This window comes from Leucoraja erinacea, chromosome 1 (genome assembly GCF_028641065.1).
Source record: "Leucoraja erinacea ecotype New England chromosome 1, Leri_hhj_1, whole genome shotgun sequence".
Classification (NCBI taxonomy): Eukaryota; Metazoa; Chordata; class Chondrichthyes; order Rajiformes; family Rajidae; genus Leucoraja; species Leucoraja erinaceus.
In genome coordinates, this window is record NC_073377.1 from 117,776,538 (window position 1) to 117,848,626 (window position 72,089).

General features: G+C 44.0%; 1 protein-coding gene across 1 annotated transcript; it reads right to left on the reverse strand.

Moving 5' to 3' along the window:
- Positions 1–12,087: 12,087 nt before the first annotated feature.
- Positions 12,088–28,393, reverse strand: LOC129701057 (uncharacterized). Its single transcript, XM_055642008.1, has 2 exons — positions 21,903–28,393; positions 12,088–14,491 (listed from the first exon to the last, which is right to left on the reverse strand). The coding sequence occupies exon 1, from the start codon at positions 28,358–28,360 to the stop codon at positions 21,941–21,943; it is 6,420 nt and encodes a 2,139-aa protein (XP_055497983.1). The 5' UTR covers positions 28,361–28,393; the 3' UTR covers positions 12,088–14,491; positions 21,903–21,940.
- Between the last annotated feature and the right edge of the window lie 43,696 nt (positions 28,394–72,089).

The following is a 72,089-nucleotide window of genomic DNA, read 5'->3' on the forward strand; positions in this document are numbered from 1 at the left end:
TGACATCCCAGGAATCAGTCTGGTGAACCTTCTCTGTACTCCCTCTATGGCAAGAATGTATTTTCTCAGATTTGGAGACCAAAACTGCACACAATACTCCAGGTGTGGTCTCACCAAGACCCTGTACAACTGCAGTAGAACCTCCCTGCTCCTATACTCAAATCCTTTTGCTATGAATGCTAACATACCATTCGCTTTCTTCACTGCCTGCTGCACCTGCATGCCTACTTTCACGCGGCAGAGGGTTTCGGCCCGAAACGTCGCCTATTTCCTTCGCTCCATAGATGCTGCTGCACCCGCTGAGTTTCTCCAGCATTTTTGAGTACCTTCCGCCTACTTTCAATGACTGGTGTACCATGACACCCAGGTCTCGTTGCGTCTCCCATTTTCCTAATCGGCCACCATTCAGATAATTCTACTTTCCTGTTTTTGCCACCAAAGTGGATAACCTGACATTTATCCACATTATACTGCATCTGCCATGCATTTGTCCATTGACCCAGCCTATCCAAGTCACCTTGCAGCCTCCTAGCATCCTCCTCACAGCTAACGCTGCCCCCCAGCTTCGTGTCATCCGCAAACTTGGAGATGTTGCATTCAATTCTCTCGTCCTAATCATTAATATATATTGTAAATAGCTGGGGTCCCAGCACTGAGCCTTGCGGCACCCCACTAGTCACTGCCTGCCATTGTGAAAAGGACCCGTTTTCTCTTACTCTTTGCTTCCTGTCTGCCAGCCAGTTCTCTATCCACATCAATACTGAACCCCCAATACCGTGTGCTTTAAGTTAGTATACTAATTTCTTATGTGGGACTTTGTCAAAAACCTTCTGAAAGTTCCCTGTTGCTTTTCCATTGACTTAACTCAAAAGCTGTGATCAAGGACAGTCAAAAGCCCATAACTTTCTTAAAAATTAAGAGAACTGAATGAAATTTTCAGTTATTATAGATTTAAGCATTCTAAAACAAATATGAAACAATCTTAGGTACACAAAGATGCTGGAGAAACTCGGCGGGTGCAGCAGCATCTATGGAGCGAAGGAAATGGGCAACGTTTCGGGCCAAAACCAGTCTGAAGAAGGGTTTCGGCCCAAAACGTTGCCTATTTCCTTCGCTCCATAGATGCTGCTGCACCCGCTGAGTTTCTCCAGCATTTTTGTATACCTTCGAATTTCCAACATCTGGGGTTCCTTCTTAAACATGAAACAATCTTACTTGGATGACCTGAAATTAAAGCATATAGTTAATTAGTTACCCAATTGTAGCTAATTACAAAATTCAATTACTAGATCTAAACATCTATCCATTTCTTAAGAAATAGTTAACATTTTTTAATAGCCTAAGTATTCAAATGACATTCACACAATAATTCACAATATAACATGACTTTTAAATCTCATTGTCATTAATTTATAGGCCAAATGGAAGGAATTTGGTGTTTAATTCCCGTAAATTAATGGCCATTTTAATCATCTTGCGAGTGGGTTTTTGTGGAACGCACTGGTTTGGAACGTTGCATTTGCGGTGAATTTAAACCTCATATCGGCAGGAAAAATACTGCCGGTTCGTATATTTACACAATTACATTTTCGCAAGGTGAAATTTTGATTAAAGGCATCCTTAGAAGCAAGTTTATATATAAAATAAACGGCTTTCATTTACCTGTCCCGTACATGAAATCCGTCCCCGTTGTCGGCGTTGACGGCTTTAGAAGATTATTTTAAATTTACTCCTGTTTGTAAAATATCCAGTGTAGTTTAAATGAAAATTAATAAAACAGGAGTCACAAGCGATTTTTCTTTGGCAGCTAAACAGCCTGTCAGACATCGATTTGAATAGGTTGGAGAAACAAGGCATTTAAAACCAGCCCCCCTCTCAAAGGCGCCCAAGTCGCACACATGGGCAACGACAGATCTGCAGCGGCACTGAAGGTAAGTTTTGTAACATACCTACATAAGGAATTAAAAGTACTGTATTTGAATGCGCGATGTATAAGAAGTAAAGTAGATGAGCTTGAGGCTCAGATAGAGTTTGGTAGATATGACATTGTGGGGATTACCAAGACGTGGCTGCAGGAGGATCGCGTCTGGGAACCTAATATTCAGGGTTATACATCCTATAGAATGGACAGGCAGGTGGGCAAAGGAGGGGGGGTAGCTCTTCTGGTGAGGAATGGAATTCAGTCCCTTGCGATGGAAGACATAGGGACTGACGAGATAGAGTCACTATGGATTGAGTTGAGGAATTGCAAAGGCAAGAAGACACTAATTGGTAGCAATGTTACAAAATTTTGAGATTTTAAAAATCAAGTCTGCAATTTATCCCATCAGATAAAGCATAAAAAGAAGTTTAATTTGACACCTAATTCACTTTCATATCTTCAGTATTAAAAAAGTTATGGCCATTTTCATACTCGGAAATTAGCATCTTGTTCCCTATTGCTTTTCCATTGACTTAACACAAAAGCTGTGATCGAGGACAGTCAAAAGCCCATAACTTTCTTAAAAATTAAGAGAACTGAAATAAATTTTCAGTTATTATAGATTGAAGCATTCTGAAACAAATATGAAACAATCTTACTTGGATGACCTGAAATTAAAGCATATAATTAGTTAGTTACCCAATTGTAGCTAATTACAAAATTCAATTACTAGATCTAAACATCTATCCATTTCTTAAGAAAAGGTTAACATTTTTAAATAGCCTAAGTGTCCAAATAACATTCACACAATAATTCACAATATAACATGATTTTTAAATCTCATTGTCATGAATTTATAGGCCAAATGGAAGTAATTTAGTGTTTAATTCCCATAAATTAATGGCCATTTAAATCATCTTGCGAGTGGGTTTCTGTGGAACGCGATCAATTGGAACGTTGCGGTTGCGGTGAATTTAATCCCCATATCGGCAGGAAAAATACTGCCGGTTCGTATGGGGCCTAAATCACCTTTTCGCAAAGTAAAATGTGGATTAAGGTCATCCTAAGAAGCACGTTTATATGTAAAATAAACGGCTTTCCTTTAGCTGTCCTGTACTTGAAATTCGTCCCCGTTGTCGGCGTTCATGGCATTAGAAGCGACTTTTTAGTTTACTCCAGCGCTGAAATTGTCGGGCGATTTAAAAAAAAAATTCACAGACCGGCAGTCAGAACAAATCTTCAGCGTAAGCTGCAGCCCGAGAAAATAAAACTCCGGCAGGCAGGAGAAAAAACACATTTTAACCCCCCCCCCCTTCAAAGGCGCCAAAGTCGCGCACACGGCCAGTGACAGAACTGCAGTGCCGCTGAAGGCAAGTATTGTAACATACCTATAATTGGTGTTATCTACACACCCCCAAATAGTAGCCCGGATGTAGGGTGTAAGTTGCAGCAGGAGTTAAAACTGGCATGTAACAAAGGTAATGCCACTGCGGTGATGGGGGATTTCAATATGCAGGTAGACTAGGAAAATCAGGTTGGTTCAGGACCCCAAGAAAGAGAGTTTGTAGAATGCCTCCGAGATGGATTCTTAGAGCAGCTTGTAATGGAGCCGACCAGAGAAAAGACAATTCTGGATTTAGTGTTGTCCAATGAACCAAATTTGATAAGAGAACTCGAGGTAAAGGAACCGCTTGGAGGTGGTGATCATAATATGATTAGTTTTAATCTGCAATTTGAGAAGGAGAAGGTTAAATCGGAAGTGGCAGTGATTCAGCTGAATAAAGGGGATTGAGAGAGGAGCTGGGCATGGTAGACTGGAAAGGGATACTAGCAGAAATGACGGTGGAACAGCAACGGCAGGAATTTCTGGGCATAATCCGGAAGACACAGGATCATTTGATTTCAAAAAGGAAGAAAGATTCTAAGGGGAGTAGGAGGCAACAGTGGCTGACAAGAGAAGCTAGGGATAGAATAAAACTAAAAGAAAAGTGTAGCCGGGAGCTAGAGGATTGGGAAACTTTCATAGGACACCAGAAGGAAACAAAACGGGCAATACAGGCTGAAAAGATGAAATGAGAAGGGAAGTTGGCCAGTAATATAAAGAAGGACAGTAAAAGCTTATTTAGATATGTTATGGGAAAAAGAGTAGCAAAGTCAAATGTGGGTCCCTTGAAGACAGACACGCGTAAAATTATTATGAGGAACAAGGAAATGGCAGAAGAGTTGAGTCAAAGTCAAAAGTCAAAGTATCCTTCATTGTCATTCAGACCTTTCGGTCTGAACAAAATTGTGTTGCCTTGCAGTCATACATATAATAAAAATAACAAAAACATACAAAAAAACGCAAATTTATCATCCACCACAGTGAGTTCACCAGGAACCTCCTCACTGTGATTGAAGGCAAAAGTCTTAAATTCTTTGTCTCTTCCCTCCTTGTTCTCTCTCTGCGCTGAGGCGATCCAGGCCTCAGATGTTGTGACCCTGCCAGGTGATGGTAAGCAAGCCCATACGAAGCTTTCCAAAAAGGGGGGTGGCATGACAGGATTACAAAAAATTTAATGTGAAATAGTGTGCGCACTGCGCACATCATGAGTGCAAAGCATGAAGTCCCTCGATGCCAGGGTCCAGGGTCCTCTGAAGGGCCCTGGAAGCTCTGGGGTTTTAGATGCTCTCTGATGCATTCTGAGCCTTATTTTGGAGCATTTTTGCACCAAATTTATGACCAATATTTCAGAAATTAACAGGAATCTGAGAGGTAGCTTTTTCACACAAAGGGTGCTGGGTGTATGGAACGAGCTGCCAGAGGAGGTAGTTAAGGCTGGGACTATCTTAATGTTTAAGAGACATTTGGACACGTACATGGATAGGACAGATTTAGATGGATATATGGGCCAAACGCCTGTGAGTGGGACTAGTTTAGATGGGACATGTTGGTCGGTGTGGGCAAGTTGGGCTGAAGGGCCTGTTTCCACACTGCATCATTCTATGACTAAAAAGTTAAGAAGAAAAATGCATGTAGATAAGTAGAGCAGATTTGAAAGAGGAGTGAAATGTAAAGGCAGAGAGAGGTTTAAGGGTGGAAAGGAACATAGGAAAGAAGTGGGGAGAGTGGGCTTGGGCAGATGGGTGAAGGGAAAATAGACACAAAGTGCTGGAGTAACTCAGTGGGTCAGGCAGCATCTGCGGAGAATATGAATAAGCGACGTTTCGCAGAGTGCTGGAGTAACTCAGCCAGTCAGGCAACATCTCTGGAGAACATGGATAGATGACATGTCACAGAGTGCTGGAGTAACTCAGTCAGGCAGCATCTCTGGAGATTATATTTCGGGTCAATACCGTTTGGCATGCATAGACATTCCTGAATGTTACCCAAACCATCGTGAGCTACTTTGTTACGATGCTTGCCCTCTCCTATAATGTCTCTGCTTCCTTGGGTGGTGCAGGACAGGACACGAGCTTTGGGACATGGTGTGAAGCTGTTGCAGTCTGTCCCAGCTGGTAAAAACCTGGATAGAGTGGATGTGGAGAGGATGTTTCCACTAGTGGGAGAGTCTAGGACCAGTGGCCACAGCCTCGGAATTAAAAAACATTCCTTTAGGAAGGAGATGAGCAGGAATTTCTTGTCAGAGGATGGTGAACTGTGGAATTCATTGCCACAGACAGCTGTGGAGGTCAATGGACATTTTTCAGGAGGAGATTGATAGATTCTTGATTGATACGGGTGTCAGAAGTAATGGGGAGAAGGGAGGAGAATGTGTTTGAGAGGGAAAGATAGATAGAGCCATAGTGATACAGTGTGGAAACAGGCCCTTTGGCCCAGCATTTCCCATCTGCACTAGTCCCACCTGCCCACGTTTGATCCATATCCCTCCAAACCTGTCCTATCCATGTACCTGTCTAACTGTTTCTTAAATGTTGCGATAGTCCCTGCGTCAACTACCTCCTCTGGCAGCTTGTTCCATACACCTACCACCCTTTGTGTGAAAAACATACCCCTCAGATTCCTATTAAATCTTTTGTCGTTCACCTTAAACTTATGTCCTCTGCTCCTCGATTCGCCTACTCTGGGCAAATGACTCAACCATATCTATTCAAATCATGATTTTTATACACCTCTATTAGATCGTCCCTGATCCTCCTGTGCTCCATGAAATAGAGTCCCAGCCTACTCAACCTCTCCTTATAGCTCTGGCCCTCTAGTGCTGGCAACATCCTCGTAAATCTTGACTGTACCCTTTCCAGTTTGATGACATCTTTCCTATAACATGGTGCCCAGAACTGAATACAATACTCTGAATGCGGCCTCACCACCTTCTTATGCAACTGCAACATGACCTCCCAACCTCCATACTCAGCCTGACCCACTGAGTTATTCCAGCACTCTGTGAAACGTCACAGAACAGGGCAAGATTAGCAAGTTTGCTGATGATACAGATGTGAGTGGTTTTGCTTATAGTGAAGATGGTTGTGAAAGATTGCAGCAGGATCTGGATCAATTAGCCAGGTGGGCAGAGGAATGGTTGATGGTTGCATGGTTCCTTGAAGGTCGTGTCGCAGGTATATCAGGTGGTCAAAACGTATTTTGGCACTTTGGCCTTCATCGGTCAGAGTATTGAGTATAGAAGTTGTGAGGTCATGTTGCAGTTGTATAAGACGTTGGTGAGACCGCAGTTAGAATATTGTGTTCAGATCTGGGCACCATGTTATAGGAAAGACGTCAAATTGAAAAGGGTACAGAGATCCCCATCCTGGATCAGTCCAATCAGGGTTATGTCGTCCACAAACTTGAGAAGCTTGACCGAGGTGTCTGTGGTGGTGCAGTCATTGGTGTGGCGAGAGTAGAGGAGAGGGGAGAGTACGCATCTAGCGGTGCTCCTATGCTGAGCGTTTGTGGGTCCGAGATATGCTTTCCCGTCTCACATGCTGCTTCCTGTCAGTCAGAAAGCTGGTGATCCACCGACAGAGGGGTTCAGGCACAGTCAACTCAGAAAGTTTGGAGTGTAGTAGCTCTGGCACAATGGTGTTGAATGCAGAGCTAAGATCACAAACAAAATCCTCACATAGGTCCCCTGGTGGTCTAGGTGCTGGAGGATGAAGTGTAGGCCCAGATTGACTGCATCATCCACAGATCTATTGACCCAACATGCAAAATGCAGAGGGTCCAGCAGAGGGATTGTGATATTTTTCAGCTTGGCCAGCACAAGCCTTTCAACGGTCTCCATGACTACAGAGGTCAGTGCAACAAGCCTGTAGTCATTAAGACCAATAACCTTACCTTTTTGGGTACAGGGACAATAGTGGAGATATTGAAGCAGGCAGGGACAGTGCATCTTTGCAGGTACTGGTTTAAAATGAGTAATTGGGTGTGAAGTGTTGGTGGGGGTGGGAAAGGGTCTACTCTTTTCATTACTGGAGCCTTGCCTTATGTAGGTGTGAGGTGGTGAATGGGAAGGAGAGGGTGCAGGGTCCATTCTTTGCAGACTGGGGTCTGGCTGTGTTTGTTTGGGGAGGGGGTACCAGGGTTACGTTTCTGATTTAAAAACCTGCAGTAAAACTCCTTCAGGTAGTTCGTCAGCTGACGATTGTCCAAAGAGCGGGGGGCTTTCCTCTTATAGCTGGTGATTTCTTGCATGCCCTTCCAAACTGAAGAAGGGTCACTAGCTGAGAACTTGCTCCTCAACTTCTCAGAGTACCTTTCATTGGCAGCTCTGATTCCTCTTCTTAGCTCTTTATCGATTAGGCTATCTTTAGGCTTGACGCATATTTGACCCCCCTCCCCCGATCTCGAAATGGAAATGTTACATCTATATAGAATGATCCCATTAAAATGTATATTTATGTCACAAACTATGGAATTCATATTTTTCAGTATTATTATCAAGGAAAAGAAAGCAATTCCAATTGTTTGATATTATTTGATATTGTTTCATATTATTCATATGGAGGAGAAAATATAATAGCTCTAAAACCTACCTTAATTTTGCAATCTCACTAAAGATAATCCCCCTTTCCCTCTTCCCTCCCCCATCTCTCACACCCCTCCCTTCCCCTCTCTCTCTCCCTCTCCCACATCACAGTGTCATCCACTGGGCCCCGCGGCCGAGCCCCCGAAGTCGGGTCCGCCACCAGAATGCCACCACAGCTCCAAGTGGGGTCCGCCGCCGGAACAGGCACTTCGGATCTGTCTTCACTAAGGAACACACAAACAATCTCCCAGAAGTACTGGAGGACAGAGGATTTAAGGGGGTCGAGGAACTGAAAGAAATTTTAATTAGGCGAGAGATAGTATTGGGTAGGCTAATGGGACTGAAGGATGATAAATCCCCAGGGCCTGATGGACTGCATCCCAGGGTCCTCAGGGAGGTGGCACTAGGAATAGTGGACGCGTTGGTGATCATTTTCCAATGTTCAATAGATTCAGGATCAGTTCCTGTGGATTGGAGGGTAGCTAATGCTATCCCACTTTTCAAGAAAGGAGAGAGAAAACGGGGAATTACAGACCGGTTAGCCTGATTTCGGTGGTGGGGAAGATGCTGGAGTCAATTATTAAAGAGGTAATAATGAGGCATTTGGATAGCAGTAAAATGATTAGTCCAAGTCAGCATGGATTTATGAAAGGAAAATCATGCTTGACTAATCTTCTGGAATTTTTTGAGGATGTGACAAGTAAAATGGATGAAGGGGAGCCAGTGGATGTAGTGTATCTGGACTTTCAGAAAGCCTTTGATAAGGTCCCGCACGGGAGACTGGTGACTAAAATTAGAGCACATGGTATTGGGGGTAGGGTGTTTATCTGGATAGAAAATTGGTTGACAGACAGGAAGCAAAGAGTAGGAGTGAACCAGTCCTTTTCAGAATGGCAGGCAGTGGCGAGTGGAGTGCCGCAAGGCTCGGTGTTGGGGCCACAACTACCATATATATTAATGATTTGGAAGAGGGAATTAGGAGCAACACTAGCAGGTTTGCGGATGACACAAAGCTGGCTGGCAGTGTAAACTGTGAAGAGGATGTTAGGAGGTTGCAGGGTGACCTGGACAGGTTGAGTTAGTGGGCAGATGCAGTATAATATCGATAAATGTGAGGTTATTCACTTTGTTGGCAAAACCACGAGGGCAGATTATTATCTCATAACTATTCCCTGGCTTGTATTCACTGGAGTTTAGAAGGATGAGGGGGAATCTTATAGAAACATATAAAATTATAAAAGGACTGGACAAGCCAGGTGCAGGAAAAATGGTCCCAATGTTGGGCGAGTCCAGAATCAGGGGCCACAGTCTTAGAATAAAGGGGAGGCCATTTAAGACTGAGGTGAGAAGAAACTTTTTCACCCAGAGAGTTGTGAATTTGTGGAATTGCCACAGAGGGCAGTGGAGGCCAAATCACTGGATGGATTTAAGAGAGAGTTAGATAGACTCTAGGGTCTAGTGGAATCAAGGGATATGGGGAGAAGGCAGGCACGGGTTATTGATTGGGGACGATCAGCCATGATCGCAATGAATGGTTCGAAGTGCCGAATGGCCTCCTCCTGCACCTATTTTCTATGTTTCAGCATCTCGTTCCTGCCTTCTCCTCACACCCCTTGATTCCGCTAGCCCTTAGAGCTCTATCTAACTCTCTCATGAAAACATCCAGTGAATCGGCTTCCACTGTCTTCTGAGGCAGAGAATGCCACAAATTCACAACTCTCTGGGTGAAAAAGATTTTCCTCATCACCGTTCTAAATGGCTTACCCCTTATTCTTAAACTGTGGTCCCTGGTTCTGGACTCCCTCAACATTGGGAACATATTTTGTGCGTCTAGCCTGTCCAATCCTTTAATACTTTTACATGTTTCTATAAAATTCCGTCTCATCCTTCTAAATTCCAGTGAATACAAGCCCAGTCGCTCCAATCTTGCATCATATGTCAGTCCCGTTATCCCAGGAATTAACCTCATGAACCAACACTGCACTCCCTCAATTGCAACAATGTCTTTCCTCAAGGCAGCATCTCTGGAGAACATGGATAGATGGTGTTTAAGGTCGTGATCCTTCAGATTGATTGCAGAGGCGGGGGAGGTAGGAGGAAAAACAAAGCTAGAAGATCGGAGTTCTCGCAGGCCTTGGCAGACCGAGCACAAGTGCCTGGCGAAACGGTCACAGTCTACTTTTAGTCTTGCAGATATACAGGTCACATCGGATGCAGATGAGGTTGGAGGAGGTGTATGTGAACTACTGTCTAACCTGGAAGGACTGTGCAGAATGTAGTTTCTCAGCATTGTAGCGTAACAGTTATAGAATTATGGAGTCAGACAGCTTGGAAAAAGACACTTTGGCCCAATTTGCCCATACCGACCAACATGCCCACCTGTGTGCGTTTGGCCCATATCCCTAGAAACCTTTCCTATCCATTACTTTTTTCAGATTAATGTCCGCAATAAGGTTAGTTGGAGAATTGGGCCCACTATCCTTGTTTAGTTTATTTTAGCTTAGAGATACAGCACGGAAACAGACCCTTCAGTCCACCAAGTCTGTGCCAACCAGCGCTCCCCCGCACACTAGCACTATCCTACATACCAGGTACAATTTACAATTTTTACTGAAGCCAATTAACCAACAAACCTGTACGTCTTTGGAGTGTGGGTTTGGAGGAATCCGGAGCACCTGAAGAAAACACATGAGATCACGGGGAGACCATAAAAATTCCGTACTGACAGCACCCATAGTCAGCATCGAACCCGAGTCTCTAGCACTGTAAGGCAACAACTTTACTGCTGCGCCACCGTGCCTCCTTAATGCTTATGGATGGACTGTTCAGAAGTCTGATAACAGAAGGGAAGAAGTTATTCCTGTGGCTGATGTGCATGTTTTCAAGCTTCTTTATCTTCTGCCTGACAGGAGTAGAGAAGGAGTGACCCAATGCCCTTCCATCAACTTGTTTTCCAATGCACTGAAGATTGTATTGGTGCTGTTTCTTGTGCTCATACAGAACTCAAAAATGTAATTTACTTTTGTTGCTCATTTCCACCTTGCCTAGACCATCTCAGACTCTTCCCTTTCCGATTTTCTCCATCACTGTCTCAGGGGATACGTCAGTGACAGTCATACATTGCAAGCCCACAGATGCCCAGACATCTCGGTTATTCTCCCTCCCACCCTGCCTTTTGGAAGGTCTCTTATCCATTCTCCCAATTCCTCAGGCAATTGCTGGAGATGTAGCACTACTTTTCACTTCTTCCCATCCTACCATCTAACATTAAATGAGTGTTTGTTGTTGTAGGTATTGATTTTTAGTTGATACACTTTCTGGCTTTCTTGTCTTGATGAGCAGAGGGGATCTCATACGTCCAGGACCATATTAACCTCACATTTAAAGACACAAAATGCTGGAGTAACTCAGTGGATCAGGCATGTAGAGCATGGATAAGTGATGTTTTGGGTTGGATCCCTTCTTCAGACTGATTGTAGGGGAGGGGGAGAAGAAAGCTGGAAAGGAGGAGAGGCAGTACAAATCATGGCAGGCAATCGGTTGATATAGGCGAGGGTTTTTTTTAATAGCAGATGGTTGGAACAAAGAACAAAGATGGTTGAGTCTGAAGAAGGGTCTCGACCTGAAACGTTACCCATTCCTTCTCTCCAGATCTGCCTGTCTTGCTGAGTTACTCCAGCATTTTGTATCTACCTTTGGTTGGAACAAATGCCAGGGATAAAAACGAAAGGGGTGCGATAGGTTTGAAGTTGTGGATTGTGAAGCCAGAGGAATGAAAGTTGTTGGGGAAGGTGTAGAGAGCAGCTGGGAGAAATAGCTGGGGCATTGGGGGGAGTTTGGAGGGGTAGAGGTTACCTACAATTTGTGAAGTCAACATATCATTTGGTTCTAAGTTACCTAAGCGGAATATGATGTGCTGTTCCTGCAATTTGCATGTGACCTCACACTAGCAATGGAGGAGACATATAACCTCACTTTGAAAGTGATTGAAAATCTGTCCTTGATTGAAAAGTTAACACTTCATGTTGGGCAAAAGGTATAGAAGCATTGTATTCCTACTCTTAGATTTGGTTCCATTAGCTCCAAATTGTCCCTTTAGAATCATGAACTGAGGATCAATTTCCATTAGTGGAAATTCCCTTTGCTCATCGAGGAACAGCTGCATTTCTTATATTCAGCATGGGCAACATTTGAAAATCATTCCGAAGAAGGGTCCCTACCCGAAACATCACCTATCCATTAAAGGACACAAAGTGCTGGAGTAACTCCGCAGGTCAGGCAGCATCTTTGGAGAACATGGATAGGTGACGTTTCGGGTTGGGACTCTTTTCCGAATATGAGTCCTGATCTGAACCATGACCTATCCATGTTCCCCCAGCGATCCTGCCTGATCCGCTGAGTTACTCCAGCAACCTCCCTTCCATTGACACTTCACGCTGCCTTGGCAAGGCCATGAGCATAATCAAGGACAAGTCACACATTGGCCACTCCCTCTTCTACCCTCTCCCATCGGGCAAAAGGTATAGAAGCATGAAAATGCACATCTCCTGATTCCGGGACAGTTTTTTCCCCAGCTATTATCAGGCAACTGAACCATCCTACCAACAACTAGACAGCAGTCAAGAGCTACTATTTACCTCATTGGAGACTTTAGACTATCTTTGATCGGACCTCACTGAACTTTATCTTGCACTAAACGTCATTACGTTATTGCATTTATCATGTATCTGCACACTGTGGACGGCTCGATTGTAATCATTTATTGTCTTTCCACTGACTGATTAGCATGCAACAATGCTTTTCACTTGCGTGTACACGTGACAATAAACTAAACTCAAATTCCTTTTGTGTTACTCGCAACTGCAGTTCCTTGTTTCTACAACACCTATACGGGTTCTCCACAATTGCTGCCTGACCCATTGAGTTGCTCCAGTATGTTGTGTCCTTTTGTGTTAACTGACATCTGCAGTTCCTTGTTTCTACATCACTTATCCATGTACTCCAGCACTTTGCGTCTTTTTTTGCAAACCAGCATCTCCAGCTCCATGTATCAACATTTGAAAATTACTTCTTTACTTGTGCAGCTCTTTGGAATATCTGGATATTTTGAAGGGCAGGGTGCATATACAAATCTTTAATTGTTTCCATAGTTACGAGCCAGAGTATTGAAAAGAGGCGTAAAATAAATATTTTAAGTACACTGAAGTGGACTGATAGCAATTTCTGTAACAAGTTTGTGTAAATTAATTTCTGCAGAATCAGTCTAGAATGAATGATTTGAAAGTTTCGGATACTTTTGCAGTCAGTCATGTTATTTTTTAATTTGCTTTTCGAAAGGGAATTCTTTAATAAAACAACTAACACAGAGACTTATCAAATGTGTATTTCCATTAAGTGACCTTAGAGAAGCATAAAAGTAACATCGACCTTACAAAGGTGTCATTCATCATACAGTATGCAGGGCTGGAATCACACAGTGACAACAGATTGAAAAATAGCAGTAGATCAATGTAAAATCTTCACACATCTTGCAAACAGAAATGAAAAAGTAAACTCTTGAAAAAGCAATCAGCCAAGAAAATTATATCAGGAATTTAAATATCCACATAACGAGTATACATACACACAGTATTTTATTTGACACAGTGTTTATTTTTTGGCTGTAACAATTTAAAGCATATTCAAACAAGAACTACAGATTTTTAAATATCTAGATGCTCCAAGGCACTTCTGCAAATCTTTTTCTAAATTATCAGGTTAGAATTTGTTTTGTCTCTCTTTATAAATTGTGGAAAGAGCTGTCTGGTACAACCCATCTCCTAAAACATTTAGAAAGTAGTTCAACCATGTTTTTTTGAAATTCTCACAAAAATAATCACAACAAATTTTGTTGTGATTAAATTCTGCATTTTTTCCCAATCTTAAATCCTGACACAAGTAAACCGCAACACATGTATTAAAAGTGGTGCATTAAAGTAACATCAAACCGTGTTTGAGCAAAATAAGTTAAATTTTCAGACTAAATACTCTCAAAGTTGAAATTATTTCCAGATGCCTTCATCATTACCACTTCCAAAATCTATCACTATTCTTTAACAAGCAACCAAATAGTTTGATAAGATAAACTTAATGTATATTCATACATTGCAAATAACTCCTAGTAAGACCGATGGAAAATTCCAAACTTACATTTGCTGGACCTTTTCTAACATTTTTTTATGATGTTGGTCATGATTCATTTGATCATTTATTTGGACCTTATGCCATTTATTTTCTGATCATTCTAATGTATCAGAAAGCTTTCCATCTATTATCAGCTTACACTGCCTTTATTCTGTTGATGTTAACTCTTGTACAACAATTTTAAATACCAAACTACTTACAATAAAGAATATGTTGAACACAAATCCTGGTTCAAATATAAATCCACTAGTCCATTATATGTCCATTATGTTGTTTGTTGTTTCTTTCTTTAGTTTAGGAAAGGCAACCTTCTATATAGTTTCACAGCAATACTTGTCATTCCACTTTAATCAGAGGTCAGGAAGTGCATTCGGAATATAAGGGATTTCCCATATTCTGCGCTCTTTATATCGGTTATAATCTGCAAATTCAAAATAAACAAACATTAGTTCTCCAATTTGCATAAATGGGAAATAAATCACCATTTCAGAATGATGAGTACAGATCATAGAATCCACTGCACTCTAATGAGTGGAACTAATGCCTCACTGCTATTATAAAAGTGTAATATATATTGTCCTTGGACAGTGTTTATATGACAGTCAGGGTTGACAAAGTGTTGGATGAAATTATTGTCTGTCACTGAGCCTTCTCTATTTGCAGTTTATTCATATAGTCTATGTTGCACTGAATGTAGCTTTAAACTCATTATCATTTCTGTCATTGGTGGAAGGAACTGCAGATGCTGGGTTACACCAAAGATAGACACAAAAAGCTGAGTAACTCAGTGGTCAGGCAGCATCTCTGCTGAAAAGGAATAGGTGACGTTCCAGTTCCAGATCCTTGAAGAAACGTCACCGATTCCTTTTATCCAGGGATGCTGCCTGACCCACTGAGTTACTTTAGCTTTTTGTGTATATCTACCTAAATCTGTGATCTCTATTATCAACCCCCACCCTCATTTCTGTGAGAAATAACTTGCCCAAAATTATATATAAACTAAGGACTTAACTTTTCCTGATTCTTTATTGATCAATATTGGCGTGATCCCTGCTTTGACCGCATCCATTACATAGCCCCCCCACTCCCTAACTTAAATATTTTACTTTATTCTTTATCCTCATGATCTAGGCAGAGCAAGCATTGCTTACATTTCCTGCCTACCCTTTGCTATGTCTTTCCCACCTTTTCCTACCTACCTACCTTTATCCATATCAAACCATCCCTGTTCTAACTTTTAAAATGCCCCAACCTTTTCTTCTAGCTCCCCATTTGGCCTTCACCGTGATTCAGGTTAAAAGCAAAGAATAACTCAATAAGATGCATGTCAAGTTCAACATACAGTGGCACGGCTGGTAGAGCTGCTACCTCACAACGCCAGAAACCCGGGTTCGAACCCGACCTCGGGTGCTGTCTGTGTGGAGTGTGCACATTCTCCCTCTGGGTGTGTTTCTTCCGGGTGCTCCAATTTCCATCCACATCCCAAAGATGTGCAGGTTTGTAAGTTACTTGGCTTCTGCAAAATTGCCCCTAGTATGTAGGGAGTGGATGAGAAAGTGGGATAACAGAATTGTAGTGGACGGGAGATAAATGGTTGGTATGGTCTTGGTGGGCCGAAGGGCCTATTTCCATGCTGTATCTCTAAACTAAGTATCCTGGTGAATCTGTACTGTACATTCTCCACTGCACTTCCATCTTTCCTGTGGTATGGCCCTTGCATCACACGAAGAACTCCAGATGTGAAAGCAAATTATCCACCAGCTATTTAGGGAATAAATGGATGTGCTATTTCTCAGACAATGCTCTGGTTCACAGCCCCTGTGAATGTATCTCCTGAAATCTAGGCTTCATTCCTTAGAAATAATACAGAGTGGTTTCACTATCCTTCCCTTAAAGTGGTGATTGGGGATAAAGTGATTGGGAAAGATCAGCCATGATCACATTATATGGCGGTGCTGGCTCGAAGGGCCGAATGGCCTACTCCTGCACCTATTGTCTATTGTCTAAATGCCATACAACCAAAATAAATGTTACACAAAAAAGCTGGAGAAACTCAGCGGGTGCAGCAGCATCTATGGAGCGAAGGAAATAGGCAACGTTTTGGGCCGAAACCCTTCTTCAGACGTAAACCCTTCTTCAAAATAAATGGAGCATTACTTTATTCTTCAAAGACTTCTACAAACAGCCATGTCAGAACTTCTGAGCAATGGAGCAGAAACAGGAACACAGGACTGAAATAATTTACATCTTATGGTACCAAAGGAGGAGTACAATGTTTCTAAATGACAGACTATATGTCTAGCTTTCTGTCATTGTGCAGAATGATTGCAGGGTAAGTCAAGTCAGGACAATACCGCAGGCGACCTGTAGAGGAGGCCATTGAGTCATTTGTTGCCGCTCGCTCTTGTAGGTCTCAGTTTCATCCTTTATAGATATAGCTCTACAGAATGTATGTCTTTGCAAACTAGGAACTTCCTTCACGAACCTATTCCCATAATAGCAAGCACAAAAAATTTGAGTGGAAGCCCTTTACATGTTGTTCCTGATTTTTGGAACTTCCTTTAATTTAAACTAGACCAAGTGCAGACCCGTTGGGTCTGCTCCCCCAATGGTGTGATCCCCCAAGCCAATATTCCACCATGCACCCGTCTCCTCCAACGGAACTGAAGCCGTTCCCAAATGTAAGATTCCAGCACTCCCGTGCCTCCCTCAGCAGTGGATTGAAAAAAAAAATTCAAATTGCACCTACCCTGCCTGCTGCAGCAGTTCCAATTGCAATACCAATTGGCCCTCCCCCTCCTGTTGAAGCACTTGCTGTGATATTCCATTGAGGTGAAAAGTTCAGAGTGTTCCTGTCTTGCAACTTTGTATTGAAGTGTGTTGGAAGCTAATAGGAAAGAGCAGCCATCAACAAATCAAAAGGCAGAAAGGCAGCCGGATGGACGGACGGCAGGCGACAGCCACAGAGTTTTATATAATAACTAGACCAAGTGCAGACCCGTTGGGTCTGCTCCCCCAATGGTGTGATTCCCCCAACCCAATATTCCACCATGCACCCGTCTCCTCCAATGGAACTGGAGCTGTTGCCAAATGTAAGTATCCAGCACTCCCCTGCCTCCCTCAATTGCACCTCCCCTGCCTGCTGCAGCAGTGAAAAGTTCAGTGTTCCTGTCTTGCAACTTTGTTTCGAAGTGTGTTGGAAGCTGATAGGAAGGAGCAGCCGTCAACGAATCAAAAGGCAGGAAGGGATCCTTACTGCAGGCGGACGGATTTGAGTTTTATATATTAAATAGATAGATAGATAGATGGATAGGAATTACTCCTTAATATGTGCACCATATACCTCAAGGGAATCCTTAATATTCAGTTACTGAAGTTGAAGATCCCTCCAAATGAATTTTAGAGTTCCTTCTATGAATGTTACCTGGTCTGCTGAATATCTTAACAATTTACTGTTTTTATTTGAAGATCACTCCCAATGAATTTTAGAGTTCTTGCAACAAACACAGATGGAAGACATTTGACATAGTCTGAAGAAGGGTTTCGAACCAAAACGTGACCTATGGTATTTCTCCAGAGATGCTGCCTGACTCGCTGAGTTACTCTAGCACGTTGTGTCTTCGGTATAAACCAGCATCTACAGTTACTTTCTACACATTCCTTAACATAATTCATGTTTATCTAGCCAGCTCTAACGCAAGTAGTCACGGATAGGTATATCTTTATCTTAGAAGCAAGGAGCTGCAGATGCTGGTTTACAAAAAAGACACAAAATGCTGGAGTAACTCAGCAGATCATGCAGCATCTCGGTATTGAGAACATGGATAGGTGGCGTTTTGGTCAGGGTCAGGGGTCCCATCTTTGGACTGATTGTGTGTTGTTAAGTGGGGGAGGGGGGGGGTAGAGGTTAGAGAAGAATGCTGAAAGAAAGGCGGGGCCAGAACAAAGGCAGGGAGGTGATATGTGGATACAGGTGGGGGGGGGGGGGGGGGGGGGGGGGGGGGTTTGATCGGCAGATGGTTGGACAAAGTTTAGAGAAGTAATGAGCATAGATGAAAAGGTAAGTATTGAAGAGTTGTGCATTGTGAAGCCGAAGTAGTTAATGTGGGTGGAAGGGGACAGGGAGGGGAGAAATAGGTGTGGGTCCAGTTGGGTCAAAGGGAAGAAAGGGGGGGGGGGGGGGGGGGGGGGGGGTTGGTTAGTTACCTAAAATTGGGAAATTTAAAGTCCATACTGTTGGGTTGTAAGCTGTGTAGGCCCCCCTCGGTCATGACTGACCATTGGTTGTAAGCTACTCGAGTGGAATATGAGGTCCTGTTTCTCCAGTTTGCGTGTGGCCTCATGTTGGCAATGGAGGAGACGCAGGATAAAAAGGCCAGAATAGGAATGGTAAGCGGAATTAAAATGGTTAGCAGCTTTTCTGCATCACCTGCTGAGTTATGTACATTATCCAGTCGGCCTTAACAGACCAAGCACTCGTTTGGCCAAACAGTCGGCAAGTCTATGCTTGGTCTTGCCGACGTACGGGAAGCCATTTCTGGAACACAGGATGCAGTAGATGAGGTTAGATGAGGTGTGTGTGAACCTGTCTCACTGCTGTGATCCCTGGATGGAAACGAGGGAGGAGGTATAGGGGCGGGTGTTATATAACCTGCAGTTGCAAGGGAAAGTACCTGGGGAGTGGGTGGTTTGAGTGGAAAGGGATGAGTGAAGCAAGGAGTTGAGGAAGAAGTGGTCTTTGGGAAAGGTGGAAAGAGGTGGCAATAGGAAGATGTGACTGGTGGTGGGATTACAATGGAGGTGCCGGAAATGTCGGAGAATGATGTGTTGGATGTGGAGGCTGGTGGGGTGAAATGTGAAGACCAGGGGAACTCTATCCTTGTTCAATCTGGGGGGAGGGGGAACAAAAGCAGAACTCCGGGACACAGAGAAGATGCTGGTGAGGGATCCATCTATGGCAGCAGGTGGGGAAACCATATTTACTAAAGAAAAAGGACATCTTGGATGTTCTAGAATGAAAAGCCTCATCCTGGGAGCTGATGAGGCTGAGGGAGAAAATGCGAGTAGGGGATAGTGTCTGTGCAAGAGAAAGGGTGGGAGGAGGTACAGTACAAAGGTACAAAGGACATTTATTATCACATACACCAATTGGTGTAGTGAAATTTGACTTGCCATTGCAGCACACAAATAAAGATAAGACACAACATTAAAGAATTTAACAATAAACATAAAAACATCCCCCCCACAATGGTTCCCACTGTGAGGGAAGGCATCAAAAGTCCAGATAACTGTGGAAGTCGGTGGGTTTGTTGTAGTTGCCAGGCGATAGCCTGTAGCCTGTGATGGAGAGAGATCAAGAAAGGGGAGAGAGATGTCAGAGATTGTCCAAGTTAATTTGAGGACAGGGTGAAAGTTAGTGGTGCAGTTCATGAACTCTACGAGTGCAGGGGGTTGGCCCGCTGCAGTCGATGTAGTGGAGAAAGAGTTGGGAATGGAGCCAGTATGTGTTTGGAACAAGGAATGCTTGATGTAACCAACAAAACGACAGGCATGATCGGGTCCCTAGCGAGTGCCCATGGCTTTACCTTTAACTGAAGAAAGTGAAAGTAGTCAAAACAGAAGTTGTTGAGGGTGAGATAGACACAAAGTGCTGGAGTAACTCAGTGGGTCTGGAGAAAAAGGATGGGTGACATTTTGGATCAGGAACCTTCTTACTTTCTGTCCAGCTTTAGTATAAACCAGCTTCTGCAGCTCTTCGTTTCTACATTGTTGAGGGAAATGCCCCTGTCCTACTTAGAAAAACCTGAACGGAAACCTCTGGAGACTTTGCGCCCCACCCAAGGTTTCCGTGCGGTTCCCAGAGGTTTTTGTCAGTCTCCCTACCTGCTTCCACTACCTGCAACCTCCGGCAACCACCTGCAACCTCTGGGAACCGCACGGAAACCTTGGGTGGGGCGCAAAGTCTCCGGAGGTTTCCGTTCAGGTTTCCTAAGTGGGACAGGGGCATAAGGACAAGTTCTGTCAGGCCAAGAATGGTTTTAGTAGAGGGAAATTGATTAGGACTCTGGTCAAGAAAGAATTGGAGGGCCTCGAGACCTTCCTGGTGGTGGGTGGAGGTGCAAAGGTCCTGGACATCCATTGTAAAGATGTGGCAATGGGGGCCTAGAATTTAAAGGTAGTTGAAGGGTGTGCAAGGGGTCTCGGATGTAGGCTGGCAGGTTCTGAACAAGGGTGGATAGGATGGGATCAAGGTATTTGGAGATGAGTTCTGTGGGGCATGAGCAGGCGGAAACAATGGGCCTGCCAGGACAGTCCTGTTTGTGGATTGTGGGAAGGATATAGAAGCGGAAAATGTGGGGCTGGGGAACGATTAAGTTGGAGGCTGTGGAGGGGAGATCGCACAGGAGGTAAGATCAGTTTAAAGATGATAACTTTATCTCTATGAGTATTTTCCCTGATAAAAACTATCAATAAAAGATTCCAAGATAATTTATCAAATATTATAGGTGACCATTTTAATTCAATCAAAGCACATTTACAGATAAACAAAATTTGGGCAGCACAGTGGGGCAACAATGGAGTTGCGGCCTTGCAGCGCCAGACACTCAGTTCGATCCTGACCCCAATCCTGCTGCTATAATCTTTTGGTACCTCCCGCCTAGCCTTCATTTTCAAGGTACCTGACTACACATCATCACTAGAAGCAACTCTGTGTCCTGACCCGACCCCCAACATCTATCCATGCTACCTAACCTGCTGAGGTACTCCTGCCCTGTGTCCTTCTTTGTAAACCAGCACCTACAGTTCCTTGTTTCTGCATCTCTGTGTTGCTCCCTAGTTAGTAATCTAGTTAGGCATCACATAATTCCGCATCATTTCTGCTTGCATGCATTGGGATTGCAAGGCCAGAGGTAAAATGATCAGGAGACATCACCACTGAAACATGCCGTCGTTACCTATTCCATGGCGTTGCGTGTCTCCTGCTACTGCCATGTCCTTCCCTCACATTGTCTCCTTTTCATTGCCAGCCTTTGTCACCTACCCCACCCACCTGCCAGTCAATACCCCCCTTCACCTGTATCCACCTATCACTTGCCAGACTTCCCACACTTCCCCCACTGCTTTCTCCCCCGTTACTGCAATCAGTCTGAGGAAGGGTCCTGACCCAAAACGTCGCCTGTCCATTCCCTCCACAGATGAAGCCTGACCCATTGAGTTCCTCCAGCACTAATGAAAGAGTTAAAGGAAGTAGGTTACAAAATGGATTCTGCTGTAGATTTAGAAGTATAAAAATGGATGCTTTGCCCTTTCCTCTCCAGAGATGCCAAGTGCACAAACACTGGATGCTTTGCCCTATGATCTAAACACTCAGCAAGGACCAACACTGGGTCCTTACCCTTTACCCTGAATATTCAACCAGATTGTAATGAGTAAACAAGGCCAAAAAACAAGACCGTTTGAATCTGCAAAGATAAGGAATAGCTCCTTCGAGCAAAACCATATACGGACATAACCTTTCCTCTATCGGAAGAAACTACCGATCTTTAATATTACCAAACATGGACAAGGCAACAGGCTGTACAATGCTCAGTAAGATAAAGGATTGCTGAATTGCTGCCTATTGGGGTATAAGTATATCTGATTGATCATGACATCTTTGTGTGGAACACGAGGAGCTATGTAGATTGTATTGTCATACTCAGAGTCTATCCTCCCACACCCGCCTAGCAAAATAAAGACGTTATTGCTTAATTACTAACTTTATTGTGTTGTTATCTGTTTGAAGCAAATCAGACTTTAATACTATGTATTATCATTTCTATGACACTTACCACGGTTGTCTTATTGGACCGACAGCCCCAGGTTCTTCTCAATTTGGAACCAGCACAGAGTCATTAAGTTGCCTTTTCCGTTTGCCGGTCAGGGGCCCACGATGACACTGGTCCCCTGTAGCGACCAGTCTGTCCCACAGGACTTCCCTTGCGTGGTCCAGACTGCTCCTCAGTTTATGCGAATCGGAGTCCTGCAGGAGCTTCCTCTTCTGGCTGTTGAGCCGCATCTGGTAGGTGAGAATGTGTAGGGCGGACGACGGGCTTTCCGTGATCGCCTGCCTCATGTCGTCGATGCTCTTCATGGCTTCCATGATGTGCATCATCTTCCCCAGGTCTTTCACGGGCGCCTTGGCCAGCTTCTCCAAAAGCAAGGCCAACTGCTCGGAGTTGTGGCTCAGGTCCGACTCGGTGTTGCCGTAGTTTATGGTCGCTGCATAAGGCACAGTATTCAGAAACACACCAACACCAAGAGTACGTTGGCGCACGTAGTCCCTGACGGCCTTTACTTCGGACAGCTCCCTTGTCAAAACGTGGAACGCATAGGTGTAGTTGCAGCTTTCCCTGTACTTGGAAATCAAAATCAATTCTTGCTCCAGGGCGGAGATTGCCCGTTCCAGATAATCGGTAGAGTGCCGCGGGCATTCCCTACGGCACAGTGAGAAGATCGACTTGTACTGCTGATTGTCAAGAAACTCAGAAAGCAAGGACAAGTCAAACCAGAGCATCGCACGGTACGTCGGCTGGTTCACATGCTGGGCTATCAGGTTTCTCAGGTAGTGAGCTGTCTCCAACATCATGATCAGCTCGATGTAGACTTCAGTGGCTTCGGACTTCAGGAGAATAGGGCGGGTGTCGTGGGCAGCAGATGGGACAGAAAAGCTGGCCTCGCTCAGTAGGATCTTCTCGACTTGGACGTTTTGGAGCACGTGGAAATGTTTTTTCAAAGACTCCACTTGGCTCTCGCACTTGACAAGAAACTGGCACAGTTCTGCCCGTGGAGCCCCCCGGGAACGTTCTAGGATTCTTCCCACGGAATCAAACTGCTCCGAAAGATGTTGGAAGTCATTCGTCAGGCAACTACCCAGCCCGAGTTCCTGGTGCTCTGGGAAGGTATCTTCTACTGACTGGTCTGGCCCTGCCCTAGGGAACCTGCCATGGGTGGTGCCCACTTGCTTTTTGCTGTTCGTAGCGGTCCTCCTGGAGTTGCTGCACCCATTGTACAACAAGCAGAGTGCCTCCTTGTTTAACTGTGAGATTTGCTCCCGTGCCCGGCTTGTGTGGCTCCAGCCCTCACTCACTCTGGCCCGATCACCATCTGGTGCCTTGCCGTTTCCCCTCTTCTGCCAAACCAGCACGTTGGCTGCATCGAACCGAAGATGCTCGAGGCCAAACCAGCCGAGCTCTTTGCCTGGCAACGAGCTGCCATGGATGACTCGGGTTTTCCCGTTGACAAAGTCAACGACGAGCCACAGATGCAGCAGCTTGGCAACGTCGCGCTGGCCTTCGGGCAGATCGGCCAGTCTGCTTATTAATGCCCAGGTGTTTTTGTGCAGCGCTTCCAAATCCTCCAGGCGGTCCCCGTAGTTAACACTGGCCGTCACCGGGATGGAGAGGCAGAAGCGGGAACAGTCGGAGAGGTTCTGCATTATCGACGAACATTCATCCAGTTCCCGTTTGTGCTTCAGGGAGACATAGTAGGCATTTTGCCCCCTTGTTTCTGCCTGGCAGCACGTCAGTATCTGTTTCTGGTAGTCGCTCAGTGCTTCCGAACAGTTGCCCCGCACCCTCTCTTGGAAAGAAGGGTACAGGCTAGACTGCTGCTGGCAGCCCATCTTCTTGGTCAGCAAGTCACCATATAATGTCTCGTCGTACCACAGCAGGCTGCGCAACGTCGGGCCACCTGTCAGGAAGCTGATCTTGTTCTGCAGGAACTGCGCCGTTTCCATCATCATCTGCAGCTCCACGTAGGCTTCCAGCGCGCCGGGCCTGAGGAGCACTGCGCCGACAGTGGCCATCAGGCCATTACGCAACGACCAGTCTCTGCAAATAATGGACTCCGTGAAGGACGCGCCCTGTGACTGCTCAAACACTGAGACGAATGCCGGCTGCATCCTCTCACACTTCTCTTTCAACCTTTCCAAGCTTTCCAGTAACGAAGTGCTGTCGGCTTGTTGAAGAATCTCCGATATCTTGGATAGAAGAACTTCAGATCTTCGGGCTCCCTTTGTGCTTTCCAGCGGCCTGTTTCCATCTGATAGGCTCTGATCTTCTACCCTGCCTGCCCTGTCACTGCCAGTGGACACTCTGATTTCTACCAATTCTTTTACATTTTCTGAAACAATTTCCTTTTCGTCCCTCTCCACATTCTGCTGCGAGTTTGTAGTCTGTTCTGCTACTATTGATCCGATGGTGACAGATATAACAGGGCATTCACCTTTGTAACATTGCGGTAGATCGTCAATGAGTAATGTTTTCTCCAAGGAAGTGGGTTGAAAGGGTACTGGTTGGGGATGAAGTTGGTGTAGTGATGCACTAAACGTGGCAGAGGATTCGGGCATCTTAGAAGAAAGGGGAATATTTAACTTTTGACGTTGATAGGGAGGTGTCAGGTCTGCACCACAGTAGCTTTTCTGTTCCTTGTCTGATGGTGTTCCTGCTTCAGATTTATTCGGAGAATGTATCATGTGTTGCTTTTCTTTTTGTTCAGAGGACGGCTCCGTTGGATGTCCTGCACCCAAACATTCCGCCGATCGGGAAGCAGCAGATGTATTTACTTCTTGGGCTTTTTCCATTTGGGAGTCAAAGCAACCTTCTACCGCTGGAGAAGCAACTGGAGATTCAAATCCTGTTTCCAAGTTTGCGCTCTCCCCAACGCACCTCTTTCCCTCTCGGGAGTCAACACTAAATCCCATTTGGGATTTCCCAAGCGTGGAGTTAGTTGAGGATTCTGACGGCTTGGGATGCACTGCGATGTCCATTACTTCAAAATTCGCCACGTGGCAATCAAATTGAGGTTTGATCGAGATGGACCCAACTCCAGCTCGGAGAGTCTGGACAGGTACACTATCGGGGACATGTGCTTTCCTGGACTTTTGAAGCGGGTTTTGACTTGACCATGGCTTCATGATTCCCATGTGATCCTCCAGTGCAAACCCAGCGTGAGGATGAGCTTTATCGTACATCGGGTTTGAAGCCACTCCTGGATTCACCACGCTGCTTGGTATTGACATCATGTTGCTCGTTGCACATGCGGCCCGTTCACTTTTGCCATCCTGTCTTGTGCACTTTACACATGCCCTTTGTTTGCAAGACTGCATCGTCTCAGCAACTGAACTCTTCCCATGCTCTTTGCTGGTGATCCCACTGCTCTTTGAGTCATTTTTCAGAATGGATTGGTCCCGGCACTTTGTACAAAGTAGTTGGCAGTATGAGTCATAACTTTCCCAGAAAGTATTGCAGTTAGTTTGATTGGATTTTGGAAGTAAGCTATGGCTCATAGCCACACTAATGCTTCTCACAATTTCTGAAGACTTATCTACTCTATCAAAAGCTTTGTTTAGGTTCTTCACTGCATGGGTAAGCATCTTTGATAGTTGGCTGTTTTTGCTTAAGCAGGCTTCATTCGATAGAGCAGTGACCGCCTGAGCAATCTGCCTTTGGCACGTGTTGAAGGCATTGATGTGCTCTTCACACACAGAATCAAGGGTATGAGTGGAATTGTCATCCCCTCTGTGATTCACTTTGTTGGCATCTGTGGAAGATACTTGCATTTGTGGGCCAGTCTTGGAACACCATTTGGCTTGTGTTGCAGCCTGGGGTTTGGACTCTAGCTCTTTTTGGTCTTTTAACATTTTAACGTTTCTATCACAACATGATAAGACTTTGGTCTTATCAGTAAACTGACAACAATTGGCTTGTTCAACGATTTTGTGTTCTCTGTCCGTGAGAAGAGCATTTCCCTCTTGAACAGACATTCTGGTACCTTTGTGTGTGTCCTTTCTGCTCATACAAAGTTCCCCATTCATGTGCTCAAAGTTCAACGCAACGTCACAGTCTGAGGTCAGTTTAGAGTCTCTTTTCAAGTGATTTAGTTTATAATGGCGGCTCAGGTTTTTCATATCCTTGCCATGTGGCTTTGATGCAGATATCTTTCGGATCTTTTTCCTCATCATCGATTCTTCACAAAGGTTGTCGGATGATGGTTGGCGTCTATCCCCTTTTGATTTAGCGTGATTACATCTGTGACTGCCTGTAGCATCCTGTAGTTCACTTGCACTCTCCACCTCCGCCACGTCAGACTGGATCAATGCCTGCATCCCAACACATTCTGTTGCCACTTTGCTCTCGTGACTATTTTGATTCGGAGAACAACCTCCACATCTGCTCACAGGACGCTGTTGATTTGTGAGCAAGGCATGGATAAAATCTGTCTTCCTGCAGCTTTTGTTGGTCGGTGGATAGGGCCAACTTGACGGCGTTCTGGTCAGTGCTCGGCGCAAATCATTATTAGACATCGGGTCACGTAGTTTACCTTCTGTATTTAACTCATCGATCTCTGTCTGCAATGCTGTACATAATCCCGAACTTTCAGATATTGGCTCACTGGCTTCTTGGTGGAAAGCTGTCTCCCAGGCTTTCTCAGCCGTTTTCAAGCAGCTCTCCCCATCTCCTTCATCGATGGTTCTGATCGGTACATGGGATTCGCTGGAGAAGCCAGGCCGGTTAGCAATTCGATCGGATGGCTCTGTTCGTTTAGGGTATGGATCAAACTTTGCAATAGGGTCACAGTTTAAGGTTATTTGCAGGCTGGGAATCACTTTTTGGCTGCCTGAGATTAGCAGGCTTTCACTCTTTGACACTGAAACCTTGTGGATTCGATGATCTTCACCATCTGCATCCTCAAGACAATGAAGAGCTAACTGACCAGCTTCAATTACAATTGGTGGGGGAATTAGATGGCCACATTTATCAGGTTTTGTAGCTGCTCCTGAGTCCAGATTTTTTTGCAATTCAGTCTCTCCTGTTGTTTCAAAGAGATTCTCCCATTCAATCCTTGCTCCCAGGAATTGGAGCAAAGGGTCTGTGTTTGGTGATTTGTGGTAAACTTCTTGTACGCACTTCGCTGAAGTAATGAATACCTGCTCTTCTTCCAAAGCAGTGTCAGGTGGCGACCCCTCTTCAATGCCGCTGGCCCCTCTATTTTCCAAAGAGCTTAGCACTAGTCCCGCTATTTTGATTTTTTCAGTCAGCCCAACATCTGTACTTCCTTCGGAAAGGGCGCGTGTTCCGTGGTCATCGGAACTCTCTGCGTGCATCGCTCTCTGGTCGCTTGAGAGATGAACGGCACTGAAGAAGTTGCACTGAGAAGGTACCGACTGTTCATCTCCCCCGACAGACAGCGATGGTGCCCGCATCTGACAGCTAGTAACAGTCGACATATCTTGAGTCACACTCATCCTGTCATCGTCAGCGGACCTCCGTCGTGTTCCAGCCACGTAGCTAGTCACGGGAATCATTTTGAAGGACATCTCAATCTCCTCCACGGCTACATCCTGTGTACTGTGCAAAAGGCCATTGCTGACACCGCTCTCATCACAGCGAATATTGTTCACTGCTGTCATGGTGGGCTGAGAACCTCCCACTGATTCCTCTTCTATCCTTTTGGCATCACTTTGTCCAAGCCCCTTGCTGGCAGTGTCACCAGAGGCCAATTCAATCCCACATGTGGAGGAATTAGCCCAGTGTGCCAAAGCAAGCGAGCATGACTGTGAATCTTGAGCTGTGGAACGGTCTGAGTTACACAGAGAATGAGAGCCATGGGGTTTGGACGGAAATGCATTGCAGCATGTGTCAAGTCCAAGTTCAGTTTTATATCTTTCATAATACTTATCATATACTTTTAATCTGCAGTAGAAGGCCTTTTTATCCATCTGGCTTAGCTTCTGCAGAGAATTAATCTTTGACAGTCTCTCTTTGTCGCGTAACTCCAAGTAGGCTGAATACTTCTTCAACTTTTTCTTCATCTCGCTTTCATGCAAGTTTAAGTCTTTAAAGTAGGGCTGCTCAGAATGTTCGGCTGCTTTTGACCTGGAAGGTAATATAGTTTTCTGTGTGCCCAAACCCACGTTGAGGTTTAACTCTGTCAAGGAGGTCAGGACGTTGTCTATTTCCATTGACTTAGGCTTCTGGTGATCGGCAGGCCTGGAACCAACCATGGGATGATCCAAGGTGCTTTGAGACCCAACTCCGGCTGACAACATATCCAGCACTAACGCTCCCAAATTATTACGGCCCACCACTGCTTCCTTCAAGTCCTGACTCTGCGCTCGATCTTCTCCAGCTCCGTCTGCCGCTGGCTGCCTGGCTGCATTTGCACACAGCAAATGGGAGGAGCACGTGTTCAAAAAGCAAATGGTCTTTATTAAGGTGTTAATGCTCCTTAGTTGTTTAACGGGCATTGCAATCTTGGTGGGAACTGAATCTTTCTTGTTCTCCACAGAACTGTCCCTATTCCCTAACCTTGGATCTTGTTTGGTGCTTGATGTGACCACTTTGCCAAGGCTCTTACTTGGAGACAGCTGATCAGCGGAGACAGGTAGACTTTTCTTTTTGGAAATTTGCTGGTAAACGACTTTGGCATCTTTTCCTTTGCCAAGTCTATGGGCGATTGTACAGCTCTCCAGTCTGGAATTGTCTGTTCAGTTTGTGTATGGAATGAAAGAAAAAGAAATTGAACGTTATTTCAAATCTTGTTACCCTATTGAACAGCAATGTTTTACAGTGATTTTTGTTTTTGACAGAGTCGTAACTTTCTTTGTGCTCACAAAGTCCCTGTGGCCCACCTGGGATGTAGCTTATTCCTGGTCTTACCTAATGGATTGTTTAGCAAGATGGGGAAAGGGTGGGGGAAATGAAATGAAGATTCTGAATGGTCCTTCCATAAGCTTTGGTCTTCTCTGGTTCACCTCCACCCCATTGTGGACACTGGACTTTGTCTATGGAACTGACGTGCCACAATGCTAAGAGCTATATTCCGCACTCTGTACCTTCCCATTTGCTATCTCTATTGTACTTGAGTTTGACTTGAATGTATATATGTATAGCATATCTGATCTGATCATACAAAACAAAGCTCTTCACTGTACCTCGGTACCTTGACAACAATAAACTTAAACCTGGACTCTCCACAACAGGACCGGCAGCTCCAGCCTTCAAGTTGGCTCAACATCAAAGGCTGTACAAGAGGCAGAAGCCTTGGATGGTGGGGGCTGCTATCTTGATTTGGGGAGGGATATTTCCTCCAGCCATTAACTGTGACATGGATCCCCCAAAAGATGGTACCTTTTAAAATGCATTTATATTTTGAGCCCCCCACCTTCCATTGCACCCAATAGTTCAGCCATCATAAAGGAGAACTCTTTTGGTTTTAAAGACTAGCACCCTCTCCTGCCTCGCACGCAGTCTCACAAGCAAGGCAGCTGTGGGGAAAATCCGGAGTACAAATTGCAGCCTTAGGGCAGCATGGCAGCCGAGACCAAGATTTCATCCCGACCTCGGATGCTGTCCGTGTGGAGTTTGCACGTTCTTATTGTGGACGGTTCGATTATAATCATGTATTGTCTTTTCACTTACGGTAACGTCCCCCGCCCCCCCACACCCCCTTCCTCACCTCTGGCCAGGAACACAGACCTAAATGATTGGGTGGGCTCCACTTAATAATGATAGAAACTAGGATCATAGGAAGTCACACGATGAGGTAACATGACGGATAGTAAAGTGTGGAGGCGCAGCTAATAGAACTACTGCCTCGGATCGCCAGGACGTGGGTTCAACCCTGACCTCGGGAGATGTCTGTGTGCTATTTGTATGTACTCCCACACACTTCCTATTTCCTCCTATGTCCCAAAATTGTACAGGTTGAGAACCTTGGAGGGAAGTAAAAAGGGGTGGGGTAGGAGTATTGATTGGGCTCGGTGAGCCGAAGGGGACATTTTCATGCTGCAGATCTCTCTGGCCCTTCTTCTTTTACTTGCCTGTAATCCATATATCTTGATAACCAAGGAAAATCTTTCCCAGTCTTGGAATTATTTTCAGAAAGTGCAACCTTCAATAGGAAAAAGTTTGAGATCTCAATTTTTGTCTATGCACAAAGGCACCTCCTGGTCTCACTCCTGAGTGAACCAGCTCTATTTCCAAGGCTCACATGAAAATATTTTGGCCACATTTGCCTAACGAATACTCATTAAATGACAGCAATGATTATTAAATGTCAGGCAGAAATCCATCATAAATTGCTTTTGGTTAATTTTATGGATTCCAGCTCCACTGTTTAGAAGGATGATATTAATATTTAATATATTTTGCTTCGTTATTATGAATTCCCAACTAGAGAAAACCATTTCTCTCTGTCCAGCTTATTTCTTTGTTATGTTTAAAGATACATGGAACAGGCCCTTGGGCCAACTGATTCCACACTGACCATTGCTCACTCATTCACACTAGTTACATAGAAAATAGGTGCAGGAGTAGGCCATTTGGCCCTTCGAGCCTGCACCGCCAATCAATATGATCATGGCTGATCATCCAACTCAGTATCCTGTACCTGCCCTCTCTCCCTTTAGCCACAAGGGCCACATTTAACTCCCTCTTAAATATAGCCAATGAACTGGCCTCTACTACCTTCTGTGGCATGGAGTTCCAGATATTCACCACTCTCTGTGTGAAAAATGTTTTTCTCATCTCGGTCCTAAAGGATTTCCCCTTTATCCTTAAACTTTGACCCAAACTAGTTCTACGTTTTCCACTTTCCCATCTGCTCCCTACACACGAGGCAAAATTTAGAGGCCAAATTAACCTACACACCCACACGTCTTTGGGATGTGGGAGGAAACTGGAACACCGGGAGGAAACCCACGTGGTCACAGGGAGGTCAGGATGGATCCTGGGTGGCTGGGCTGTGAGGCAGCAGCTCTACCAGCTGCACCAATATGCCACCCATCCAAAAAAAATGACCAGCAATATTTTGGTATGCTTCTGAATGTTGCTATAGGATCGAGTGCAGTGGCCAGTTGGGCCCCTGTGTTTCCTTACCAAACACCGAAGAGTGTGTTGCAGCAGAACTGTGCCAGAAAGGCGTCACACCCCACTTCACCTCTTGACCCACGAATCGCACTGAAACAAGAGCGTAAGGCAGGCAATGCCTTGGACATTCCATCGTTTCACACAGCTCATTGAACTCATACAGGTATACCTGAACACAGTAAGTAAAATAACAAGCAATGTAATTTGCAAGCAGTATACAAACAAACACACTTCCTGAATTCAGGAGACATGTCTATCGGTTGGAAAATTATTTAATATTATTTTAAATTATTTAATGTCACTATTATTTAAAGGGGGAGGAAATAAAATGAGAATATACAGAGCAGCAGGTTTAAAAACAATGGCTTATTCCTTCTTCTAACTTCCATGTTCATGTATATCTGGCCAGAATGGTTAAATATGCTGTTAAGATTGGTCATTTTGCCAGGCCATAGGCTTGTAATGATTTTGATGTGCACTTTATACATTGATGTATACATTTTATTGAAGTATACAATTATACATTTATTGTGTGTATTAAACTACCCTACAATATTAGGGTGGCACAGTAGCAATGATGGGAGAATGGCTGTCTCACAGCTCTAGAGACCCGGGTTTCATCCTGAGCTAGGCTGCTCTGTGTGGATTTTGCACATTCTAGCTGTGACCGTGTGGGATTTCTCTGGCTGCTCCTGTTTCCACATCCATTCCAAAGATGTGCGGGGTTGTAGGTTAATTCTAGTCCATCTACACTTCACGCTGCCTTGGCAAAGCCACTGGCAAAATCAAGCACCTGCCTCACCCCAGTCACTTCCTCTTCTCCTCTCTCCCATCAGGCAAGATGTACAGAAGTGTGAAAACGCACACCTCCAGATTCAGGGTCAGTTTCTTCCCAGCTGTTATCAGGCAATCAAACCGTTCTATTGCCAGCTAGAGTGCGGTACTGACCTCACACCTATCTAATTGGAGATCCCTTTAATTGGACTTTATTTTACACAAAATGTTGTACACTTTTTATCTGTACTGTGGACTGCTTCGTTGTAATCGCGTATAGACTTTTTGTTGACTGGATAGCACACACACAAAACGTTTTTTCACTTTTAGCAACGATTCTTCAAGAATTTAGATTCAAAGACTCACCGCAGAATTGATGACCTGAATATTAATTGGGTCCTTCAGAGTGACTAGATTCTGGGACATGTGACAATCATATTTTGCCGTGGGTTCAATATCGACCTTATCCTTGAGCTTACATGGTGGAATTGTCCTCACCTTTCCCAACAACACCTTTAAAAATGAAAGAAAATTGAAATAGCGATCATTGATGGTCAAGATTGGGAATGCACCCAATGGATGGCGGATGGGGCAGTCAGCTGAAAGTGCTGTGCAGTTTGTATGCTGCGTCTTGACGGTGGTGTCAGCATTAGCTCAGCGGAAGCTCTCTTGCCTCAGAGTCAGAAAGTTTGCAATCAACTCCACTTCTCGAGACCCGAGCACATAGGACTGCACGATAAAGCAGCAGTAGAATTGATGCCTTACAGTGCCAGAGAACCGGGTTTGATCCTGACCATGGGTGCTATCTGTAAGGAGTTTGCACGTTCGTCCTGTGACTGTCTGGGAATTTACTCTGGATGCTCCGGTTTCCACTCACATTCCAAAGGCATGTCGGTTTTCATTAGCTTCTGTAAATTGCCCCTAGGGTTTAGGATTGAATTAGTGTACAGGGTGATCATTGAACGGCGAGGACTCGGTGTGCTGAAGGGCCTGTTTCCACGCTGTATCTTTAAACTAACTGAACAAAACAAAACATAATACAGGTCAGCACCTCCATCTCATGCGGACTGAATACTACACACTCTGAGATGCCAATCTTCAGCTAGGACTTTAAAGAAGCTGATACTGTTTGAAGAAGAGCCAGGGATTTCATCAACCATCACTTGTAGCTCAGATTCCAGTAACTGCAGTTTCTTACAGTGTGTCTCCAGATTATAACTGTTGTTTGTTTACGGGGCTACACTTACATATTCACAAACTAATCCAAAAGCCTTTTAAACCTCGTAACTGCCTCTCTAGAAGCCTTGTAAACCTCATATTTGCCTCCACCAGCACCCCTGGCAGGGTGTTGCAGCACCCACCACCCTGTGTGAAAGATTTGCCCCACACATCTCCGTACACCTAGGGCTCTTAAATTTAGCTGAATCAGGGGATATGGGGAGAAAGCAGGAACGGGCTACTGATTGAGGATGATCACCCATGATCAGATTGAATGGTGGTGCTGGCTCAAAGGGCCCAACTCCTGCAGCTATTGTCTATTGTCCACTTACACTTGTAGAAAGATAGAGGAAATGTCAGTGACAATGAAAATTAAAAAATGAAATTATATTTCTGTACGGTTTGCTTGCCTTCATTGGTTGGGGCAATTTACAGGTGAAACAGTCAGGAAAGTCATGTTGCAGCTTCATAAGACTTTGGTTAGGTTGCATTTGGAGTATTGCATGCAGTTCTGGACGTCCCATTACAGGATGCTTTGGAGAGGGTGCAGAGGAGGTTTACCAGAATGCTGCTTGAATTTGTGGGTATCAGCTACGAACAAATGGATCAGCGCATTGCTTTCTCTGGAATGACAAAGGCTGAGGGGAGGCCTGATAGATGTATATAAAATTATTAGAGGCATGGATAGGTTAGATTGTCAGAACCTTTTTTCCAACATAGAAACATAGAAAAAAAATAGATGCAGGAGTTGGCCATTCGGCTCTTCGTGTCAGCACAGCCATGGCTGATCATCTAAAATCAGTACCCCGTTCCTGCCTTTTCCCCATATCCCTTGATTCCTTTAGCCCATAGAGCTAAATCTAACTCTCTCTTGAAAACATCCAGTGAATTGGCCTCCACTGCCTTCAGTGGCAGAGAGTTCCACAGATTCACAACTCTCTGGATGAAGACGTTTTTCCTCATCTCAGTCCTAAATGGCCTACCGCTTATTCTCAAACTGTGACCCCTAGTTCTGGACTGCCCCAACATCGGGAACATTTTTCCTGCATCTGGCCTGTCCAATCCTTAAGAATTGTATGTTTCTATAAGATCCCCTCTCACTAAGCTGGGGGGCAGTGTTAGCTGTGAGGAGGATGCTAGGAGGCTGCAAGGTGACTTGGATAGGCTGGGTGAGTGGGCAAATGTATGGCAGATGCAGTATAATGTGAATAAATGTGAGGTTATCCACTTCGGTGGAAAAAACAGGAAAGCAGACTAAATGGTGGCCGATTAGGAAAAGGGGAGATGCAACGAGACCTGGGTGTCATGGTATTCCAATCATTGAAAGTAGGCATGCAGGTGCAGCAGGCAGTGAAGAAAGCAATGGTATGTTAGCATTCATAGCAAAAGGATTTAAGTATAGGAGTAGGGAGGTTCTACTGCAGCTGTACAGGGTCTTGGTGAGACCACACCTGGAGTATTCCGTACAGTTTTGGTCTCCAAATCTGAGGAAGGACATTATTGCCATAGAGGGAGTGCAGAGAAGGTTCACCAGACTGATTCCTGGGATGTCAGGACTTTTATATGAAGAAAGACTGGATAGACTCGGCTTATACTCGCTAGAATTTAGGAGATTGAGGGGGGATCTTATAGAAACTTACAAAATTCTTAAGGGGTTGGACAGGCTAGATGCAGGAAGATTGTTCCCGATGTTGGGGAAGTCCAGGACAAGGGGTCACAGCTTAAGGATAAGGGGGAAATCCTTTAAGACCGAGATGAGAAAAACATTTTTCACACAGAGAGTGGTGAATCTCTGGAACTCTCTGCCACAGAGGGTAGTTGAGGCCAGTTCATTAGCTATATTTAAGAGGGAGTTAGATGTGGCCCTTGTGGCTAAAGAGATCAGGGGGTATGGAGAGAAGGCAGGTACAGGATACTGAGTTGGATGATCAGCCATGATCATATTGAATGCAGGCTCGAAGGGCCGAATGGTCTAGTCCTGCACCTATTTTCTATGTATCTATCTATGTATCCTTCTAATTCCAGTGAATACAAGCCCAGTCGACCCAATCTTTCATCATACATTATGTCACTCCCTCAATAGAAATAATGTCCTTCCTCAAATTAGGAGACCAAAATTGCATACAATACTCCAGGTGCGGTCTCACCAGGGCCCTGTACAACTGCAGTAGCTTTCTTCACTGCCTGCTGTACCTGCATGCTTATTTTCAGTGACTGATGTACAAACATACGCTGATCTCATTTCACCTCCCTTTTTCCTAATCTGACACCATTCAGATAATAGTCTGCCTTCCTGTTCTTGCCACCAAAGTGGATAACCTCACATTTATCCACATTATACTGCATCTGCCATGCATCTGTTCACTCACCCAACCTATCCAAGTCACCCTGCAGCCTCATAGCATCCTCATTGCAGCTCACACTGCCACCCACCTTGTTGCATCTGCAAACTTGGAGATGTCACATTTAATTTCTTCATCTTAATCGTTAATATATATAGTAAATAACTGGGGTCCCAGCACCGAGCCTAGCGGCACCCCATTAGTCACTGCCTGCCATTCTGAAAAGGACCCGATAATTCCTACTCTTTGCTTCCTGTCTGCCAACCAATTCGCAATCCATGTCAATACCCTACCCCCAATACCATGTGCTCTAATTTTGCACACTAATCTCTTGTGTGGGACCTTGTCAAAGGCTTTTTGAAAGTCCAAATGCACCACATCCATTGGCTCTCCCTTATTCATTCTACTTGTTACATCCTCAAAAGATTCCAGAATATTAGTCAAGCATGATTTCCCCTTCATAATCCATGCTGACTTCACTGCTTTCCAAATGGGTTGCTATAACATCTAATGGCGGCAGCGCGGGCACACCGCGACGCCCTGTGTCTCCCTAGAATGGGAAAAATAGCAACGATCCCCTTACCTGCGTTTGCTATGTCGCTCTTCAAGGGAGATGCTAAATGCATTTCGTTGTCTCTGTACTGTACACTGACAATGACAATTAAAATTGAATCTGAATCTGAATCTTTGACAATCAACTCAAGCATCTTCCCCACTACTGATGTAAGGCTAACTGGTCTATAATTTCCCGTTTTCTCTCTCCCTCCTTTCTTAAAAAGTGGGGTTACATTATCTACCCTCCAGTCCACAGGAACTGATCCAGAGTCGAGAGAACATTGGAAAATGATCACCAATGCATCCATAATTTCTAGGGCTACCTCCTTGAATACTCTGGGATGTAGACCATCAGGCCCTGGGGATTTATCTGCCTTCAGTCCCAACAGTTCACCTAACACCATTTCCTGATTAATGTGGATTCCCTTCAGTTCCTCCCTCCCACTAGATCCTCAGTCCTCCAGTATTTCAGGGAGATTGTTTGTGCCTTCCTTAGTGAAGACAGAACCAAAGTACTCGTTTAACTGTTCTTCCATTTCTTTGTTTCCCATTATAAATTCGCCTGTCTCTGATTGTAAGGGACCTACATTTGTCTTCAATGATCTTTCCCTTTTTACATATCTAAAGAAGCTTTTAGTCAGTTTTTATATCCCCGCAAGCTTTCTTTCATGCTCTTTTCCCCCCTCTTGATTAGCCCGTGTCTGAAGTTCTAAATTTCTCCCAGTCCTCTGGTTTGCTGCTTCCTCTGGGAAATTTATATGCCCTTTCCTTGGATTTAACATTATCCTTGATTTCCCTCGTTAGCCATGGATGAGCCGTCTTACCCGTTTTATTTTTTCGCCAGACACGGATGAACAATTTTTGGAATTCATCCACGAGGTCTTTAAAACTTTGCCATTACATCTCCACCTTCAACACTTTAAGTATAATTTGCCAGTTTATCCTAGCCAGTTCCTGTCTCTTACCTTCAAGATCTCCTTTCTTTAAGTTCAGGACTCAAGTCTCTGAATTAACTGTGTCCTTTCCATCCTAATGCAGAATCCACCATATTATGGTCACTGTTGCCCAAGGGGCTCTGCACAACAAGATGGCCAACTAATCCTTCCTCATTACACAATATCCAGTCTAGGATGGCCTGTCCTCTAGTCAGTTCTTCTACATATTGGTTTAAAAAACCATTCCGTATATATTCCAGGAAATCCTCCTCCTCAGCACTGTTACCAATTTTGTTGGCCCAATCTATACAGTATGTAGATTAAAGTCACCCATGATAACCTTTGTTGCACGCATCCCTAATTTCCTGCTTGATGCTATCCCCTCCCTCCCTACTGCTGTCTGGTGGTCTGTATACAACTGCAACAAGTGTTTTCTTCCCTTGGCTATTTCGCAGTTCTACCAATACCGATTCAACAGCATCCAAACTAATGTCTCTCCTTGCTATTGCATTAATCTCCCCTTTAACTAGCAATGCTACCCCACCTCCTCTTCCTTTCTGTCTATCCTTCCTGAATATCGAATACCCCTGCATGTTTAGCTCCCAGCCTTGGTCACCCTGGAGCCATGTCTTCGTAATTCCAACTATATAATTTCCCTTAACTACTAACTGCGCATTCAATTTATCCACCTTATTACGAATGTTCCTCACGTTAAGGCACAAAGGTTTCAGGTTTGTTTTTCTTATCTCTCTTCCACCTTTTGTTTATGTCCTCCTTTTATGTCCCTCTGTCTTCTTGCATTGGTTCCCACCCCCCTGCCCTGTTAGTTTAAACGTGACCTTTCCTACAATCTCTTACCCGTTAACTGCACGTATACGTTTCCACATTGTTGACTCCCCCCCCCCCCCCCCCCCCCACTGTTTAGTTTAAACCCACCTGTGTAGCACTAGCAAACCTGTCTGCCAGAATGTCGGACTCCTCCAATTAAGGTGCAACCCATCCCTTTTGTACAGGTCACCCCTGCCCCAGAAGATATCCCAGTGATCTAGAATTTAAAATCCCTGCACCAACTCCTTAGCCACACATTCAGATCCCCTTTCTCCCTCTTCCAACGTAGAGATATCAAAGACTAGAGGGCATAGCTATAAGTGGGGAGGGTCAAAGTTTAAAGCAGATGTGCGGGCAAGTTTTTTTTTCCACAGAGGGTGTTTGGTGTTTGGAACACACTACGATGGAGGCAGATATGAGGTTTACAAGGCTTTTAGATAGGCACATGGATATGCAGGTAATGGAGGGATATGGATCATGTGCTGGCAAGATGAGATTAGGTCATCATGTTCGGCACAGACATTGTGGGCCGAAGAGCCTATTCCTGTGTTGTACTGATCCAAACTGTTAAGTAATTGAACTACTTCTGTCATGCATGCAAAACAAATGCTGGGAGGACTTTTACGGTGTCAGTAGGGAGCATCCAGTGTGGAGGCTCTAATTACAGTGGGTTCCATTTTACATTCATTTCATTTTCTTTTACATGGATTTTTTCATGAAATTTTACAATTACTATGGGTTCCACATTATATTTCATTTTATATGTAATGCCTAGCAAAATAAACTGAATTTATTGCCACCGATGGCTGTGGAAGCGAAGTAATTCGGTATTTTTAAGGTGCAGATCGACAGATTCTTAATTAGTACGGGTGTCAGGGGTTCTGGGGAGAAGTCTGGAGGACGGGGTTGAGCGGGAAAGATAGATCAACCATGTTTGAATGGTGGGGTAGACTTGATGGGCCAAATGGCCTAATTCTGCTCCTATAACCTTTGTACAGCATTGGGAAAGAAGTGAACGGCACAACAATTCTGTTAACGTCAAGTAAGCATACCTTGAAAAACAGAATCGTTTCCGAGACCAGGTTGTTTTTCTGACAGAATTTGAGGAGGACGTCAATGTGCCGATAAAGATACACACCATAAGCTGGATTTCCCAGGACACTTATGTCTGAGGAGTTGGTGCTCAATCCATCTTGATACAGTCTTAAAGCTGCGTCATGGGACGTCACCAAGAAGAACGTATTTTGCTCAATTTCTTTGCCTCGCCTGCCCTGCTCACGCATCTTTGATCTGGTGTTCAAAATGGTTAATGTTAAAATCTATCGTGAAATACAACGTAATTATGTCAATATTTGGTGATAGCATTGGAGAGTTGTAGAATTGTACAGCACGGAAACAATCATTTGCCTGGGAAGATTGGGTGAGTCTTCACTATCATAGAGCCAGATAGTCATGCAGCACAGGAACAGGCACTTCAGCCCAATTCATCCATGCCAACCAAGATACCCCATCTAAGCTAATATCAGTTGCCCACATTTGGTCCATATCCCTCTCAACTTTTCCTATCCACGTATCTGTCCAATCATCTTTTATATGCTGTTATAATACCTGCCTCATCTGCCAGCTCAGTCCATTTTAAGTGAAATAAATCACCCCTTAGGTTCCTATAAATTCTATCCACTCTCACCGTAACCCTACATTTTCCGGTTCTTGATTCCCCTACTCTGGGTAAATGACTCAGAGCATCTACCCTATCTATTTCATTTCTCCAGGTTGGATTTGAATGCAAGAATGATCTAAAAATGTAAAGTTAATTGTTGCAAATTACCATGCAACAGCATCCTATTAATTCCTCTCATGACATTAGATCTTCAAACATTCATGAGAAACATTAGGTGGTGGTTCATTTATTATATACATTTCAATATATATAAATAATATATTACTAGACTAAGTGGGACCCATTGGGTCCCAGCATCACACGGGAGGGCTGGTCACCAACGCAATATTCCACCTCTCCACCAATTCCAATATTGCTCGCCAGTGGGGGGGGGGGGGGGCTTTCTGTTGCCCTAGTATGGGTGTTGCGGGCCAAAAGTACTGGTTTCCAGAAAGCTAGTAAAGACATTGTGGGCCGAATGGATTCTTGGGCTAGCAGCCAACTGTTGCAACGATTTAAAAGCCAAGCCAAGGCAAACAATTTGGCTGCAGCCACCCGACAACCAAAATTCATTTTGTGAACCCAAACATTTTTAAAAGGCGAGGCAAACAATTGGGCAGCAGCCACCCGACAACCAAAATTCATTTTGTGAACACAAACTTGTTAAAAAGGCGAGGCAAACAATTGGGCTGCAGCCACCTGACAACCAAAATTCATTTTGTGAACACAAACTTGTTAAAAAGGCGAGGCAAACAATTGGGCTGCAGCTACCTGACAACCAAAATTCATATTGTGAACACAAACTTGTTAAAGAGGCGAGACAAACAATTGGGCAGCATGCACTTTACAGCCGCATCGAGGGGACTCACCATGGAGTAGACGTGCGTTCAGTGTTATTCGCAGCTCAGAGAGCCGTGATCCTCTCGCTTCCTGGGTCTGGCAGAGACTGAGTGAGGGACTACACTTCCGGGTTTTATAGTCCCTTCCCCCTGCCGCCAGCGGGGGCAGCAGAGAGAATGGCAATTAAAAAAAAAAACATTAGTATCTCTGATATTTCATCGATGGGAAAAATCCTTCGGTCACGGAAGGTGGAGGGGGGCTCTGAGCGAGGTGGCCAAAAATGACGGCCGTAGGTGGCGGTGTTCTCTCGGAAATCGTAGCACAGTGGTCCAAAAGCGGTCAAGATCAGACTTTTAGTAATATAGATATGGATATATACACACACACACACACACACACACACACAAATTGTTTGCTTGCATATTCCATACATATTGATTGTTGACATACCTCTTCTCTGCAAATCGTTGCTCAAGTTTCACATTGTGTATGAGCTTAATATCACCAAACTTCCATTGGAGGTTCAAGCCATAACTGCTGTCAAGCTTTGATCCCTCTAAGGTCGACTGAATAAATCTGTACTCGCGCCAGTCTGTATGGCAGATTTCTAAATAGGCTTTGGAAGAAGATGTGATTGAAATCAGAACACTAGTAACATTCACTGGCGACAAGGTTTAATTGTACAGTTGTAGTTAAAATTGAGCTAACCACATGGTTAGGGTGGCACAGTGGAGCAGTGGTAGAGTTGCTGCCTTAAGGGCCTGTCCCACTTGGCGATTTTTTCGGCGACTGCCGGCATCATTGACTGATGTATCACGTCACCGAAAAAGTTGCGGCGTAATACGGCGGTGACGCGGCGTGATGACGTATGTCGGCGGTGAGGCGGCGTGATGACGTATGACGGTGTTTCCTCAAGTGTTGCATATCTTTCGGCGACCCTGATACGTCAGTCAATGATGCCGGCAGTCGCCAGAAAATCGCCAAATGGGACAGGCCCTTAACAACGCCAGGGATCTGGGCTCAATCCTGACCATGGATGCTACATGTACTGAGTTTGTACGTTCTACTCGTGACCACGTGTGTTTTCCCTGGTGGCTCAAGTTTCCTCCCACATTCCAAAAATGTACAGGTTTGTAGGTTAATTGGCTTTGGTAAAGATTGTAGATTGCATAGTGCTGGTCTATTAAAGTTATTATTCATGAGATCTCAGGAGTGATGGATTTTAATTACCCAGCACTCGGCCCACCAAATCCACGCCGAACATCCATCACCCGTTTATAATAGTTCTATGTTATCCCACTTTCGCATCCACTCCCTACACACTAGGGGCAGTTTATAGTGGCCACTTAAACTACAAACACACACATCTCTGGGATGTCGGCGGAACCTGGAGGAAACTCATAGTCACAGGGAGAACGTCCAAAATCCGTACAGACAGCACCAGGGCCACGATCGAACCCGGATATCTGGCGCCATGAGGCAGCAACTCTACTCTGTTTTATCTCTCTGCAAATTGCTTTGAAACTGAATTCAATAAACCTGATATTTTTCTGGATTGGCATCGGAATAAATCATGAATTATTCACTGAGGCCTGTCAAGGAAGAACACCTAGAGTCATACTGTGTAGGAATAAGATTTTCGGCCCAACATGCCCCACCAACACTAGTCCCACCTGACTGCATTTGGTTCATCTATCTATATAATATTAAAACTGTGTGTGTGTGTGTGTTTCTGCCTGACTTGTGGGTGCCAGCCTTTGATTCGTTGCTACCCCAACACCAGACCCAGAAACGCCGAGATTGTTTCCATTTCGGTAGAGATTTCACTTTTCATTCCAAGTATCCACTCTTCATTAAATTTCGTCCTGTTCATGTACACATTTTTAATAAAATCCTTCTCCCCCGCCCCCCCACTCACTCATTTTGTCGCCTCCTGCTGGCCAGTGACCATACGGCTGCTGGTGCCCGCCTCTCGCCTCAAAGACGACAGCCGCACTGCTGAGTGCTGGAATCTTATCTTCGGGAACGGCTTGAGTTGGAGGACCATGTCTTCCGTGGGGGCTACGGGAAGGGAACGGCTGCGTTGGGGGAGCAGACCCAACGGGTCTGCACTTGGTCTAGTATTCCTCTAAAAATGTCCTATCCATGTACTTGTCCAAATGTCCAAACACCTCCCACCCTTCCTAAATCTGGCCCAAATTCCTACACCCTCCGAACAGGCTAGTTAAAAGGAGAACACCTTGTCCGATTGCTAAATTTTGTATGCTGTTTCACACTTGCCTTTTATTATTTTATTCTGCTCAAAATAAATAAATAAATAAGTGGCGTTTGGAAAGTAAGAGCAGGTCTAGAGAATGACAATAGACAATAGGTGCAGGAGTAGGCCATTCGGCCCTGCGAGCCAGCATCGCACAGAAAGTTTTTATGTTCACGTAAGTTTTTATTCATGAGATCTCAGGAGTGATGGATTTTAATTACCCAGATAATCTGGAGAAAAATGAGCACAGCGGAGCAGAAGAGGTTAATAAGACAATTTTTATTAAAGTTATCTAGGTCGCAAAGGGTTTGGATAACGTGGATGAAGAGAAACTATGACTGCAGGCAGAAGGATCAAGGAAAGAGCTGATAGATATTTACGGTGATTGGCAAAGGAATCAAAATTGGGATGAGGCAAAAGCCTGTGGTTGTGATCATCAGTTAGGTAAGATGGTGAACGTGTGATGGAAGCAGATTCAATCTTGACATACCAAAGAATTAGGCAAGTACTGGAAGACAACAAAACACAGCTCAACAGCTAAGAATTAAAGCATCCAGGGATTGCTCTGCACAAAAAGCTAATATGGATCAAATGGCCCGATTCATTGCTTTGTTTTTTTGCAGACATAAATCTGCCGTCAAGTCGTAAAACAATTCATGCAACACTATTGACTGCTGTAAATCAATCTAGTTTTTAAACTTTTAAGGGTTTTGGTGCACCATGCAATCATGTACATCCACAACAATGCACTGGTTGAACTGTGCTGTTATAACTCTATGACCCTCACAATGAATTAACAATAAATGTAGTATCACACACATCATCTGAAAAACAACAATAATGAAAAGGCCACACTTTCTGCAAGTGAACCTTTGGTAAATTACCTGTGCCCACTCTCCTTTTCCTCGGTATTGTGAACTTCTTCAAGCCGTCTGGGCTCCTGTCGATCTTCAGGATTTCACTCTTGCTGTTTGCCTCCATTCCTCACTGTTTTTTTTTTACATCAACACTAAAGAAACGCAGTGTCGGTAACTGACGGTAAAAGGTAATCAATGCACAATTATTTTTCACAATTTCCCACAAAACCATGATTACTGGTGATTGCAACTTATTCTCCTTCAACTCTCCACCACTTTCTCTTCATTTGGGGTCAGCAGTGAACCTATCATCTATTTCAGTAATGTTTCACCTACCTCTCCTTCTTTGACCTAGGACAGCTTTTTATGTTTCTGTCAATCACGGCATTTCAAGACATTTCACTGTAGACAATTCTTTAAGGTGCTTTACTCTTGAGACTGGAGACATGGTGTGTGCAAGGATTTTGTTTTAACCCAGCATAGGGGAATCACAAACCAGAGGACATAGGTTTAGGTAGAGGGGGGAAAGATTTAATAGGAACCTCAGGGGCAACATTTTCACACAGAAGATGATGGGTATATATGGAATGAGCTGCCAGAGGAGGTAGTTGAGGCAGGTACTTACAACAACATTTTAAAGACACTTGGACAGGTATATGAATAGGAAAGGTTTAGAGGATTATAGGCAAAATGGAGGTATATGAATTGAATTGAATACACTTTATTAGCCAAGTATGTCTACATAAGGAATTTACCTTGGTGCTTTGCTCGCAAGGATAACACAATATACAGTAAACAATTAAGAATAAAACATTATCATTTAAACATGTGAAGAATAAAAGAAAATACCAAAGCAAAAGGAGGCGACAGACTTTTGGTTGTTGAGTAGAGCTAAGGCTCGTGGAATAAAGCTACTTTATGTCTGGCTGTGACAGTCCGGAGTCGCCTCCCAGAGGGAAGTGCTTCAAAGAGTTTGTGACCAGGGTGAGAGGTCAGAGATGATCTTACCCGCTCTCTTCTTGGCCCTTGCAGTGTACAGTTCGTCGATGGGGGAAAAGGTTGCGGCCATCAACCTTCTCGGCTGATCGAACGATGTTGAATGCAGAACTAAAATTCACAAACAAAATCCTTGCAATAGGTCCCCTGGCGGTCTAGGTGCTGGACATTGAAGTGCAGGCGTAGGTTGACTGCTTCATCCACTGATCTACTGGCCCGGTATGCAAACTGCAGAGGGTCCAGCAGGGGGTTTGTGATATTTTACAGGTGGGCCGGCACGTCTTTCAAGGGTCTTCATTATTACAGAGGTCAGTGCGACAGGCCTGTAGTCATTAAGACCAGTAATCCTTGGCTTTTTGGGTACAGGAACAATAGTGGAGACTTTGAAGCAGGCAGGGTCAGTGCAGGTTTGCAGGGACTGTTTGAGAATGACTGTGTACACTGGTGCCAGTTGCTCGGCACAGAGCTTGAATGTAGAGGGGGAAATATTGTCCAGTCCTGGAGATTTCCGGCTTTTCTGTCTCCTGAATAGCTTCTCCAGTTCCACAATTTCTATTGTTAGTGATGGAGAAGTGGCCAGACTGATGTTGGGCAGCAAGGAGGGGGTGGGTAATGGACGAGGGCCCAGTCTTTGTAGACTGGAGTCAGGCTTTAAGTAGGTGTGAAGTGGTGATTGGGGAGGAGTGGGTGGGGTACTGGGGTTATGTTTCTGTCTATCGAACCTGCAGTAGAACTCGTTCAGGTTGTTGGTCAGCTGACGATTGTCCAAGGAGGGGGGGGGGGGGGGGGGGGGGGGGGGGGGTTCTATTCCCTCGCTTGTCCACTTTTTCATTGTTCTGACCACAGGCTTAGCAGATTTCAGTTTCTGCCTGTAAGTCGGAATAATGGGACTAGATTAGGCGGGAATCATGGTTGGCATAGACGAGTTGGGTTGAAGACTATGGTAATGTATTGTATGACTATGTCTTGTATGCTGTATGACTATGGTAATGAAGACCCAAACAATCTTCCCAGGCAAATTATTTTGCCTTCCAACTTATTAAACTACTCAAAATGAGTTGGTTGAGGAAATGAGGAGATCAAACACTGTGATTGATTCACCATCCAAGATTGCGATCAGACTTTCGGACAATGATTACTGCAGAAAGTGATGGACACTGCCCGGTCCATCATGGATATTGACCATTGAAGAAATCTACAGGAAGCCTTGCCTCAAGAAGACAGCTATCATCAAAGATCCATAACACACATGCCACACTCTTTTCTCGTGGCTACCATCAGGAAGGGCCCAGTCGTGGCTACTATCAGGAAGGTCCCGATCACGGGTGAACATAGAGGAGTGGACTGAACTCTTGTTGCCTTCCCTCACAGTGGGAAACGTTGATTCCGCTGTGTGGGAATGTTCATGTTAAATTCCATCGTGTGTTGTGTTCTTTATATTTGTATGGCTGCCTGACAACCCAAATCTCGCTGTACCAATTGGTACAGTGACAATAAATGTAAACTTGAACTTGAAGAAGGTACAGGAGCCTGAGAATTGTTACCTAGCCTTTAAGACCGATTTCTTCCCATCAACCATCAGGCTCTTGAAACACCCTGCACAACCCTAACCACAACCCCACCTCAAGCATCTTAACCCTATTGAACAACTGTGGAATTTGCCCAACTATGATTGCACAAGGTACTTGATTAAGGCACTATCATGGTCAAGTTTTGTTTAGTTTAGTTTAGAGATACTGCCTGGAAACAGGCCTAGTGGCCCACTGAGTCTGTGCTGACCAGCGAGCACCTGTACACTAGTTCTATCCAATATACTAGGGACAATTATTTTAGCCAATTGACCTACAAACGTGAACGTCTTTAGAATGTGGGAGATAAGCGGAGGATCCAGAGAAATCCCACACAGTCACAGGGAGAACGTACAAATTCCATACAAAATCCTACAGCGCCCGTAGTCAGATCGAACCCAGTTGTCAGGCGCTGTAAGGCAGTAACACTACCGCTGCACCACTGTGCTATCACATAAATAACTGACACGCATTTAGACCAGAGCCCCACTGGTTAAAATATACAATGCATTGCAAAAGACATTCAGACCTACAATATCCATAAAAACTGCACAGATTGTTTCTCGTGTTCACTTGGGGGTCAATCAATAACGTCACAGTGGCACAGCTGGTAGAGCTGCTGCCTCATAGCGTCAAGAGACCTGGCATCAGGGACCCGGGTTCTATCCTGACCTTAGGTGCTGTCTGTGTGGAGCTTGCACGTTGTCCCAGTGACCGCTGGTTTCCTCCAGCTTCTCACCACATCCCAAAGACGTGTAAAACGTGAGGATGAGAAAGTGGGATAACATAGAAGTAGTGTGAACGGTTGATCGATGGTCAGTGTGTACCCAGTGGGCCAAAGGGCCTGTTTCCATGCTGTATCTCTAAATACCAAACAGAAGTTTTTTCTGTGGGGAACAGTGCCTTTTGCAAAGTCTCCATCAAGACTGTAACAAGGCCGAGCAGCAATGCAAGGACGATATTCAGTGTCCGAGTACGAATAAAGCTCTGTTCCACCTGACCTGTACCTCCAGCACTGAAGGGGTAAATCTGTATTTTTGAATTATATTATTATCATATATATATATATATATATATATATATATATATATGATATAATTATTAGGATTTATCTCTATTATTGGAATGTTCACTTCTGGATAAGTGGATAGTTATCGAAAATTAAAATGAAATAAAAACACAGCATGAAAAAGAGCCGACAGTTACACAACGCTGCCTCTACCCAATTAGGTTGTTCCACACTCGTACTCATTCATGCAAAACTGCTGACTCGCTCCCCACACATAAATTCTGAAGAGAAGCACCAAGTGTTTCAAACACGTTAAAAGAGTTAGAAAAAACCTGACAAGTGGTAAATCTACTTGTCAAAACAGCTACAAAACATTAACTTTGACAGCTTCAACTACCACATTCACACAAGTATTCGACCTGCGCCACCTAAACCCAGATCTGTTGCAGGATGTGCCTGCAGAAAAATGACCAACAATCACAAAGCAAATTATAAATAATTTTTTGATGACTGCAATTATTACTTTGAACTCTTACTTTAAATCTAGTTTAGTTTGGAGACACAGTGCCAAAAATACTGGGTGGAAACAGGCCCTTTGGCCCACCGAGTCCGCACCGACCAACGATCACCTGTACACTAGTTCTATCCTACACATTAGAGGCAATTTACAGAGGCCAATTAACCCACAAACCTGTACGTCTTTGGAATGTGGAAGGAAACTGGAACACCCGGAGAAAACCCACATGGTCTCAGGGAGAACGTGCAAACTCCATACAGACTGCACCCATTGTCAGGATCGAACCCAGGGTCTCTATCGCTGCACCACTGTTCTATCATATTGCTGTATCACATTAGAGTCATTTGTTTGATGCATTATATATATATATTAAGAAATGACATTATAAACTCACTGTAATTTTTAGCTTTCTGCTCTCATTGCTCTCAATAGTTTAAATCTTAGTTTACAGTTTCCCAACTTCTTTGACACTGCTGAATGTTGAGACCAGTCTTCCAACTCTCCCTAAACTTCGCTGTCTTTCAAATCTCACTTCACCCTTGATGGGTTGCTGCCCTCTCCGTCATTTTCCTCGTCTTTTGGCTTCTACCGTTTAGTTTGGTTTAGAGATACAGCACGGAAACAGACCCTTCGGCCCACCGAGTCCACATCGACCATTGATCACCCGTTCACATTAGTTTATGTTATCCCACGTTCTCATCCACTCCCTACATACTAGGGTCAGTTTTACAGACTGGCAATTAACCCAAGTGTCATTGGGGTGTGGGAGGAAACTTTACCACCCAAAGGAAACCCACACGGAAACCCACAGGGAGAACGTGCAAACTCAGTACAGACCTGAGGTCAGGATGGAACCCGGGTCTCCGACGCTGTGAGGCAGCAGCTCTACCTGATGTGCCACTCTGCCAACCTACACTTAACTTGTGAACCACTGACCACAGTATTTCTTTTGCCTTTTGGCCTTGAGTCCTTCCATATTGTCAGAGTGTTTAAGGGCAATAAGCGGGGCCCTTTAAATGTACAATTTGTGGCCCTGTGAGTTAAGTACCTGCCCTTATTAATGTTTCAAAATGCCATCAACTCAAAATGAGCATTTACTTGAGCACTTACCACAATATTGGCTTGTTCAACTGTGTGAACTTTGAGCTTGTCTGATATTCAGGCAGTATCCTTGTGCTGTACAAAACTGCACTGCCTGAGCTCTTTAACTGCACAAATGGACTGCCTCTTTAACAACTATTGGCCTAAAAAGAATGACAAAACCACATCTTTTCTTGTAAAGAGGGGGCATGTACCGGTCTATTTTGCTGCTCAACAAATCAGCATTTTCCACATGTGTGCTTGGCTACAAAACTGCCACGATGAAGATCCTGTGAGCAACAATTTGCATTCATCAAGCTGTCCTTTTAATTTGTGTCGGAGCTGGAATGACATGACAGAACGTGATCTTGCATCAGACATCAGCCGCAGCTGAGGCAGCCAGGAAGATGCAAGGGATGTAACGTTTTATTCTACAATGGGGGAGGAGGGGGGGGGGAGGGGGGGGGGGGGGGGGGGGACAGGCCCTTTGGCCCACTATGCCAACATCTTATATACTTGCCAGCACTCACCTATACTAATCCTAGAAACAAGAAACTGCAGATACTCCTTTACAAATAAAAGACATAAATGCTGGAATAATTCAGCAGATCAGGCAGCATCTCTGGAGAAAAGGAATAGGTGATGTTTCAGGTCGGAACCCTTCTTCACACTGGGACTCAGTCACCTATTCCTTTTTTTCCAGAGATGCTGCCTGACCCACTGAGTTACTCCAGCATTTTGTGTCCATCGTCCATATAAACCAACATTTGCAGTTCCTTCCCACATATTATGACTCTTGTATATGGTCTCAGTGGACTATTTCTAAACACTGTACTTAAACTGGGATTGCACTTATGTAGTGGCAATTGCTGAATTGCATGGAAAAAAATAATTTCACTATGTCACGGTACATGTGATAATAAAGAACCATTGCTTGGAGCACAATTTTGTCACAATGAAAGACCATACAGTATTTGCCAGGCAGAATATCATGAGACCAGCAACACCACTATTTCAGGCACTGGTACAACAGATTATGTCATGGTCAAAAAGAAACTCCAAAGAAGATTAAAACATCAAAGTGTACTCATCTCCAGTATGTTTCCGAAACATGGACTATTTACAGCGGACATTTCAAAGCACTGTAGACATTTACTACCAATGCTGCTTCGCCAATGTTTGCATGTTTTATTTAATTCACATGTTTAATCAATAATGTTTTATTATTAATGTTTAATGTTTTATGTGTCATTCCTAACTGTCATGGCCAGTTCTCATGGTGCGACCTGACGCAAGATGTCACCAGAGTGAAGTGGTCGTGGTCCAGCACGAGTTCCGCACGATATAACGGGGGGTAGATAAAGAGTTCCCACGGTACTCGGCAATTCTATCATTTGTGCGAGTGACTTGTCCGTCTCCCGATCTTTCCCGTTAATCGGTGAATGAACATCGTGGACTGTAGTGTAGTTAATCACGTGGCACAAATGATGTCACTTTTTTTCACACACTATATAAATATCCTCCGTTCGTAGAATTGGCTCATTTGCAGACATGCCTATACAAAGTTGGTTCGAGTACAGGCTGGTTGGTATTTTCATTGACCCGCTGTATGCATTAGCGCAACATGTGAATTGAAAACGCTTGCGTGAAGGCAGAAGGGTGAGATTAATTAAAAAGAGAATTAAGAGGAAGTCTCACTGGGTTAAGCCCATGTTTCAATTTGGACAATATGAGCAACTGCTTAAACATGATTCCTACTTCAAACAAAGAGGGTGTAAAAGTTGTCTGTCCACTACTTTTACATTGCAGCTGCAGGGAACAGACAGACTTATAAGATAAATTATAGGTAACTGCAAAAACAGCACTTTTACATCTGTAGCATTGTATGTTTTTAAATCATGGATAACATTAAATTGTTCTCCTGTACATAAACTAATATATTGTTATAGATACTCACATGAGCACCGGGGATACTCCGCAGCCTTCGTCTCCAGCAGGTTGCGCTTTCTCTCCCTATTTCTATAATCCTCTGGATTTGTCATAGAGAATCTAATTGCATTGGTACCACTCCACCAGTTCCCCCTCTTGTTCCCTGTTGTAGTTATATGGCCTTACCTTCTGCCATCTTACCTTTATGTTATCGTCTGCTGAGGCTATTGGGGAGGCAACAGCTACTGGGGAGGCAATCTCAAATCCACCTTGATCATCTGCTCCAAGGAGCCCACAGACAGTGGTATCTCTGGCATCTCCTCTTGCCTCTCCACCTGTCTCTCTTGCTGAGTCTCCTCCTCATTTACCTGCATGGCTAAAAACTTTCTGACTTTCTTTGACCCCTTTCTTTGCGCTTTTCTGAGAGGCATCTCTGCAAGTCTTACTGTGAAAAAGATTCTCAAACAATGACAATTAGGTGGGACGTCCTCGATGGACACATGGTCCATTGGCGATATTGAGACCACCTTTTTTACTCACCTTATGTCCCCTCTGTCATGCTTCCGGATTTACCGTTCGCAGGCGTTCCCACGGTACCCGCAAGAGTCATTATGGATATCGCACGGATATCGCACTGGCATCTGCGTTCATACAATGTTGCAACGCTCACCAAAAAGTGCTCAAGTCACTCTTGGAGAAATTCAAAAATGTTTGAATTTTCTCCCGACCTTACAAAGTTCCACGACTACCTGCCGTTAGCGCCACGGAGGTCCTCGGTGGTCCATGAATGCCGTACTGTTATCGCAGGAGGTTCCCACGATGTTAAACTCTTGTTATGTCTTGCCTCAGGTCGCACCGTGAGAAAGCCCTTTCACTGTATGTCATGTTGTCACTTGCGGGCGGAGCACCAAGGCAAATTCCTTGTATGTGAATACTTGGCCAATAAACCTATTCATTCATTCAAAGTTCTCCAGAACCGCTGGCTTCCTACTGCATCACAATAAGCAAGTGATAAGCAGACAAACACTGATGAACTCTGCCAGGCTAACATCCCCATGATTCAGTCCCAAACTCCACTCAGATATGGTAGGTCACGCCACTCCCTTGCCTGACACCAGATCCTTGAAACGGATGGTCTTCTCCAAGTTCAGACAAGGCTAGAGATGATAAAAATTGATACCATACCAAACAGACATACAGGGACATGCATGTTCCTCAAGGTTTACGTGAAGTTTAAGGTTCAGGTTATCTTGGTCAGGTCAGCTTATCTTGAAGGGGTGAGAAATGAAGAATCTTAGGGTGGGAATTCCAAACCTTAGGTCTGCCCTAGGTCAAATATGGAGTATGAACTGAACTTATCCACCTAGCCCATCACGCACACCAACTTCCTTTCCATTGACTCCATCTATACTTCACGCTGTCTCAGCAAGGCCACCAGCATAATCAAGGACCTATCTCATTCCCTCTTCTCCCCTCTCCCATCAAGCAAGAGCTGCAGAAGTGTGAAAATGCACACCTCCAGATTCAGGAACAGATTCTTCCCAGCTGTTATCTGGCAACTGAAACCATCCTATCATCAACTAGTCCTGACCTACCATCTTCCTGATTGGAGACGCTCGGACTGTCTTTAATCAGACTTTACTGGACTTTATATTGCACTATTCTGTATCTGTACACCCTGGACAGCTTGATTGTAATCGTGTGACAGTAATAAACAAAACTAAACTGCATCTATCTGACACATGAACCAGGGATGTGTCCAGTGAGGTAAACTGAGACCTCAGCTCTTAATAAGCCTCAGGCATCCTACTGCTGAGGGTAGGGCCCTGACAACCTTTGACAAAAGGCAAAGCATGGCATCGAGTTTTGCCTCCTGACAAAGTTGTAATGTAACTGCTTTTAAGTGTTTCTGATATTCAGATATTTAGAAATGATTAGAATGGATGTAACCAATTAAATAATATATTTAAAAGTCAAACAATAACATTAATAAAAATAAAATTGAAATAAATCTAATCGCCAAAAAATACCTGTTTTCCTCCTAGTTTTGAGGCTGGGAATGTGAAAGGGGATTTGAGGTCTTGAAGCCTTGGGAATGGAGAGGCAGGTTCCCCAGTGCAATGCTGGTGAATCCCCAGCAAGACTTCAGTTGCTCAGGAGCAGCTAAGTGGTTGTGGTTGTTCCTATGGGCATTGCCAGACCCAACCATCATAATTAAATCCACCATGTCCAACTCACTCCATTAATTGTAGTATTTCCATGAAGGTCCCCAATATGAAAAGACTCCCATATACGGCCGCAGTTAAGGTAACTGTAAAGGCAAAGTATTCCTTTGGAACCTCCCCATCACATGTTGTTGATAATAGAAGTCTCCTATTGTTCAAAACGTGACACTCTGGTACGTGGGATAAAGACACTTGGGTTCAAGCAGCTTAAGAGCAAATTTAGGAATAGAAAACATAGAAAATAGGTGCAGGAGGAGGCCATTTTGCCCTTCGAGCCAGCACCGCCATTCGTTGTGATCATGGCTGATCACCCACAATCAGTAACCTGTGCCTGCCTTCCCACCATAACCCTTGAGCTCTATCTAACACTCTTTTAAATTCATCCAGTGAATTGGTCTCTACTGCCTTCCTCGGCAGAGAGTTCCACAAATTCACAACTCTCAGGGTGAAAAACATTTTCTCATCTCAGTTTTAAATGGCCTCCACTTTATTCTTAGACTGTGGCCCCTGGTTCTGGACTCCCCCATCATTGGGGACATTTTTCCTGCATCTAGCTTGCCCAGCACTTTTATAATTTTATATGTTTCTATAAGATCCCCTCTAACCCTTCTAAATTCCTGTGAATACAATCCCACTCTTTCCAATCTTTCCTCATATTACAGTCCTGCCATCCCAGGGATTAACCTTGTGAACCTACCTCAATAGCAAGGATGTCCTTCCTCAAATTAGGAGACCTAAAATGCTCACAATACTTCAGATGTGGTCTCACTGGGGGCCTGTACAACTGCAGAACCTCTTTACTCCTATACTCAAGTCCTCTTGTTATGATGGCCAACATGCCATCAGCTTTCTTCACCGCCTGCTGTACCTGCATCTTTAATTTTAATGACTGGTGTACAAGGACACCCAAGTCTCATTGCAATTCCCTTTTTCCTAATCTGACACCATTGAGATCATAATCTGCCTCCTTGTTCTTGCTGCCAAAGTGGAAAACGTTACATTTATCAACATTATACTGCATCTGCCCATTCACTCAACTTGTCCAAGCCACCCTGCAACCTCCTAGCATCCATTTTGCAGTTCACACTCCACCCAGCTTTGTGTCATCTGCAAATTTGCTAGTGTTACTTTTAATCGCATCATCTAAATTATTAATATATATTGTAAATAGTTGCGGCCCCAGCACTGAGCCATGCGGCACTCCACTCGCCACTGCCTGCCATTCTGACAGGGACCCGTTTATTCCTACTCTTTGTTTCCGGTCTGCCAACCAATTCTCTATGCATGTCAATACCTTAACCCCAATACCATGTGCGCTAATTTTGGCCACTAATCTCCCGTGTGGGACCTTATGAAAGGCTTTCTGAAAGTCCAGATACCATTACATCCACTGGCTCTCCTTCATCCATTTTACTTGTCACATCCTCAAAAAATTCCAGATTAGTCAAGCAGGATTTCCCCTTCATAAATCCATGCTGACTTGGACCAATCCTTTTACTGCTATCCAAATGCACCGTTATTACTTCTTTAATAATTGACTTCAGCATCTTCCCCACCACCGATGTCAGGCAAACTGGTCTATAATTCCCCGTTTTCCCTCTCGCTCCTTTCTTGAAAAGTGGGATAACATTAGTTAACCTCCAATCCACTGATTCTGAATCTACAGAACAATGGAAAATGATCACCAATACGTCCACAGTTTCGAGAACCACCTCCTTGAGTACCATGCAGACCATCAGGGCCTGGGAATTTATCAGTCTTGAGTCCCATCAGTCTACATAAAACTATTTCTCACCTAATGCAATTTTCTTTCAGTTCCTCTGTCTCCCTGGATCCTCTGTCCTCTTGAACATCTGGGAGATTGTTTGTTTATTCCTTAATGAAGACAGAACCAAAGTACCTTTTTCCACTCTTCTGCCATTTCCTTGTTTCCCATAATAAATTTCTGCCCTCAAGTGACCTACCTTTGTCTTTACTAATCTTTTTTTCTCTTAACATACCTAAATAAGCTTTTACTATCCTTTTTTATATTCTTGGCCAGCTTACCCTCGTACTTCATCTTTTCACCCCGTATTGCCCTTTTTGTTCCCTTCTGTTGTCATTTGAAAGTTTCCCAATCCTCTGGCTTCCTGCTACTCTTTGCTACCTTTTATTTTAGTTTTATTCCATCCTTAACTTCCCTTGTCAGCCACAGTTGCCTCTTACTCCCCTTAGAATCTTTCTTCCTATTGGCTGGATAGTTCTACCCAACAGACAGAATGGATAAAAATGGAGAAAGAGGATTGTCATCCTTGTAATATAGGAACGATCCTCTTCTCCCCGAAAAAACTGAATAACACAATATATAAGAAGAACCCAATTATATATGGTACAATAAGAATTTGGAAACAAATAAAATTATCTTTAAAATTAAGAAATTTATCATTGTTAATGCCAATAGCAAATAACCCTTTATTTAAACCATCTCTTATTGATAAAACATATAACCAATGGGAAAGTCTCGGAATTAGAAGGATCGGGGATATGTACGAAATGGGAAACCTACTATCATTCCAACAATTACAATTAAAATTTAAACTGAAAAACAACCAATATTTTAAATATCTTCAGATTTGCGATTTCATGAAAAAATATATACAAGGATATCAAAAAATAACTCCTGAATTATTGGAAGAAGCAATGAATATTGAAGCTGACTCACAAAAATTAATATCATATTTATATAATAGTATTCTAAATATAGACCTACCATCGACAGAAGTACTTAGAGAAGAGTGGGAACGGGAACTAATGATAAAAATTTCGAAGGCTACATTGGAAAAGTACTTGATATATATTCACAAATGTTCGATTAATGTAAGGTATAATCTAATTCAATTTAAAATTTTACATAGATTATATTATTCAAAAACAAGATTGAACAAATTTTATCCAAATATATCCCCCATTTGTGATAAATGTCTATCCCAAAACGCAACTATAACACACTCCTTTGTTTCCTGTATAAAACTTTATAGATTTTGGAGTGATATTTTCAAAATATTTACAAAATTATTCAAGATAAGAATGGAACCTAATACTGAAATGATTATATTTGGAGTAATGGAAGGGGAATAAATTGAACACATCTCAAAATTTTAACTATGGTTTAATAATAGCAAAAAAATTAATACTTAAATTTTGGAAAAATACATCAATACCAACACTTAAAATGTGGATCGCAAGTATGTTGGACACCGCACATCTTGAGGAAATGCGATTCCGCCTAATGGATAAATCAGACCAATTCATGACGAGTTGGTCTCCATTTGGCATTTACTATCTAATTTATTTTTCTTATTCTAATCTTTCTTTAATATAACAAAAAAAATAAGAATCTGTACATAAAATGTATTATGAAAATATATATTAGGCACTTTGGTGCCATATGATTGTACTTACTTCTAATAAAATAAAATATCTAAAAAAAAAGGAATCTTTCTTCCTCTTTGGAATTAAATGATCCGGCATCTTTGGGATTATGCCCAGAAATTCCTGCCATTGCTGTTCTACCATCATTCCAGCTAGGATCCTTTTCCAGTCAACCTTGGCCAGCTCCTCTCTCATGCCTTCATAGTCCCCTTTGTTCACCAGCAACACTGACACTTCTGATTTAACCTTCTCCCTCTCAAATTGCAGATTAAAACTTATCATATCATGGTCAATACCTTCTAACGGTTCCTTTACCTTGAGTTTCCTTATTAAATCTGATTCATTAGACAACACTAAATCCAGAATCTCTGGTAGGCTCCAGTACAAGCTGCTCTAAGAATCTATCTCAGAGGCACTCCACAAACTCCCTTTCTTGGGGTCCAGAACCAAACTGATTTTCCCAGTCTACCTGCTTATTGAAATCTCCCATGACCACAGTGGCATTACCTTTGTTACATGACAATTTAACTCCTGCTACAACTTACAACCTATATCCAGGTGACTGTTGGGGAGCCTGTAGATATTGTAACTCCTATTAGTGTCTTCTTAACTTTACAAATCCTCAATTCTATCCACAGCGACTCTACATCGTCAGTCCCTGTCACCCCTCGCAATGGACTGAATTTCATCCCTCACCAACGGAGCTACCCCACCTCCTCTGCCCACCTGCCTGTCCTTTTTATAGGACGTACAATCCTGAATATTCAGTTCCCAGTCCCAATCCTCCTGCAGCCATGTCTCCGTAATTCCCACAATGTCATATCTACCAATCTCTAACTGAGACTAAAACTCACCCACTTTACATCTTATACTTTGTGCATTCGTATAATACTTTTAATCTATTACTCACCTTACCTTTCACATCGATTCCTATTTCACTTGGCCATACGCTCCTCTCCCTTCGTGAGCTTTCTGCCCTGTTAATTCTGGTGTCTTGCTTAACTTTTCTATACTGTCTTTCCCTTTAACTCCATCCTTGTATTTCCAATTCGTCTCCCCCCCCCCTCCACTATTTACTTTTAAATTTATTTTGTTTAAATGATATTAAAAAAATAACATTCAAATTGTAATCAATATGTTGACTTAGTCTTCCAAAAGGAATAGTTGAATCATCCAGTAACTTGATGGAAGGTGTAGTTGGATGAAGTAGGCTTGTCCTTGGATGGTGAAGCTTGAACACCTTTTTTTTGCTTTTGGTTACTTGTGCCAAAATCTTAAGGAATGCAGAATCTGAGAGACACAATGGTCAGATGTAGGACTGCAACTGTGAGATAGAATCTGTTGTTCTTCAAACGATTTGGAACTCTGATTTATTTTGTAAATTAGAATACAGGAAACAAAGCATTGCTGGGCCAAAGTGTGGAGGCCCCTCATCAAACTTGATGTCGGAAGTTAAACAGTTCTTTTATTGGAATTACATTCCTACTTCATATGGAAACTTTAAGCGATTTTATAAATGTTATACCTGTTGCACTGCATAACATTATGGAGATAATAAATATTTTGGAACAGTCATCGTCGTGCATCTAAAGCAGATGCTCATTAATATTTGAAAATGTTTTAAAAATACATTGTTGAAAATAGCGAAACTGTTGTCATTCTGCTGTTAGGTGTACTGCAATATGTTCTATATTCTATATAACCAAGTAAAACTCTGAAGATTTGAGAGGACAGTTGGGTATGGTTGATGGCTGTGGAGAATGTACTGAGAGCCATGGTGGGGAACAGACAATGGTTAGTATTCAAAGAAATAAGATCATAGTAAGATCAAAGAAATAAAATCATAGTAAGATCAAAGAAATAAGATCATAACCCAGATGAGGTTTTCCACACTAGGTCATCGGAAATGTCCTAATTCTTTAGGAAACGGAGGCTCCCCTCTTCCATTATAGATGAGGCTCTCACTAAGGTCTCTGCGATATCCCGCAGCTCCGCTCTTGCTACCCTTCCCCCCATTCGCAACAAGGACAGAGACGCCCTTATCCTCGCCTTCCACCCCATCAGTCATCGCATACAGCATATAATCCTCCAACACTTTCGCCACCTCCAATGGGATCCCACTACTGGCCACATCTTCCCATCTCCGCAGAGACCATTCCCTTCGCAACTCCCTGGTCAACTCGTCCCTTCCCACCTAAACCACCCAATCCCCAGGTACTTCCCCCCCCCCCCCCCTACACTTCCCCCCTTGACTCTATCCAAGGACCCCAACAGTCTTTTCAGGTGAGGCAGAGGTTCACTTGCACCTCCTCCAACCTCATTTACTGTATCCGCTGTTCCAGGTGTCAACTTCTGCACTATCCTACACATTAGGGACATTTTACAATTTATCGAAGTCAATTAACCTACAAACCTATACCTATACTAATGATAAATTTAGCTTCAGAAGAGTTTTCTTTTTGCATGTAAAAACCCACTTCATGGGCGATTTAAAAATTTTACAGCCAGGTTTATCGCTTTTGAAACTTTTTAGATACCAAAGGAATCAAGACAAAACACACATAATGCTTTACTGTTGATGAAATGCAGTGAGCAAACGCGATAATTCCCAATATTTTCAATCTCGATATCTGCACGGCCAATGTTCGCCAACCACTTTAGCTGTTGTTGTCCCTTCTGCTAACGCTTCTCTCTACCATCATTTCCCCTCACTTTTGCAATTCTGAAGTAGGATAAATGTTTACCCCGGTTTCCGCAAAAAATGACCTTTTCAGCGTTTTTTAACGGGTAAGAAAGTACGCGTTTCGTGTATTAACAGTACATGCTGGAAGCTGCCATGTCCTCCACATGGATTGAGCTGGTCCGTGCGTCGCGCCCTTTGACCCGATGACCTTACTTGCAACCCCCCTTTAGGAACTGGTGGAAATTGTGAAATAATAAATGATAAAGGCCAGATGGCCTACTCTTGCTTCTATCTTTTAAAGGAGAAAATCTTCCCCCTACTTGTACTCAATGAAAGCAATCAAGTAAGGCTCAGTCTGAAGAAGGGTCCCCACCCGAAATGTCACCAATCAATTTCCTCTAGAGATGTTGTCTGTCCCGCTGATTTACTCCAGCACATTGTATCCATCTTCGGAATTAATTTCAATTTGGAAAACAAATGCACTGGTAATCTAATAGTGGGGTCACGGTGGCGCAGCGGTAGAGTTGCTGCCATGCAGCGACAGAGACCCGGGTTCGATCCCGATTACAGGAGCTGTCTGTACTGAGTTTGTATTTTCTCCCCGTGACCTGCGTGAGTTTTCTCCGAGATCTTCGTTTTCCTCCCACACTCCAAAGACGTACAGGTTTGTTGGTTAATTGGCTTATTAGTCAATGTAAAAATTGTCCCCAGTGTGTGTAGGATGGTGTTAGTGTGCGGGGATCGCTGGTCGGCGCGGACCCGGTGGGTCGCAGGGTCTGCTGCATCTCTAAACTAAACTAGTATCAGGATGATGATCTGAATGGTCGGATTAAACGTGGAAATGCTTGAATTGGATTTAAAAGCATAACAATACACAGCACCACCACCACAGCCAAATGCCCCGAGTGCCTATTTGAGTGGTATAATCTGGGGAAGAGGGGTGATGGCACTCAGTGTTTGATTGACATTCGAGGCCGACCCAGGAGACTGCTTCTGTGTGCTGTGTGCTTCCCTGACGCTGGTAGTTAGTGGTATTCATATATATGCATACATATTTGCGCCTCATTAAATGCGCCTCATTAAATCTGCACAACATTTAGCTACATTAATTGAAGAAAATGCATTTCACTGCTTAGATGCCATTTTCAATGGTGAAGTAGCAATTTTAAAATACTCAATTCCCCATTTCCATTATTTACATTGCTCGTTTTATTTTTAAATTGCAAACTTTTTTCATCTATTTGGACAATTTCATTTTCAAAGTGCAAGAATGCGATTGTAAGTGGTCATAACTTACGTGTAGTTTTTGTTTGGAGCGACGCAGGCCGATTTCTGGCTTCGACGGGTTCGGTTTAAATTAGTTCTTCTGCAAATTATTGCACTGAGATGACAAGGTAAATAGTTTAATCACACAAAATGCACACTGACCACTCGTCTTTCCCACCCTCTGCAGAAGATCCCTGTGCCCTGCCAAGCCGTTCCTCGGTGATCCCGGCCACCCAGCCGAGACCCTCATTCGCACAGTGGAATTCGCAGGGTCCTGGCTCGGCTCGGCTCATTCCCCACCCCGCCACTCAAACCCCCTACATCGCTCCCACACAAGGATTTCATCACCTCCTCCATCCACAACAAAACCGTCTTCCCACCAAACTCACATGGCAAACTCCAGACCCTCCAACCAGATCACACACCCAAAAAGTCACTCCTCCGCTCTCAACAAACTCCCTCAAACCGCACACATAAACTTACCCCTGCCAAAGTCAATCTCACCACGCCCATCTGTAATGTAATAGACAGTGAGCTGGAATGGAGTTGTCAGCTTAGTAGCAGCACCGTATTTCAAACCTTGTTGGGGAAAAAAAACCCAAAGTAGATGTTTTCGAAGAATGCTTCAGCTAATTCAGAGACCAGTAGTGTCATGAAGACACATGCGAAGTCGCGGTGGCGGCATAGCGGCAGAGTTGCTGACTTACAGCAAAACACAGAGCCCCGGGTTCGATCCCGACTACTGGTAAAAAAAAAACAAGTAGAATTTCGGCTAATTCAGGGACCAGTAGTTTGTATGGAGTCTCTGCGTTTTCTCAGTGTTCTTCGGTTTCCTCCCCTCCCATACATTCCAAAGTTCTGTTTGTAGGTTAATTGGCTTGTAAAAATGTAAAAAAATGTCCAGTATAAAATTGCAGTCCTGAGCGATGCTACCTAGAGACATTCTGATGAAAGCCCACACATAACTCCTATTAGTTATGTTGTGTTGTGTCTGATAGAACACATAACTCACAGCATCATTGAGAATAATCACTTGTTATTCTTAGTGATAACATTATTATATAAATACGTGCTGTTTAAGAAAAGAACTGCAAGACAAAAATGCTGGAGTAACTCAGCGAGTGAGGTAGCATTTATGGAGCTAAGGATTAGGTGACGTTTCGGGCCGAGACCCTTCTTCAGATATAAATACGTGCTTAGAAACATAGACATAGAAACATAGAAATTAGGTGCAGGAGTAGGCCATTCGGCCCTTCGAGCCTGCACCGCCATTTAATATGATCATGGCTGATCATCCAACTCAGTATCCCGTACCTGCCTTTTCTCCATACCCTCTGATCCCCTTGGCCACAAGGGCCACATCTAACTCCCTCTTAAATATAGCCAATGAACTGGCCTCAACTACCCTCTGTGGCAGAGAGTTCCAGAGATTCACCACTCTCTGTGTGAAAAAAGTTCTCCTCATCTCGGTTTTAAAGGATTTCCCCCTTATCCTTAAGCTGTGACCCCTTGTCCTGGACTTCCCCAACATCGGAAACAATCTTCCTGCATCTAGCCTGTCCAACCCCTTAAGAATTTTGTAAGTTTCTATAAGTGCTTCTACCATGAGCTTCACCAAGGGGAGAGAGGGGGGGAGAGGAAGAGTGGTGCCGGTGCCAGAGTACGCAGAGGGGCCTAAGAGTTATTTTGTATTGTTTTCTGTATTGGTAGTTGACATTATTTCTGGGTTTTCTTGGGTTTGCTTTAATAAATAGTTATTTGTGTTCTTCACCATGTGCTTCCTCCATTCATTGATCCAAATCCTTGAATCCTGTATATATTTCATTACACCATCAGACTTGACTGCACGTCTCACAAAACCTATCCACTCTGGACAAATTCACAACCTCACTTAGCAAACTCACTTCCTCATGCCCCCAAACTTCATCATCCCAAACTCACTCCTCAATTACCAAACTCGTGACCCTCACTCCTACCAGAATTACGATCTCACCTTCAAGATTCTCAGAGGGGTTCCCATCAAATTCACAGCCTCTCCAATCCCAATGGGCTCATTCCACCTCTCCCATTATAAACTTGCAGCCTCACACCCACCAAACCTGTATTCTCTATTCCCATTAGATCCAACATTCACTAAACAATCCCCTACCTACGTCAATTAATTCACTAACCTCACACCCCAACACTATTTACCCATACCAGACCCATAGACCTCTTAAACCCATTTGCCTAAACCTATCTACACCAAATTCATACCCCAACCTCATTGCTACTGGACGTATGGCCCATCAAATTTACCCGAAATCCCTTATCCCCAATTTCATCATTTCTGCACTGAGCCTTCTAACGCCACTCTTAACTAACTCACCTCCCAAACAACACTCTTTCACAAATCCCACTCCTGTATGGTCCACATTCCTGATTTGTCCTGGGGAGTGGCAAACATCTAATTCAGTTTATTTGTTGGTCATACACCAGAATGCAATTATATCCAAAAGAAAGTTGCCCACTTATCCTCACCGCATAGTCCTGATTTCCATTGGAGAACAGTGGTGCAAAACACAAAGTGCTGGAAGAACCCATCAGGTCAGGCAGCATCTGTGGGGAGGAAAGGACAGGCGAAGACTCAATACAAAGAAGGATCCCAACCCAAATGGTCATCTGTCCATTCTTGCCACTGAAGCTGCCTGACCCATTGAGTTTCTCTGACAGTTTGTGTTTTTCTCAGAATTCCAGCATGCAGAGTTCATAAGTGATAGGAGTAGAATTAGGCCATTCGGCCCATCAGGTCTACTCTGCCATTCAATCACGTCTGATCTATCCATCCCTCAACCCATTTTCCTGCCTTCTCCCCATAACCTCTGACACCCGTACTAATCAAGAATCTACCGTATCTCTGCCTTAAAAATATCCATGCGAGTTTCATGTCAGATCATAGTGGTGGATGTACTCATACATCTTTAATTCACCATGACCATTGATCCAACATTCCCAATTGGCAGTGCATTCTCTCTGCTATTATCACATTCCCTTAGACACCTCCTGTCATCCATTCCTGCCTTTCCATGAGACATGGACAACATCCCAACACCTCTTGAATTAAATGACTTGCTTGGCATATTGGGTGTAATTTGGAGTAAATGGTAACAGTTTGTTAATCTGATGCTCGGTTTGGGTCTTGCTAGGATCTCATGGCTCCAGATCTCCTCAAATCGATTCTTAGTCCAAACATGAACCAAAAAGCTGAGTTCCAACGGTGAATTGAGATGCCAGGATGCCAAGACAGCATTTGACCAAGAGTGGCAACAATGAGACGATGTAGCTAAAATCAAAGGGCATCAATGGGAAAACATTTCCTTGCTTAAAGAAGAATGATGGTTCTGGTTCATAAATTCATAAGTTATAGGAGCAGAATTAGGCAATTTGGCCCATCAAATCTACTCCGCCATTCAATCATGGCTTATCTATCTTTCCCTTACAACCCCATTCTCCCGACTTCTCCCCATCACCCCCGACACCTTTATTAATCAAGAATCTGTCAAACTCCGCCTTAAAACATCTATTGCCTTGACTTATTGCAATGAATTCCACAGATTCACCACCCTCTGACTAAAGACATTTCTCTTCATCTCCTTTCGGAGGATACATCCTTTTATTCTGAGGCTATGTTCTCTGGTCCTAGTCTGTCCCATTAATGGAAATATCCTCTCCACATCTATATCCAGGCCTCTCACTATTCGGTAAGTTTCAATGAGGTCTCCCCTCATCCTTCTAAACTACTTCTGGTTTCAGTCAGAAAGATGGTTGTGATTGTCAGGGGTCAATTACTCCAACCCCAGTATATCAGAATCAGAATCACACTTTATTCGCCAAGCATGTTTTGCAACATACGAAGAATTTCACTCCAGGAACTAACCATCTTCAGCTAACTAATCAATGACCTTCATGAATGAATGAATCTCTTTATTGTCATTGCACATGGTACAACGAAATTTAAAAGTCAATCCCACGGTGCGATTCACAAGAGCAATTTTAAATATATAAGATAAGGTAAAAATACATACATATAAAAAAAAGTAAAAAATTAAAAAATTACAGATAAATAAATTTCATTCCTTCATAACATCAGAAAGTGGATTTATTAAGTTCAATTCCATTCACCACTCCTTATGAAATGAAACATATGAAGTATATAACAACATTAAAAAGACATTTGGACAGGTACGTGGACAGGAAAGGTTTAGAGGGATATAGGCTTAACATGGGCACGGGAATAGTTTAGATGGGGCATCTAGGTGACATGGGCAAGTTGGACTAAAGGGTCTGCTTCCGTGTTGTATGACTCTATAACTCTGATTATAAGCAGTCTAAGCTTGGCATGCATCATGATCTAGGTGATACACATGGTGTATCCATCACCATTTAACATTAGAAACAAGGAACTGCAGATGCTGGTTTTAAAAAAAAACACAAAGTGCTTGAGTAACTCCGCGGGCCAGGCACCATCTCTGGAGAACATGGAAAGGCGATGATTCGAGTTGGGACCCTTCTTCATGTCACCTATCAATTTATTCAGAGATGCTGCCTGACCCGCTGAGTTACTCCAGCACTTTGTGTCCTCTTTAGTCGCTGTGCTATTACTGTATTTTGTGGCCACTCATTGTTCCCTTTAAAACGAGTGTACTTCAGTCTGTAGCATGAAAAGCAGTGCAGATTAATTTAGTTTAGCTTATTATTGTCACGTGTACCAAGATATAGTGAAAAGTTTTTGTTTGCATGCTATCGAAACAATGATTATACATGAATACAATCAAGCTGTCCACAGCACACAGAGAAAAGGTACAGCATTTAGAGCAAAGATATAACATTGAGGTCCGATTAGGTCTAATTAAAGACTAGGGGTCACAGTTTGAGAATAAGCGGAAGGCCATTTAGGACTGAGATGAGGGAAAACGTCTTCATCCAGAGTTGTGAATCTGTGAAATTCTCTGCCACAGGAGGCAGTGGAGGCCAATTCACTGGATGTTTTCAAGAGAGAGTTAGATTTAGCTCTATGGGCTAAAGGAATCAAGGGATATGGGGAAAAAGCAGGAACAAGGTACTGATTTTAGATGATCAGCCATGGCTGTGCTGACTCGAAGGGCCGAATGGCCAACTCCTGCATCTATTTTTTTCTGTTTCTATGTTGGAAAAAAGGTTCTGACAATCTAACCCATCCATGCCTCTGATAATTTTATATACTTCTATCAGGCCTCCCCTCAGCATTTGTCATTCCAGAGAAAGCAATGCGCTGATCCATTTGTTCGTAGCTGATACCCACAAATTCAAGCAGGATTCTGGTAAATCTCCTCTGCACCCTCTCCAAAGCATCCTGTAATGGGACGTCCAGAACTGCATGCAATATGACTTTCCTGACTGTTTCACCTAGTGCCCCAACCAATGAAGGCAAGCAAACCGTACAGAAATATAATTTCATTTTTTAATTTTCATTGTCACTGACATTTCCTCTGTCTTTCTACAAGTGTAAGTGGACAATAGACAATAGCTGCAGGAGTTGGGCCCTTTGAGCCAGCACCACCATTCAATGTGATCATGGGTGATCATCTTCAATCAGTACCCCGTTCCTGCTTTCTCCCCATATCCCCTGACTCAGCTATCTTGAAGAGCTCTATGTGTACAGAAATGTGTGGGGAAAATCTTTCACACAGAGCATGGTGGGTGGTATACACTTATATGTAAGTGTGGCCCCGTGAACAAACAACAGTTATAATCTGGAGACATAAGAAACTGCAGTTACTGGAATCTGAGCTACAAGTGATGGTTGATGAAATCCTAGCTGAAGATTGGCATCTCAGAGTGTGTAGTATTCAGTCCGCATGAGATGGAGGTGCTGACCTGTATTATGTTTTGTTTTCTTTAGTTAGTTTAAAGATACAGCGTGGAAACAGGCCCTTCAGCACACCGAGTCCTCGCCGTTCAATGATCACCCCATATAGGCTGTGGGCCGAGGAACTTTATTCCAGTGTTTCGTGACCCAAGTCACATAACTACATGGAATTTTCACATATTGTGTAAAAAAATCATATAAATCACCCCTGAAACTCGTCATGAACAAGACTTGCACATTTTTATTAAATTAGAGAAAATCCGGAAAAACTTCGGGTATTTTTAGTCCAATCAAAGCACGTTTAACATTGAGTTGCTGCCAGTTGACCAATCACGCGCTTTCTTTCAGACTAGCACACATCATAGCTGAGAGGGCTTCACTGATGCCTGTTTTACTGGAGATTCAGATGAAGGTTCTTTGTTGTGGAAACTTGCAGCAGGGCAATTGAATTTAGTGAGTAAAGCATTAAGAAGTCTGAAAGATGTGCAGCTAAGTGGATAGAAGTGGAAGAAAGTCATGAAAGCAAAGTCCCTGCTGAGGTGCTGCAACACAAAGTTGTGAAACTTTGTGAATCAACTCAAACTGAAAGGTAAGATCTAAAGTCTGAATTTATGAAAATTAATCTGTATGGACTTTAATTAATTTAATTGCGCCCTTTATAATGTGCAAAAAATGAGATTTGGTGGCCGTACATTCAGTCATTCATTCACTCACTCACTCATCCCTTCATTCACTCACTCACTCACTCACTCACTCACTCACTCACTCATTCCTTCCTTCACTCACTCACTCACTCACTCACTCACTCATTCTCTTATTAATTCATTCATGAAGTTAAGGGCCTAAACTATATGTATCAATACCAAGGTAAATTAAACATTTTCACTAATGCCAGCTTGTTGTAGAGTAATAAGTCTTAATCATCTAATCTCGGAGCTGCCTGCGATAATTTACCGGGAAAAGGTGCTCCGATCGCGGGGCCTATGTATTTAACATAGTGAAGCCGCGGCCTCAATTAAAAAGCGGCCGATTCGCGAACGCGGAGCAGTGGATCTTCTCCGCGGGTGGGGGGGGGTACATAGTGTCATCCGTAGCGGCAGTTTCCAGGAAAACGGAGGAATATATCTATCTGGAATATATATAGGTATAATAATATATTATTATATTATATTATTATACCTATATTACTATCTAGAATATATATATAGGTATGATACTATATTATATTATTATATATCTATATTACTAAAAGTCTGTTCTTCACCGGTTTTGGCCATCTGTGCTGCGATTTCCGAGAGAACGCCGCCACCTACGGCCGTCATTTTTGGTCACCTCGCTCAGAGCCCCCCTCCGCCATATGTGTGCCGATTTTTCCCGTCGATGAAAAATGACAGAGATATTAATGTTTTTACAAAATTCCCCATTCTCTCTGCTGCTCCTGCTGGTGGGAGGGGGAGGGACTATAAAACCAGGAAGTGGTGCGCCCCAATCAGTCTCTACAAGATGGAGGTCTGAGCTCTGAATGACTGAACAAATGTCTACACAGCTGTGAGTAAGTACCCTTAATTTGGTTTGAAAATGAAAATATGGTTATGGTTAGTTTGAAGGAAAAAAGCACTGCCTGCAAATGGTTGTTTGGGGGTTTGGGTTGAAGTAAAAAGAGACACTCTCTCTCCTCTCCTCTCCTCTCCCCCCTCTCTCCCCCCCCCCCCCCTCTCCTCTCCCTCCCTCCCCCCCCCTCTCCCCTCCCCTCCTCTCCCCTCCCCCCTCTCCTCCCCCCCCCCCCCCCCCTCTCCCTCCCCCTCTCCTCTCCCCCTCTCCCCCTCCTCCCCTCTCCCCTCTCCTCCTCTTCCCCCTCTCCTCTTCCCCCCCTCCTCCCCTCTCCCCCTCCCTCCCCCCCTCCTCCTCTTCCCCCTCTCCTCCCTCCTCTCCCCCCCTCTCCTCTCCCCCCCCCTCTCCTCCTCCCCCCCCCCCCCCTCCCTCTCCCTCCCTCTCCCCCCCCCCCCCTCTCCCCCCTCTCCTCTCCCCCCTCTCCTCTCCCCCTCCTCCCCCCTCTCCTCCCCCCTCTCCTCCCACCCTCTCCTCTCCTCTCCTCTCCTTCCCCTCCCCTCTCCCCCCCTCCCCTCTCCCTCCTCCCCTCCCCTCCCCCCTCTCTACTCCCCTCCCCTTCTCCTTCCCCCCCTCTACACCCCCCCTCCCCCTCCTCCCCCCCCCCCCCCCCCCCTCTCTCTCCCCTCTCCTTTTCCTCCAACCCCTACCCTCCCTTTCCATCCCCTCCCCCACCGTCCCTCCCCTAAACCCCCCTCCCCCTCCTCCACACACCCCTCCCCCCTTCCCCCCCCCTCCTCCCCCTCCCTGCTCCCCACCTCTCCCCCTCCCTCCCCTCAGCACACCCCTCCCCCTCCTCTCCCCCCTTTCCTCCCCCTCTGCCTCCTCCTCCCTGTCCCTCCTCCCCTCCCCCTCCCCCACCCTCCCTCCCTCCCCTAAACCCCCTCCCCTCCACACCTCCTACCCTCTTCCCTCCTCCCCCTCCCCCTCCCTGCTCCCCACCCCTCCCCCCCCTCTCAGCACCCCCTCACTCTCACCCTCTCTCTCTCCTCCCCTTTCTCTCTGTCTCTGCCCCTTCTCTCTCTGCCCTCACTCTCTATCCCCCCCCCCCCCTCTCTAGATGTGACTGCAAGTTGGGGGCTATGTGTCAGTAGATAGGGTGGTTATGGGGTAAAAGGAGCAAATTAATAATATTAATATAATATCAAGGGTCGTAATTAGCGTGAGTGTGGGGGGGGGGATAGTTAGTGTGTGTGACGCTGCATGCCGCCTCCCCCCTCACAACCGCACGTTGGGGGAACAGACCCAACGGGTCTGCACTTGGTCTAGTATATTATATTATTATAACTATATTACTATCTGGAATATATATAGGTATAATAATATATAATGTAATATTATCATACCTAAATATAATATTATTATACCTATATTACTATCTGGAATATATATAGGTATAATGATATATAGTTTAAATGGACTGCAACACGGAAATAGGCTGCCCATCGTGTAATATGGGCATTGGCCACTAGATGGCGCTCACTTTCCCGATCTCATTTTCTAATTATTTAATTCATTAATGTGCAACGTTCGGCAATGACGAGTTATGACTTCCTTCTCAATTATATCTATATTACTAAAAGTCTGATCTTGACCCCTTTTGGCCCATTGTGGCGTGATTTCTGAGAGAACGCCGCCACCTATAGCCCCCCTCCGCCTTCCGGGACCAGAGGATTTTTCCCATCGATTAAAAATGAGAGAGATATTAATGTTTTTACAAAATTCCCCATTCTCTCTGCTTCCCCCTGCTGGCGGCAGGGGGAGGGACTATAAAACCTGGATGTGTCGTGCCTCACTCACTCTCTGCCAGCCCCAGGAAGCGAGAGTGTCACGGCTCTCTGAGCTGCAAATAACACTGAACGCACGTCTATTCCACGGTGAGTCCCCTCGATGCGGCTGTAAAGTGGCTGCTGTCCAATTGTTTGCCTCACCTTTTTTTTTTTAAGTTTGTGTTCACAAAATGAATTTTGGTTGTCAGGTGGCTGCTTGCTGCCCAATTGTTTGCCTCGCCTTTTGTTAAAAAAAAGTTTGTGTTCACAAAATGAATTTTGGTTGACAGGTGGCTGCTTGTTGCCTAATTGTTTGCCTTGCCTTTTGTTAAATAAAGTTTCTGTTTACAAAATGAATTTTGGTTTTCAGGTGGCTGCTTGTTGCCTAATTGTTTGCCTTGGCTTGGCCTGGCTTTTAAAATCGTTGCAACAGTTGGCTGCCAGCACAAGAATCCATTCGGCCCACAATGTCTATCCTAGCCCTCTGGAAACCAGTACCTTCGGCCCCGCAACAACCAACACTAGCGCAACAGAAAGCCCCACCCCCCTCCCTACTGGCGAGCAATATTGGAATTGGTGGAAAGGTGGAATATTGCGTTGGTGACCAGCCCTCCAGTATGATGCTGGGCCCCAACGGGTCCCACTTAGTCTAGTTTCATCTAAATCTGTCGAACATTTCATGTAGTTTGGTGACTTGGGTCACGAAAACTGATTTCTAGACACATTTTTGATGCTCGGCCCACAGCCTAGCACACTAATTCAATCCTGAACCCTAGGGACAATTTACAGAAGCTAATGAAAACCGACATGCCTTTGGGATGTGAGTGGAAACCGGAGCATCCAGAGTAATCTCGCAGGCAGTCACAGGACGAACGTGCAAACTCCTTACAGATAGCACCCATGGTCATGATCAAACCCGGTTCTCTGGCGCTTTAAGGCAGCAATTCTACCGCTGCTTTATCGTGCAGTCCTATGTGCTCGGGTCTCAAGAAGTGGAGTTGATTGCAAACTTTCTGACTCTGAGGCAAGAGAGCTGCCGCTGAGCTAATGCTGACACCACCGTCAAGACGCAGCATTCAAACTGCACAGCACTTTCAGCTGACTGCCCCATCCGTCATTCGATTGGGTGCATTCCCAACCTTGACAATCAATGATCGCTATTTCAATTTTCTTTCATTTTTAAAGGTGTTGTTGGGAAAGGTGAGGACAATTCCACCATGTAAGCTCAAGGATAAGGTCGATATTGAACCCACGGCAAAATATGATTGTCACATGTCCCAGAATCTAGTCACTCTGAAGGACCCAATTGATATTCAGGTCATCAATTCAGCGGTGAGTCTTTGAATCTAAATTCTTGAAGAATCGTCGCTAAAAGTGAAAAAGACTTTGTTTGTATGTGTGCTATCCAGTCAACAGTCAAAAGTCTATACGCGATTACAACGAAGCAGTCCACAGTACAGATAAAAAGTGTACAACATTTTGTGTAAAATAAAGTCCAATTAAAGAGGTCTCCAATTAGATAGGTGTGAGGTCAGTACCGCACTCTAGCTGGCAATAGAACGGTTTGATTGCCTGATAACAGCTGGGAAGAAACTGACCCTGAACCTGGAGGTTAATACACACAATAAATGTATAATTGTATACTTCAATAAAATGTATACATCAATGTGTAAAGTGCACATCAAAATCATTACAAGCCTATGGGCTGGCAAAATCACCAATCTTAACAGCATATTTAACCATTCTGGCCAGATATACATGAACATGGAAGTTAGAAGAAGGAATAAGCCATTGTTTTAACACCTGCTGCTCTGTATATTCTCATTTTATTTTCTCCCCCTTAATAGTGACATTAAATAATTTTAAATAATACTAGACTAAGTGGGACCCGTTGGGTCTGTTGCGCTAGGTATGGGTGTTGTGGGCCGAATGGATTCTTGCGCTTGCATCCAACTGTTGCAACGATTTTAAAAGCCAAGCCAAGGCAAACAATTGGGCTGCAGCCACCTGACAACCAAAATTCATTTTGTGAACACAAACCTGTTAAAAAGGCGAGGCAAACAATTGAGCTGCAGCCACCTGACAACCAAAATTCATTTTTTGAACACAAACTTGTTAAAAAGGCGAGGCAAACAATTGAGCTGCAGCCACCTGACAACCAAAATTTATTTTGTGAACACAAACTTGTTAAAAAGGCGAGGCAAACAATTGAGCTGCAGCCACTTTACAGCCGCATCAAGGGGACTCACCGTGCAGTATACATGCGTTCAGTGTTATTCGCAGCTCAGAGAGCCATGACCCTCTTGCTTCCTGGGTCTGGCAGAGACTGAGTAAGGGACTACACTTCAAGGTTTTATAGTCCCTCCCCCCTGCCGCCAGCGGGGGCAGCCGAGAGAATGGCAATTTAAAAAAACACATTAATATCTCCCTGATTTTTCATTGATGGGAAAAATCCTCTGGTCCCGGAAGGTGGAGGGGGCGGCGTTCTCTCGGAAATCGCAGCACAGTGGGCCAAAAGCGATCAAGAGAGTTTTAGTAATATAGATAGATGGTCCAAAGGCCTCCAAGGGGGTAGTTGAGATGTTAGGGTTGCACTCGAGCTGGTGAGAGGACCATTAAGTTACCTCATATCAAATTCATCAGTCGACTTGTAAAATAATCCAGACTGTATAAAATCTTGGTATAAAATTTGATCTTGAAATGAACTGTGGACCACATAACTGTAGAACTGCTATGACCCTATTTTCAGCTCCATATCCAACTGTACAGCCATCAAGCTTCAATTATGGTCTCTTGATCATTATCGAATTTAGTTTCACTAATACATTCTTTTGGGTATCATCCAGGGTACTAAAATCTGCCCTCTAAATGTCTTTGTTTCTTTCCTTCTCG

What these genes read in the sequence shown, in the direction of transcription:
- LOC129701057 (XM_055642008.1), bottom strand. Translation starts at nt 28,360, where the DNA reads ATGCCCGTTAAACAACTAAGGAGCATTAACACCTTAATAAAGACCATT.